Source organism: Volvox carteri (genome assembly GCF_000143455.1).
Source record: "Volvox carteri f. nagariensis unplaced genomic scaffold VOLCAscaffold_19, whole genome shotgun sequence".
Taxonomy (NCBI): domain Eukaryota; kingdom Viridiplantae; phylum Chlorophyta; class Chlorophyceae; order Chlamydomonadales; family Volvocaceae; genus Volvox; species Volvox carteri.
This window is the reverse complement of record NW_003307562.1, coordinates 865,976-934,962: the sequence shown is the minus strand read 5'-3', so window position 1 is coordinate 934,962 and position 68,987 is coordinate 865,976. Positions and strand designations below refer to the sequence as shown.

General features: G+C 55.1%; 8 protein-coding genes across 8 annotated transcripts; 4 read left to right on the top strand and 4 right to left on the bottom strand.

The window, feature by feature from the left end:
* Positions 1–8,701: 8,701 nt before the first annotated feature.
* Positions 8,702–17,120, top strand: mrp2 (ATP-energized ABC transporter; the record flags this gene model as incomplete). Its single annotated transcript, XM_002950600.1, has 19 exons — positions 8,702–8,801; positions 8,885–8,946; positions 9,046–9,224; positions 9,688–9,970; positions 10,182–10,454; positions 10,653–10,878; positions 11,043–11,152; positions 11,287–11,324; positions 11,639–11,941; positions 12,071–12,333; positions 12,446–12,581; positions 12,729–12,859; positions 13,044–13,381; positions 13,589–14,015; positions 14,210–14,331; positions 14,454–14,562; positions 14,709–15,002; positions 15,191–15,270; positions 15,543–17,120. The coding sequence occupies 19 exons, from the start codon at positions 8,702–8,704 to the stop codon at positions 16,032–16,034; spliced, it is 3,966 nt and encodes a 1,321-aa protein (XP_002950646.1). The 3' UTR covers positions 16,035–17,120.
* A 1,554-nt stretch (positions 17,121–18,674) lies between these two features.
* On the top strand, positions 18,675–21,474 carry VOLCADRAFT_117611 (uncharacterized protein; the record flags this gene model as incomplete). Its single annotated transcript, XM_002950599.1, has 9 exons — positions 18,675–18,739; positions 18,841–18,901; positions 18,976–19,094; positions 19,170–19,261; positions 19,429–19,737; positions 19,928–20,019; positions 20,193–20,335; positions 20,574–20,708; positions 21,069–21,474. Coding segments are annotated over 9 exons (1,422 nt in total), but the record flags the coding sequence as incomplete, so codon positions are not given.
* Positions 21,475–23,223: 1,749 nt separating this feature from the next.
* On the bottom strand, positions 23,224–27,578 carry VOLCADRAFT_91027 (uncharacterized protein; the record flags this gene model as incomplete). The annotated part of the gene is made up of 6 exons (XM_002950490.1): positions 23,224–23,606; positions 23,971–24,152; positions 24,682–24,917; positions 25,137–26,626; positions 26,969–27,454; positions 27,530–27,578. 6 exons carry the CDS (start codon positions 27,576–27,578, stop codon positions 23,224–23,226), a joined length of 2,826 nt encoding a protein of 941 aa, XP_002950536.1.
* A 723-nt stretch (positions 27,579–28,301) lies between these two features.
* Positions 28,302–33,265, top strand: ast3 (aspartate aminotransferase; the record flags this gene model as incomplete). The annotated part of the gene is made up of 10 exons (XM_002950598.1): positions 28,302–28,415; positions 28,575–28,775; positions 29,130–29,252; positions 29,588–29,754; positions 30,385–30,476; positions 31,073–31,182; positions 31,650–31,805; positions 32,152–32,268; positions 32,559–32,714; positions 33,137–33,265. The coding sequence occupies exons 1-10, from the start codon at positions 28,350–28,352 to the stop codon at positions 33,263–33,265; spliced, it is 1,317 nt and encodes a 438-aa protein (XP_002950644.1). The 5' UTR covers positions 28,302–28,349.
* An 8,610-nt stretch (positions 33,266–41,875) lies between these two features.
* On the bottom strand, positions 41,876–45,161 carry VOLCADRAFT_91025 (uncharacterized protein; the record flags this gene model as incomplete). Its single annotated transcript, XM_002950489.1, has 5 exons — positions 41,876–41,916; positions 42,211–42,396; positions 42,564–42,598; positions 44,558–44,647; positions 45,136–45,161. The coding sequence occupies 5 exons, from the start codon at positions 45,159–45,161 to the stop codon at positions 41,876–41,878; spliced, it is 378 nt and encodes a 125-aa protein (XP_002950535.1).
* Positions 45,162–48,697: 3,536 nt separating this feature from the next.
* Positions 48,698–52,670, bottom strand: VOLCADRAFT_91024 (uncharacterized protein; the record flags this gene model as incomplete). Its single annotated transcript, XM_002950488.1, has 8 exons — positions 48,698–48,853; positions 49,111–49,173; positions 49,643–49,694; positions 49,951–50,387; positions 50,571–50,792; positions 51,601–51,779; positions 51,991–52,084; positions 52,662–52,670. The coding sequence occupies 8 exons, from the start codon at positions 52,668–52,670 to the stop codon at positions 48,698–48,700; spliced, it is 1,212 nt and encodes a 403-aa protein (XP_002950534.1).
* Positions 52,671–53,415: 745 nt separating this feature from the next.
* On the top strand, positions 53,416–54,559 carry VOLCADRAFT_91023 (uncharacterized protein; the record flags this gene model as incomplete). The annotated part of the gene is made up of 4 exons (XM_002950597.1): positions 53,416–53,540; positions 53,627–53,712; positions 54,083–54,284; positions 54,361–54,559. 4 exons carry the CDS (start codon positions 53,416–53,418, stop codon positions 54,557–54,559), a joined length of 612 nt encoding a protein of 203 aa, XP_002950643.1.
* Positions 54,560–58,171: 3,612 nt separating this feature from the next.
* On the bottom strand, positions 58,172–66,702 carry VOLCADRAFT_91022 (uncharacterized protein; the record flags this gene model as incomplete). The annotated part of the gene is made up of 8 exons (XM_002950487.1): positions 58,172–58,410; positions 58,960–59,266; positions 60,795–60,885; positions 61,383–61,485; positions 64,323–64,439; positions 64,963–65,308; positions 66,123–66,287; positions 66,643–66,702. The coding sequence occupies 8 exons, from the start codon at positions 66,700–66,702 to the stop codon at positions 58,172–58,174; spliced, it is 1,428 nt and encodes a 475-aa protein (XP_002950533.1).
* Between the last annotated feature and the right edge of the window lie 2,285 nt (positions 66,703–68,987).

The following is a 68,987-nucleotide window of genomic DNA, read 5'->3' as shown; positions in this document are numbered from 1 at the left end:
AAATTTCCCCCATCTTCACCCCGGGCCTCGGATTGGGTGACCCCCGTGGGCCCCGGGCTCTAGTTGCCCCCCTTCATGCCCACGTGCCCTCAAAAACACACACGAGCCATTTTCAACGCGTGTCCAAAGCAACCCCTCGCCTTGATGCCTTGGACGTCGGCGGTTTAGTCCTGTTCAAATTTTGCACCATGATATCATCGTCGCATGTGTGTTTTCCTCCCCTCTTCCCCCCACCTGCACCCGCACCTCCTCCATTTGTCTGTCCCCAGGTACCATTACGCACATGGCCCCGGAGGTGAGTGTACGGCACATCGTGTACGACGTCGTGTGCGGACCTAGATGTCGGCACGGACGGGACACGGTTACGGGTTTGGGTGTGGTTGTTGGAAGGACTGGGTCTGCAACCATTCCTGTGCCCCACACTCCTCACGCCCCGGTCTACTCTTTTAGCCCCGACCCCCAACCCCAAATACACATACACATGCATAACCCCGCGCCCCTCGCCTCCTTGTTGAAATTCCCCTTCTTAACATTTCCTCTCCTAACCCGTCCCTCTCCAACCCCGGCAGTTCATTTCTGAGTATTTTGCACGTGATTTCCCCCCCCCTTAACACACACACGCACACGCTCTGTGGGTTGTGATTGGCTCGCAGGTGCTGCTGCACGGCAAGGTGTCCAAGATGAGTGACGTGTACGCCTTCGCCATCCTCATGTGGTAAGAGGAGGGGAGGGGAGGGGAGGGGAGGGGTTTCCGCGAGGAATGGGAAGGCAGGAGAAAAGGGAGGGAAGGGTTGTTTCCGGTTGGATCCCAGCTGCGCAGTAGTGAGGTGGTGGGTTTTGTTTTTGAGACATTTTCACCCTCGGCCACCTGCATCCCCCCCTTCTTCCCCCCTCTACTCCAACCTCCAACCCATTCCCCGCCTCACTCCAGGGAGGCATACACTGCGGGACAGGCGTTCAAGGGCACTCCGCGAGCCCTGCTGGGTCATGAGGTGACCAAGATGAACCGCAGGTACAGCTATCGGGGGCTGTGTATGTGTATCTGTATGTGTATGTGTGTGTGTTTTGAGGGGGTTATTGGGGTAAATTGGGGGATATGGGTCGGTCCCTTTTTCACCCATCATCTTGGGGTTTCGGTTTTAGGGGGTTTGAGGTGTTGGTGTCGAGATGACGTTTAGTTCATCCCTAAAAGGGCACTAAAGGGGAAGAAGCGCTTCCCCGGAGGGGAACCATCACGATACGGAGCAGGCAGGTGCACAAAGCATCAGGCTGCTGTACAGTGAGGTGCCTAAGGGCCCAAGGGGCTTCCCATGTGCGGTGTTGTCCTGTTTCCTAAGACCCACTGCTAAAACCCACTCCCACACCCCGATGATGTTTTTCCTTCCAATCGACTCCGCCCTGCAGGCCCCAGTTCCCCTTGGACACACCGTTTGACTTCCAGCTACTGGCTTGCCGTTGCTGGGAGAGCGACCCGTCCATAAGGCCCACATTCGACCAGATCATCGGCGAGCTCACCCGCATGAAGGCCAAGCTGATGGGGGACCCGGGGGCGCGCCCGGCAGCGCCGCTGGGGCCGCCGATCGGCGGATCGCTGGCGACGGGCACCGCCACCGCCGCCGGCGCCGCTGGCGTCGCTGGCCCCGTCGCGGCCGTCAGCATTGGCCTGGCGGCCGCGGCCATGCCGGCGACGCCGCCTGCCGGCGATGACAGCTTGATGACCGCGTCGACTGCGGCGCTGCCGATGATGTACGGCCGCGGGAGGATGCAGATTGGCCTCGGTGGTGGTGGCGGCGGCGGTGGCGGCGGGTTGATCCAGTCTGTGACCATGCACGGCGAGAGCAGTGAGTGCAGCAAAGCGGGGTTGGTGGCGAGAAGGGGGGGACGACGAGTGAAGCTGATGCCACGGAAAGACTGATGCGGGGAGGGGTGAAAGGGGGAGGCGACGATCACGTGGGGGGTTGCGCATCATCGTGATCCGCGACATGCGACATACATACATACATACATAATTCCCCCTTCCTTCTGTAATGCATAGATAGGCATGTAACCCCGTCAGGTTGACGGACACAGGTACAGGTTCATGCACAGGTACGCTGCGCATGTATGCACAGGACCCACGCGAATGCATATTGTGCCGTGTTCGCATTGTTTTTTTATATTTTGGCTGGCTTCTGCTTTACATTTCCTCTCACGCGCTCCGTTCATGCGCTCAAACCTCCCCGTGTCGTATAATTATGTGTTGCCTGGTCAGGCTCTTCGGCGTTTCCAAACGGCGCCCTGGGCGGATTCGGACTCGGACTGGGCGGCGGCCAGGGGCTCTTCTATCTACATGGCGTGGACGGAAGCACCACCCTGGCGGCGTCGCATTCTGCGGTGGGTGAACGGAAAGGGAAAAAAAGGGGGAGGGAGAGGGGGGGAGCGAGGGGGGGAGGGTGTCAGCTTGGGGGCTAGGAGGGATGTCTTTCTGTGTGGAAAGAGGGTGGGGAAAATGGGCTGGTCAAATATTCCATCCTGCCTTGTCTGTTTATTCTGTGTGCGCGTGATGATGATGGCGGTACGTCGCGCCTCGCATGTCGCCTCCCCGAGCGACTGTGAGTGGGCATGGATAGCCAGTTTGAGGAGGCCCCGACGGATTATGTGTTTGCGTCGGTCCCTACCCTGCACCGGTCGGCTTGGCTTTTTCCTTAACCCTCGCCCTCCTTCTGCTCCTCCTTCTCCTTCTTCTCTTCCTCCTCCTCCTCCTCGTACGGTTGCTGCTGCATTGGTGGTTTGCTTCTGGGGGCCTGATGAAAACCGCTTTTCTGAACCGCAGGACTGCATGAACGCTATGCCCGGGGCTTTCACCATCGGCGCCCGGCCGCCCTTCTTCGCGGCTGGAGCCGAACAACTCGGTGGTGCTGGCGGCGGCGGCGGCGGCTTTTCCCAGCAGGTACCTGGCAGCGGCGCCGGTGCTGCTGCGCCGCAGCAGCCGCCGGCCCGTCCGCCGCCCTCCATGCCGCCTATCCTGGAGTCTCACCCCGCCCAGCTGCAGCCGCAGCCGGAACAGGAGCCGGAGTCTTGAGGAGTGTTGTTGTACGCTCTGACCGCCTTTCTTCCTTCCTCCTCCCCACGACCGCTGTCATCACCCGCCGTCATGGCCTGCTGGGTCCATTGCCGCCGCCGCCACCGCTTCGGTGCCGTTGCCGCAGCGCAGCAGAAGCATCCGTGAGATCGTCGCTCAAGCAGACGATAGCGAACACACAAGCAAACCCAAGAAGATAGCTAGCTGTTGTGAGCCTTGTAGGGGGCAAAAACCCATCGCCCCTGCTACAACAGCTGCAGCAACAGAAGCAGCTGTGCGCCAACAACACGGAAGCAGCGACGGCAGTGTGTTGCCCAGCCCGCCAGGTTCGGGTTGCTTCCCTCGTCGTCGGAATACCTGCAGTGGTTCGAAGTCCTGTGGTATCACACTGCACCACCTTCATTTCGATGGTGCGCGCCCCTCTGTTTGTACGCATGTAAGTCCGTATTATACGGTTGCGTATGTGCATGTGTGATCCAGAGCTGCTGACTGGCCCTCCCTCAGCGCGCTGATGCGATAGTGTAATGACGTGTCGATGGTACAAAGATGCGGAAAGGGTTGAGTGAGTGTGGGTTTTAGGGTTGCCTATACTGGCCTCCTCTGGGGGTTTATGATTTGCGGCGCCTAGGGTTGCCTACATATTTGGTTAAGAACGCATGAGCTGGTGGAAAGGAACCGATTCTGCGATGTTCGTGTCGGTGTGGTGGGTTGGGGTGATGTGTAAAGAAGGCACATGCGGGCGTGCATTGATGTAAAAGGAAATACTACGGGGTTGGACGAGCAAAAAGTGTTGTTTGTGCAGGGGAGCGGAAACTCCCTTGGAGCCCTCGAGCGTGTTAATGGGACGTCGGGATGGCGGATGCTGGGGAGGGGAGGCAACAGGTGGTCGCCAGAGGTGGTGGTGGTGGTGGCGGTGTGGGCATGGCTGTCTGTCTCTCTGTTCGCCTGCCAGTTTGTCTGTATGTCTGTGTGTCTGTCTGGCTGCGATTTTCTGTCCGTCTGTCTGCCTGTCTATCTGTCAGTCAGTCTGTCTGTCTGTCTGCGTATCAAGGGGAAGTATAAAGATGTGTAGTGCTTTTATGACACACGTTTCCATGTGGTGGGCCGCGGGGTGTTGTGTGTATCCACTCATCCGCCTGGTTTTGATGATTTGAGTCGCGATGAGGGAAATGGCAATGGTGGTTTTTGCACGAACAGCTTCGGACTACTGAGCAAGCTCTCCGTTGTCCGTGGCGACGTGGTAGAGTTTTCCAATCCCTGTATGGACCGGTAACTGCACTGCTGCGACCGCGACTGCGACTGCGGCTGCACCAAAAAGTATGTCTGGGGGTATGTCTGAAAAGCAAACAACAAGTATGAAACTGTGGAGTCGTGTCCATGGTAGTCAGTCTAGAGGAGAAATGTGACAAGAGGGGTTGAGACATCGCGGGGTTCACCGCCAGCAGGCCGCCACTACCATACACACATACATACATACATACATACATACATACATACATACATACATACATACATACATACATACATACGCACAAACACCCTTGGAAACCCCGGATAATCTTGTACCCCTCCATATCCCGCGGCGGGTGGTCGGAGGCCATCCTTGTTTTTTCTCGGAGCCACCCTGGGCCCGGCCTATTAATGCTGCATGTAAATACAACATATCTTTGATGAAAGGTTTTCAGCGGAGTCCTTGGCGGAGAGCCGGCCTGCAGGGTCCGGGATGGCCGGGCCCGTGCTAATTAAGATCTGTGCGTGTGTGTGTGTGTGTCTGTGTGTGTTTTGTTTCGGAGCTGCTTGGTGCGCTGGGGTAAAGCGTCGTGGTGTCCCATAGGGCCCGTGTAAGCAGGTGTGGATTGGGGCACTTGGTGAGGGGCGAGAGGAGACCCGGGGAGGGATGATGGGGGAGAAATACACATACATGGCCTCAAGTAGTCCGATAATGGCCATCATTGAGTTGGATTTCTTAATCCGAGAGAAGGTTGCCTGGTTTCGCTCTGGAGCCACCGCGCATCATCATTCATCGCGTTTCGGGAGGGAGCCACCGGAAGTGTGTTTTGTGACGTGCACGACAGCTGCCACGTACGGCGGTGTACGATTTTGTGAATTTAGGTGCGTGGAATGGGCATCCCACGCATCTGTACGGGTTTGATTCGCCGCCACGGCAGGAGGAATGCCTAGGGTTGGGTACTGTTTAAGCTTGCTAGGAGGAGACCGCCCGGTTTGAGGTGTGATCGTGTCTTAACTGTATGTATGTATCTATGACTTAGATTACACTGTGGGCCGCGAGAGCCGGGGGCCGAAGCCGAAACACTGCGCAAGGGTCGGGAGCACACAGCACAAGTCGGTTAGTCTTGCGTGCTCCCGACCCCGACTCAGACTGCCAACACTCTACGCAGCCACTCCGCAGCCTCTCCATCCGGGGATGGCGCTGCAGTGAAAACACCACGAAAGGCTCTCAGGTCCCGCTAGAGCGAGTCCACAAGTCTCAGCTAGGGCAAAGTATGTATGTATGTGTGTGTATGTATGTATGTATGATGTGCTAATTAAGTGCTAAGAGGAAATAGCGGGCCAAGGGACACGCCCAAGCGGACAATGCCTTCATTTCCAGTTGGACATGCCGGTGAGGATTTGGCGAACTGGCGGGTTGGCGGTTCCGGTTGGCGGTTTCGGCGTTGCTCTGGATAATGTACTGCACACTCGTATACGCTATTTGGGGGCCCAGAGGAGCGCCTCGCAATCTAACTGTTGTGGTAGGCTTGCTGCTGCTGCTGCTGCTGCTGCTGCTGCTGCTGCGTTGTGTACGTGCATGTGTATGCACAGCATTTGAATTCCCGGGCTGGTTAGGCGATTGTGCGTTGCGCCGCTAAAGGGTAACGTGGTGTATCCCCCTCCGTTGACTGTTTTGGTTGAATTTAGGTGTTCCGTCCACCGCCGCCGGCCCCCCTTCCAGCTGCCGTTCCTGTTCCAGGTCTGCCTGGTCTTTCTGGTCTTGGTCCTCGTGCACAGCTCTTTACGCGTGTCTTTCCGGAGGTGGTGATGGCCTGGCCTGTGTCGTCGTCTGTCGAATTGCTTCTAGGTCAATGTTAAGGTGATCTGACTCGTCGCGTTGGTGTGGGATTTTGAGGTATGGGACTGTAACCAACGTAGTGGTGAGATCGAACTAGTGAAATACGTTGTGTGCCTTCTTTTTGTTGCGTTTCTCGTTTATATCACAAAAGTCGCGTATGTTGCGCTGCAGCTTGGCGATGGATGGTTTGGGGTCAACTATGTACAAGCCCATGGCCAACGGAAGGTGCGTCGTCTTCTTCTTCATCTTCGGTGGAGATGATTGTTTTTGCACTCCTCTGGTCCGCTGGATGAAGCGGGGTGTGCTGATGCTGCTTTGGCGCTGTAATGTCTGTGGTGGACGGTTTCGTTGTGGTTAAGTACTGGTGGCAACCCACGGAGAGATTCCTTGACTTGCTGCATTCTGTTGCATTCCCTCTCAGATGCCCGGACACACGCTGCGCGTCACTCTTATCCACAAAGCGGTCCCAAAAGGGGAGACCGATAAGATGTAAGATGGGCAGGGGAGGGAAAATATCTCCTTTCCTTCTGGGTGCTACAACCGCTGATGATGAACCCACGAGGCATATGGCCCGCTGATGGCCCAACAGCGTCGAAGCACCCATCTGGCAATCAGTAATTAAGCGGGCTCGCAATTGCGGTGTAGCGCGCAACATAATACCGCATATGCAAGCTCCTTTCCTTTGTATCGCGTGTGCAACAAAAAAGGACTCCGCAATGCAATAATAAAGAGGAGGCTGTGCGGCATTTACACTATTTTGCGTTACTAGGCTAAGCATCTTAAATGACGCGCTATGTCGCTGAATCCCGTTGGGAAGCACACACGGGCATACAACGCTTCAACGGTGGGTGTGAGCCGGGGAGGGGGGCACCCGCGTTAATACACAGTGTTTTCAAACCAGTATAGGTAGAGGGGTTCCCCAAGGGACATCAGTCGGTTAGCTCCGTAGACAGGAAAGCGTTGCGGCCTCCCGGCCGCGGCAAACCCAAACCCAAAGCCTAGGCCAGTGAAACTTTAAATGAACTCAAAAAGCGGCATCAAAGCTCGAACCGGGAGCTGTGGGTGAGCGTTCTGAAATCTTTAATTATGCAGTAGGATTGGACTGAACAGAAAAGTGAGCCCAGATTCTGTTTTGTTTTGGTCTAGTAAAGTCCCATGTGCAGATGAACCCCCTCGATACAGCTGTGAATCAAAGGCCGGGCAAAGAAAGCATAAATCTAAACAAGGCGCCGTCCATGTCCTGTGGTAGGTCTTGTCAGTCGGGGGTGCTGTACTTAGCACGCGGTCTGCGCGGTTGGTCAGCCGGAATGCCGCGGATTTAAGGACCCTCCAGTTATGATCGGGCTTTTACCTCCGTTTGTCTTTTGACATTCTTCAGATCACCCTTATGCGGCTTAAAAAAGGCGAAATGGCCACTATCCCATACCGTTGTCGCGCGTGCTTTTCTTGTCGGTGCGGGGACGGTTGAAGAGTGATGTTTGCCTTATGGTTATGACATGGTAGACATTTAGGTCATGTCCGATAGGTAGTTGTTGTAAAAGTTGTTATTTGGGAAACGAAACGCAGGGCCAACTGAACCCTCGATATGTCGACCTTGAGTGAACGTAATCAGCTAGACGTCGCTAGAAATCTTGGATAGCATGTTTAGGCAGTCGTCGACAGAGAAGTTATTTGTATTGTATCCTTATTTGTCAGCTGCATACATAATTGTCTCGAAGCTATGCATATGGTCAGGAAAGCGCCGTTTATACAAGCGATGAACTCAAAAATCTTCTGGGTATGCATGGAATATTGAAATTTAATGCTGATCAGTGCTTAGAGGTGCTGAGGAAAGCTTTGGTGATTCAACGGAAAGATGTAAATACCTACTATTCACCTTCGGTTTGCAGAATGAAGATTGTTATATAATGCATATTACTTGCTTCATCGCTTAAACATGCCAGGGGATGAGGACCCATGTTAAGGAAAGACGTCGAGTGCATCAACTGACAACATGACTTTGGATATCAGCATGAAGTGCAAGCAATTACTTAGTTACAGGATCATGTTATAGCTCATTAGTTAGGACGTCATTGAATTATATGCGATTATGGCCAACAGTCATGAATATTGCGAACGTCATCGGTGCGTGCATGCACCTGATATCTAGGATTTCAAGAGTATACCATACACGACAATGAACAGAATTATCACGTACGTTTCACGACTTTCACGCATTTGTGAACGAGCATTCAATCCATGTAGTAGGGTAGTTGGCAAAGTAGTGTACGGCATCGGACAACCTCTAACATCCCACGCAATGGTACGACATCGGCAACCGCGGACATCAAGGATATATGAAGGCTGTAAAAACATCATTTATCACCACATCAGGGTCAGTCGTCGTGGTCATCAGCCTCTGGCGCTGAGAAGGTGTAGTTGTAGATTAAGAGCCTGAGTTGGCAAAGTGATTTAGTGTTTGCACGATTTGATCTCGTGCAGACCAATTTGGAAAGCGTTAAACATTACACTTAGATAGCGATTATCAGAGTAACCAAGTCTTGGTTCCTGGAAGCATACATCTGTGAGCGATGGGCACGATAAGCCACCCCGCTAGGGGCAATGATCCCACTGCGGGATTCTTTAACAAGTTCGCCTTCGGATGGATGTTCAAGCATGTGTCCGAAGCTCGTAAGTGATATCTGAAGTGTGCAAGTGGTCGATTTTTCCATTTCACTAGTCACTTCTCAATATGGCATTTTTGACTGTCGCAGGCAAGAATGGCGACATCGACTTGGACAAGATGGGCATGCCGCCTGAGAATCATGCCCATGAGGTAAGCTTAGTGGTGGCGTCGGAGGTTAAGGACTGCGCAGTCGTCTGTGTTCACAATTTGTACTGAATCGACGCATTTACCCTCCTTATATTTATTCAGGCTTATGATATGTTCGCATCTAACTGGGCGGCTGAGATGAAGCTCAAGGACTCGGGCGCGAAGCCTTCACTTGTTCGCGCCCTGCGCAAGTCCTTCGGCTTGGTCTATCTTCTTGGTGGTGTCTTCAAGTGCTTCTGGTCTACTTTCGTCATCACTGGCGCCTTCTACTTCGTGCGCAGGTTAGCTCGGCTACCGATTTCGGAGCGTTACATACCACCATTTCCGTTGATTAATCCGATCTCTCTCTCCCACATGCCAAGACCTACTGCGTCCGCAGCGTGCTAAATACATGACAAGCTCACGATGATTTTTGTGAATATGCCCTAGCGCGCATGACTTCCTAGCGCACGCCTCCTTGGCCCTTACACTATTCCGAGTGACTGATCGCGCTGGGCTTCCATACCAGTGAATGCTTCCTCTAGGCCATTTTATGCTATAATTTTGCTTCTTAACATGTAGTTCTTGTTCCTTAGCATTAATTACGTTCTGCATCCCACCTGTTTTCTCAAATGGAAACTGTGTCTTACTACAGCTATTTGTATCATCGCATTCATGCGCATGGCAGTTATTATTCGCACCTCCTACATCGCATGCGCGATAAGCAAACGGCTCCCCTTTTAACGCGCCCAATCCCGTCCGCAGTCTGCTTGCTCACGTCAACGGCATCAAGGACGGTCGCCTGTACTCCAAGACTGTATCTGGCTGGTGCTTGATGGCGGGATTCACCCTCGATGCCTGGCTTCTTGGTCTCAGTCTTCAGCGCATGGGCTACATCTGTATGTCTGTCGGTATCCGCGCTCGCGCAGCTCTGGTTCAAGCTGTGACCCACAAGGCCTTTCGTCTCAGTTCTGTCCGAGCTGACCAGTCCGCCGCCATCGTAAACTTCGTCTCCTCCGATATTCAGAAAATCTACGATGGCGCGTTGGTAAGCGGCATTAGTTAACGGTAATTTATCGTGAGCTGTTCATCAGTAAAATTGTTATCACGAAAGTTTTAGTTGCTCTTGTTCTGAACCTACTCTGCTCGCCTGGAGTTGTTTTTTGCAGCCATCAGCCGCAACATCATCAGCAGGGTTCTAGATTCTTTGCCGCTGCCTTAATCCCCTTATGTTGTATGTGCGCCCCCGTCGCTCTCAGGAGTTTCACTACCTGTGGACTGCTCCCTTCGAGGCTGCTGCTATTCTGGCACTGCTGGGCTACCTTACCAACGATTCCATGCTGCCTGGTCTGGGCGTCATCCTGCTGGTCCTGCCGCTGCAGTACTTCTTTGGCTACAAGATTATCCAGATTAAGTTGCAGAATGCCAAGCACGTTGCTCTGCGCAGCTCCATCCTGCAGGAGGTGCTGCCTGCTATTAAGCTGGTCAAGTACTACGCATGGGAGCAGTTCTTCGAGGATGAGATTTCTAAGGTAGGTCCCGCGACATGGTGAGGTTGCAATAACAGGCGCAGCTTTTTAATGACAAACTGAATGGCAAACTATTGATACGAAGGAAAATTGAAATGTAACAATATTGACATCGTGACAATCGCATAGCAAATGTTGCCCGTGACTTTGGCTGCGCTTTTCTTTCTATTTACTTATTCCGTGCCATGGCGTCCCCCTCAGATCCGCCGCGAGGAGATGCGTCTGTCCTTCTGGAACGCGATGATGAAGGTCATCAACGTGGCTTGCGTGTTCTGCGTGCCTCCCATGACCGCGTTCGTCATCTTCACCACCTATGAGTTCCAGAAGGCTCGTCTGGTGTCTGGCGTGGCCTTCACCACCCTGTCGCTGTTCAACATTCTGCGTTTCCCCCTTGTGGTGCTGCCGAAGGCTCTGCGCGCCGTGTCTGGTAGGTGGCCGCATGGCAACGTGGAAAGGGCTAGGGTTGCGTGTTGTATTTGGGGTTCCTGCTGCAGTGGGAGTTTGCTTGTGTCGCCTGATTCCCCCCTGTTCGTGTCATTGACGTTGTCCTCTTCTCGCGACGCTACCTTTACACCCATGTCCTGTGCGCAGAGGCTCATGCTTCCCTGCAGCGCCTGGAGTCTTACCTGCTTGAGGATGTGCCACAGGGCACCGCTTCGGGCGGCAAGAGCAGCAAGTCCTCCGCGCCTGGCGTCCACATCGTAAGACAACGTGGCTTCTCATGCTTATCCTCTACTTTGTTTGATGTGTACAGTCGTTGTATGGCAATGTATGTTGCAGTCATTGGGTGCTAAGTCCGACTTGTCGCCCTCCCCGCCTCCTTTATGTTACGCAGGACAACGCCGTCTACCACCACCCCAGTAACCCCAACTGGTGAGAGCTACGGGCAGAGTGCATTCCCTGTGCGCCAATGCTAATGTATAGTAAGCCAACACCTGCCATGTAATGGTAACACTCCTAGTTGTAGCATTTCCTGAAGCCCAGTCTCCGGTAACTTTGCGCGGGAGCGAAAGATGCTCGCGTCGCATAGCTAATTTACTGCTCCGCTGGCAACGCTCCCAACATGAGCATCAGCTATTGGACGGCATGACTCGCATAACGCTCTGACATCGAATGAAATACCTACTCCTGAATTGTGAATGAAATTCTGCCCTGTCTGCTGAATGCCGCATATGATCGCTTGCTAGGCACCTCCACGTTCCCCGTTTCGACGTGCGCCCCGGCCAAGTGGTCGCTGTGGTGGGCCGTATTGGAGCTGGCAAGTCGTCCTTGGTGCAGGCCATCCTCGGCAACATGGTCAAGGAGCACGGCTCGCAGCAAGTGGGAGGCCGCATCTCCTACGTGCCTCAGAACCCTTGGCTGCAGAACTTGTCCATCCGCGACAACGTCACTTTCGGCGAGGGTTGGGACGAGAACAAGTACGAAGCTGTGATCGACGCTTGCGCGCTGACCATGGACTTGCAGATTCTTCCTCAGGGGGACCAGAGCAAGTAAGATTTCCTCATCCCTAGTCAAAATCTTAGTTCAGTAGTCTGTTGTCCCGAATTTCACGTAAATCTCCAATAGGAGCCAACAAGACAAAGTGTTAATTCGTTCGGAAACTTACAACCGATTCGCAGGGCTGGTATTCGCGGTGTCAACTTCTCGGGAGGCCAGCGTCAGCGCGTTAACCTCGCTCGTTGCGCGTATGCGGACGCTGATCTGGTCCTGTTGGATAACGCCCTGTCGGCCGTTGACCACCACACTGCTCACCACATCTTCGACAAGTGCATCAAGGGCCTCTTCTCGGACAAGGCCGTCGTTCTGATCACCCATCAAATTGAGTTCATGCCGCGCTGCGATGCCGTCGCTATTATGGACGAGGGTCGCTGCCTCTACTTCGGTACGTGGGGTTATGTTGAAAAAGAGTTGCAAGCTGTGTTGCCATCAGCGCTATGGACGTTAGCTTTTACTCGCACCTACCTACCCACTTCCGCATCTCCCTAATCTCTCAGGTAAATGGAATGAGGAGTCGCAGCACCTGCTGGGTAAGCTCCTGCCCATCACGCACCTTCTGCACGCCGCTGGCTCCCAGGAGGCTCCTCCCGCCGCCCCAAAGAAGAAGGACGACAAGGCCACCCCGCAGAAGTCGTAAGTTGGGTTTCCCCGGAGGGAACCCCATGCAATTTACGTTGGCGCCAGGGGTTGGCTCTAGTCCGTGAGATGTGCGTAGAAACACACATGAATGTGCGTCGATCTAACCCCAATCTTTTCCTTTCCCCTGTGTGATCCGAGCAGGCAGTCGCTGCAGCTGACCCTGGCTCCCACCTCCATCGGCAAGCCCACTCAGAAGGACACCAAGGCGGCGCCCAAGCTCACCGCTTTCAAGGCCGCCCTCATCTACACGTACTACGGAAATATCCTCCTGGGTGAGTCGGCAGGCATGGATGTAACGGAGATCAATGCAATGCAGCAATTTAGGGTCTAGGGTCAAGGTAAAATAGCGCATGTTGACGCGATGACGGAATATTGACGCAATCTGCCGCTTATCTGCCTATAACCGTGTTGTATCCCGCTTCACCCCATTTTCCTCCTTAACCTTCCCCCGCGCAGTGTTCGTGTGCTTCATTACCTTCCTGGCTGCTCAGACCTGTCGCCAGATGTCCGATTTCTGGGTTCGTTGGTGGGTGAACGATGAGTACAAGCACTTCCCCAAGCGCACCGGCGTGCGCGAGGAGAGCGCTACCAAGTTCTATGCGCTGATCTATCTGCTGCTCGTGGGTCTCTTCTACTTCACTATGGTTGCTCGTGGCTCCACCTTCCTGTGGTGGGTTCTGCGCTCCTCCGAGAACATTCGGAAGAAGGCTCTCAACAACGTGCTCAACGCTCCGATGGGCTTCTTCCTCGTCACCCCCGTCGGTGACCTGCTGCTGAACTTCACCAAGGATCAGGTGTGTGTGTGTGTGTATGTGTGTATGTGACAGAGCGAGCGAGCGAGCGAAAAAAATGGTGACTGAGCGAGCGAGTGCGTTCTTAGCGAACCTCTTCGCAGAAAGACATAGGCCCTGTGACTTGGCATTCTGACGATATTCCGACGGGAGTTCGTCTGATGAAATTGTGTTGCATGTCGTGGAATGGATGTTTGCTTCCTGCTGCAGGATATCATGGATGAGAATCTTCCAGATGCGATCCACTTCATGGGCATCTACGGTCTGATTCTGTTGGCCACCACCATCACCGTCTCCGTCACCATCAACTTCTTTGGCGCTTTCACTGGCTTCCTCATCATCATGACGTTGATTATGTTGGCCATCTACCTGCCAGCCGCCACCGCCCTCAAGAAGGCTCGTGCCGTTAGCGGCGGTCAGCTTGTGGGTCTGGTTGCTGAGGTGCTGGAGGGACTCAACGTCGTACAGGCCTTCTCCAAGCAGGAGTACTTCATCGAGGAAGCTGCTCGCCGTACTGACGTGACCAATGCCGCTGTGTTTAACGCCGAGTCTCTCAACCTGTGGCTGGCCTTCTGGTGCGATCTCATCGGTGCTTCCCTTGTGGGCGTCGTGAGCGCCTTCGCCGTGGGCCTCAAGGGTGGGTGGCTGTTTATAAAACTTGTCTGCCAATTCCTTGCATGGCGGGATGGGCTAGGGAATTGCATGGCGGGATGGGCTCGGAATGTTTCGGTAAATGTCGCTTTGCTGAGGTTGGAGTGCTTAGAAAGGATGTCGCTTTCGTTAAACAGGTACTGACATTTCTGTCCCCGCTCTTCTGTGGCTCCTTTGCAGATCAACTTGGTGCCGCTACCGTCGGTCTCGCCTTCTCTAACATCATTCAGATGTTGGTCTTCTACACTTGGGTGGTTCGTTTCATCGCTGAGTCGATCTCGCTGTTCAACAGTGTTGAGGCGGTAAGTGAAGCACCGTTACCTTGTGTTCGCAGCTTCGATTGCGTAGTCGCCTCGCTGCCACCGTAAGCTGCGGTCGTGGAATTTTCGCTGAATATTAATGTTCGTCGTTGGTTAATTCGCAGATGGCTTGGCTGGCTGACTACGTGCCGAAGGATGGCATTTTCTACGACCAGAAGCAGCTCGATGGTGTCGCCAAGAGCATCACCTTGCCTGATGGCCAGATTGTTCCCGGTAAGAATCGGGATATCGACCTGACTGCCTAAGCACGATAGTGAATACCGCCATCCAAATGTAACTTGTGTGTAACCATATGATTCTACTCTGTTTGATTTTCCATGTTTTCATTGTCTATATTTCTGCTTGATTCATGCTTGCAGCGACCAGCAAGGTCCAGGTTGTCGTGGATGATGCCGCGCTCGCTCGCTGGCCAGCTACCGGCAACATCCGCTTCGAGGATGTCTGGATGCAGTACCGCCTGGATGCCGCCTGGGCCCTCAAGGGCGTCACCTTCAAGATCAACGACGGCGAGAAGGTCGGCGCTGTGGGCCGCACCGGCTCTGGCAAGTCTACCACCCTGCTGGCGCTGTACCGCATGTTCGAACTGGGCAAGGGCCGCATTCTCATCGACGGTGTTGACATTGCCACCCTCAGCCTCAAGCGCCTGCGCACCGGTAAGCTACCCTGGCTCAGAGGACGCAATTCGGATTCTCGGGGGTTTCTCATGGCTCTGCCAAATAGCAGGTTTTACCGCGCATGTTCGTCTGCCATTTTGGCAATTCCTTGCACCGCTGCGGTCGCCCCGAGCTGACGAGCCATCTCCTTTTACATTTGCCGCACTTGCGCGTCTTCCCTTCCGCAGGCCTTTCTATCATTCCCCAGGAGCCGGTCATGTTCACGGGCACCGTCCGCTCCAACCTGGACCCCTTCGGCGAGTTCAAGGTGACCCTTCACTTTTCCCGGGCCTCCGCACAGTCCTTTCCTGTCTTAGTCTTGGCCCTTGCCTGCCACACTTGTATTGCATGGCCAGAGGCTTTCCTTTCACACTGCAAAATGGTTTTTGTTTTCGGGGAGGAGTGAACCTTCTGTAGCAGGGGTTATGCGTGTTCTTATTGCAGCAGCGCGCACATAAGTAACGTCTCAATAAACGTTATTTACGCGCACGAACATCCATTTATCGTCGCTAATTACCGGCATCGTTTCTCGCCGTGTAGGACGACTCTGTCCTCTGGGAGGTTCTGCAGAAGGTGGGTCTTGAGGCCCAGGCTCAGCACGCCGGTGGTCTGGATGGTCGCGTCGATGGCACCGGTGGCAAGGCCTGGTCCCTGGGTCAGATGCAGCTTGTGTGCCTGGCGCGTGCGGCTCTGCGTGCGGTGCCGATCCTGTGCCTGGACGAGGCTACGGCAGCCATGGACCCGCACACGGAGCAAGTGGTGCAGGAGACCATCAAGAAGGTGTTCGACGACCGTACAACCATCACCATTGCGCATCGCTTGGACACCATTATCGAATCCGACAAGGTGCTGGTTATGGAGGCCGGTGAGTTGAAGGAGTTCGCACCGCCGGCGCAGCTGCTGGCTAACCGGGAGACCATGTTCTCCAAGCTCGTGGACAAGACGGGCCCTGCAGCGGCGGCTGCGCTGCGCAAGATGGCCGATGAGCACTTCTCCAAGTCGCAAGCGCGCGCGGCGGCCCAACGCCACTGAGCGACTTCCTACTGCATTTGAAGAGGTGTGACATGCGACGGCAGATGCGCGATCTTGCCTGGCATTGAGGGAGAGAAGGAAGATTCTGGCTATGTACGGGCTGAGCGAGAGCCACTTTTTGCACTTCGTGGCTCTGTATTGCATTAACCGCGCTCGGATGTTGCTCTCGGAGTTGAAAGATGACTGGTAGATTGGCCTCTTGATAGGTACTTGTGTGCTGCTTTAACAACCAGGTTTGGGCAGAATTACAAGGCGTTGGTAGTCGTCGGGCAGATGTCCATACAACATGCTGCGTCTGCCGTGGTTGGTGTGATAGGTTCTTGCTTGATATGATGCACATGGTTGCGTTCGTTCTTGCTGTGTGCATGGTAACTGTATATCTATTTGCAGCCTCCCGCTGCGGCGCCGTGTTTGTTTCGGATTTCCTGGTTTTCCTCGGGAACCCAGGATAGTTGTCCAGCGAGGTGGGGATTGAAGAGAGGGAAAATGATAGGGGCTTAGAGAGGGGACAGTTCTTAATTTCGAGAGATTTAATCTTTAAATAATTTTCTGTTGTGTTCTCGGTTTCGTGTGTGTACTGCGTGGCTTCGCCGCTTTCGACGGCTTCTGGCAAGAGGCTGTGTAGGCTCGCACACGCGTGCTGGAATGAAAAATTGCCTTTCAGTTCGGTTTTTGTTCGTGATTGCGTGAAGCAGGAAGTTCTTGATATTGCTTATGCTTAAGCAAAGGAAGTTCGGGCAACATCTGTTCTTCCTCGCCAGGCACACGCAAGTGTTACGTATGTATGTATGTATCGATCGTATTAGTGTTAGTGAGCTTGTTGTCGAGGTCCGAAGAAACTGAGTTCGCCGCGAATGTCGCGTGCTTCCTATGGCGTGGGCGAGCATTTTCAGCGATGTTCGACATGTATCTTCGTTTTTGCCGCTGTTCGGGATCTGACCTTTTTTGGCCGGTTTTGAAGTTACTTACAGAACCAGTTATGGCCAGACGCCCGACAGTTTTTCATGCTTATCGGTCATTCACTCTTATTAGTATTGGTGTGTTTCGGTCATGGAACGGCCGTACTTGTAATGCCCCTGAATAATGAACTCTCTCTCTTCGCAATATTCATATGCACAAGAAACTGCGCCCTTCGATAGAGCAAAACCAGGGAATATGATTAGCGGTTACACGCCAATATCTTGGCCAGCGCTACTTGGAAACGTTCATAATTTCAATGGACTACTATTTCCCAGCAAGACCTAAGTCGTTCAGTTTCCTTAGAACATTTGAAATGAATTAGCAACTTGTACCCTATAGTTGAGTGAATTGCGGCTGGGACTGTGATGATTAGATAAATGTTCTGGTCTGTGCGAGCGTACATGGGCCAAAATGCCCAGGATTGCTCCCACTCCCCACACTAACACACGCCAGGCTGCGGCCGATGTACGGTTATTGTCATCATGACTAGATTCCAAAGGCTGTGTGCGTCGCATCTGTACTCAGCTGCTCAGCTCTGTCACCTGAAAGCCTCCAATAATAACACCTAGCGCCAGCTGACCCAGATGGCCAATGAATACAGGTGGCGTGAGGAAGCGCATATGCAAGTTCCTACCGATGACTGAGAGGAAATTCGCTCACGTACACGCCTACCGACACCACGTTTACAACGCACCGGGCACCAGAACTGAAGGCCTTCCGCTGAAATGTGAGCACTTCAATCGCCGAGAAAACATTTGCCATTGAAGCGCTTCAGTTTGCAACCTGCGGAGAGTGCGGCGACTCTGCAAGAGTTCTTGCGTGGAATTGAGGCCGACGTTCCGGTGCCCGAGGGCGCAGAGCCACTATCTCTGTTAACATATAGCTAGCAAACGTACATGTGTGACTCATGTAATTGTTCAAAACGGGTCATGCTGGGCGTTGGTTCTACCCGCTCGTTATGCACGTTAGAATGTCCGCCGACAGCCCGACAGGACCAGCTGCCCCGCGCCAAGTGCAACTCCTGTAAACTTCAGGCTTTAAAATAGAAAATAGTTTAGGACTTCAATACCCATAAATTCAGCTTTGTGGCTCTGTAAAACCTGTCAAATTTCTGGTGAGCCTTAGTAAGATGACCGCATACGACCGACGAAAGGGTCAAGGATAGGGAAACAATGTATGTTTTACATGATACCATGTATCAATTAACTAAAAAGATCCTGAAAATGGTGGAAAACGGGACCTGAAAATGGCCAGGATCCAACGGAATCGGACGAGCAGACTGGCAATCCATGCTGTATATAAGGCAACAGATAAGTCCTTCATCTGAATCAATTATATCATATGCAATCAAGTGGCAGGCCTGCTTGTGGACCAGACCAGGGCTAGAGTTGGTGCACCATAATCTTAGGCGTCCGTAGAAGCCTTGCAGGCGTCAGAAAAGGTATCGGAAGGGCCCCCATATTCTACCATGTTTATGTTTAATACTTGATATCTTGCCTAACCAACGCTGCCGAAGCTGGTATTTCCATGGCATGCCAATGGCAAATCCTTTTTCATTAATCCCCCAGGCGTGGATCAGCCTGTAACAGCCAGATGAATCCATCAAAATATCATGTGGTTTTCGCTGTGGTGGCAATCGCCCTATCCTGCCTACATACCGCCAAGGCATCGTTCGTGCAGAGATGCGGCCACCAGCTCTGTGTAGATGGCAATCCCTGGTATTTTCAAGGAGCTAATGCTTATTGGTGAGGGCCGCATAAGTTATAACCTCCGAGCTATTGCTGCTGTGCCGCTGGCAAGAGACGTGCTCATAGCTCATTCTTTGACCAAGTGCGCCACTGTGCAGGCTTATCGACTTTGTCCAGACGGACCGCGGCATCGTTGACCGTTTCTTCGACTACTGCAACGTGCGTGATCAGTAATCGCTTCTGTGTTTGACCTATGAGACCCTATGTGATAATTGACTTTTGCCACCACGCAGGAATTTGGGCTCGAGGTTGTTCGTCTCTGGGCTTTCAATCACAACATGCCTTATGCTTGGGGAAAGTATGACGAGACCGAGTTTGAAGGTCTCGACTACATCATCGATTCGGCTGGCAGGTGGAGATTTGAGCACTAGAAGCGGAAAGCCAATCTATTGTAAATAGCTGACGCAGCTCGCAATCTCACGTATAGGCACAACATCAAGTTAATCTTGACACTAGGCAACACGTGGACTGCATATCGCTCGCCTCAAGACTTCATGAGGATGGCTGGCATCGACCCAGGTGTGCAACCCCTAGACATGTTCGCAATTTCATTGAAACGCCCCAGCGCGCTGCGCGTGCACGGTGCCTGCGCCATCTCTTGCTGCGCAGCTTCTCACGTGCCTTCATTGCAAAGCGTCACAAAAGCAAAATTATTCCCCCGCCCACCCTTCTTCCCTCCAACCCAGTTGGCAAGGATCTGCTGGACTTTTACAACTCCCCCGAAGTGCTCCATTTCTATCGGGATCACGTCTCCGCCATTCTCTGGCGCAAGAACACCTTCAACGGACGCTTCTACCGGGACGACGATGCCATCATGATGTACGACGCGATGAACGAGCCGCGCTGCCCCGGCTGCACCGACGCGATCTCACAGAGTGCGCAACAGGCGTTTCTGCGGGCCGTGGCCTCGCACGTGCGCGACAATGCTCCCAATCAGCTTGTGGCCCTAGGTACCGAAGGCTACTTCCTAAAGTCCTACGAGAATTACAACCCAGGTGGGGTTATTATTGCTACCTCGCTAGATTTGCAGCGATGACCCATTTGTTGGATCTTTGCACGTGTGATATCTACATGGCCCAGTCAGAGGGACTGAGCACAGGACTTGCAGTGCAGCGCGAAAGCCATATACGTGGGGTTCTACACCCTCACGGCCGTTGCCGGACCCGGGCCGCTCGTTCTCCACAGGTGCGGGTGCAAGGTGTGAGGGCGAGGATTGGGCTACATTGAGCAAGTTCGACTCCATTGACGCGACGGTTGTACACGTGTACGAGCGCCAGGTGAGGATTACAGGCAATACCACCTGTGTCGTACGGATGCCCTAGCGAGCAGCCAGGCACCCCAGCAGCAGCAGCAGGAGCAGCACGCCCTGGCCTTGATGCACAGCGTGCCCATGTCACCTGTAGCCTTAACTTCTGAACGTGCCGGGGAATGTTGCTGGCTTCCCTCCCAGATGGAGTCCGTGCCGCCGACGTGGACGAAGTGCGACTTTGACTGCTTCTGCAATTACATGGTGCAGTATTTGGGCGTCCATCAGCGCATCGCGGCCGATGTCGGCAAGCCCCTCATCATGGAGGAGTACGGCCTCATCCTGCCGTACGTGACCCGTATACGGTTTCGCGTGCTGTTAGAGGAAAATTTTTCCTTTGGGTCTTTGGTTGCCGCCGGTACACAGCGTCTGTCTGGCTAGGAGTGTTCTGGGTTGATATTTTGCGCGCGAGCTGTTTGCGTCCTGGCTCGCCGTGAGCACATCCAGGAGAAATCCGGGCGCAAGCAAGCTTTTACGTGTAGACCACAATTATAAACCACAGTTCTCGGCCCTAACTGCGTGCAGTGCTTACACGGCCGAGCAGCGGGTACTGCTTTTCCAGCTGGTTGCTGACAACTTACACTGGATGAAGTCCACAGGAGGGCCCATGGTTGGAGCTATGTTCTGGAACGCCGCGATCGGAAACGTCTGGGATGATGGGTGAGCGTCCGCGCATTTTGGTCGGCCTGGTCCTGCCGATTCCTAGAATGCAGCGCAACTCCATCACTCCTTTCCCGCATCGTCTGGTGAATTTTTCAGCTCTCGCAGGATCACATAGGCCCGTATCGAGCGCCGCATGCCAAGCAGCCTGGGTATTTTGTAGAATGGCATGACTTGGGAAGCGTTAAGACGACCTCAACGCCATCCGAGTCAGATTCCAGTATGCCAACCTGTGTCAGATTTTACGTGATTCCACGAGGCCGGAATTTCGTGCTTCTCTGGGACGTCCAGCATCTTGGCTAACCTTATCGCCACCGTCAGAGCACCGCTCGCCGCACGAACACCCTTTTCCTGCCGTAGATACAATGTCTACCTGGACGCCTCAATCTACAAGCCCAAGCCATCGCCTGTGTCCTCCACACCGGCGCTTAACTCCGTCCCCGCGGCCATCAACGTCACTTCCCCAAGCACCGAGGCCGCAAGTACCTCGGCAATAGACACCAAGCCCTCTACCGAATCTGAGTCGGCGGCGCCAGAGCCCTCTCGCGCGCCCATCTACGCCAACACCGAGACGCTGACCGACTTCTTGCGGGGCCCTCAGCGCGCTGCCTGCGCCGAGGACGCGGCGGGCTGGTGGCTTCCTACCTGGACGGCAGCCTGGATGCAGACCGTAGACATGGCTTCGTACAGGAGCCGCTGCCAGGATCTCACAGTGCTGCAGGTCCTGCTCAGCTCCAAGGATGCATTATACAAAACCTCAGTTTGACTGTAGAGTACTGTGCGTCAATTGTCTCTTTACGTGCTGTAGGCTGCGCTGGTGTGGAGCAGTAACACATGTTGCAGCAAGCATGCCGGGGACGGAGTCGGGAATCTGATTAAATGACAGGTGCTGGGGGCATTCCCGGCATGCCTTTGGTGCTGGAAACACAGCACCAAGGCCGATGCCGGTGATGTGCGAGCGAGAGTTGCAGGTACTGGGTTTAACATTGCGCTGGCTAGGGGCCGGAGTCGTCGTTATGCGTGGAATGGCTGGCCAACAGGGCCTTGTGCCGAACGGACAGTTGATAACTGGACCAGGGCCAGCCGTGGGCCTGCCCTGGCCTGCCGGTGCTACACTTAGACAGCGGGACGACAGCCTGGAGCTGGGACGACAGCCTGGAGCTGGATACGGCTTACGGTGTGATGGATAATGACCATTTGCCGTCACAAATGCATGATTTGGAGGCTTGAGTGAGGGCTAAAGCGGGGTCCTTGGCCCGCACAGAGTAGTTAAGACGATAGGGTGAAAGGAGGGACATATATATGTATATATAAGTATATATGTGTGTATATGTGCGCGTGCGTGTATAAGTATTATATGTATATATGTGATCGTGTCTCTGCACGCTTTGCAGGAGGCTTGTTATCCTCCCATGGACCCGCACTGTCAGTGCTGCATCTACGTCCATACCGTGCGTGGCCGATCATCCTTGCTTTTGCATAACCCGTTATCAATATGTATGCGATTGCACGAACATGACCCTGCGTATACGACATCCTGGTGACCTTCCCGTTTTCAATATTTCATAAGAACAATTTCGTGGCGCTCTATCTTGAGCCCACATCTTTAAACTGATCTTGAACTGCATCGCGTGAGCTTCGTGGACAGCGGGGCTTTCATGAGGTTGGGGCAATGGCTCTTAGTGGGCAATGGCTGGGTAGCGTACTGATGTGCTGCCGCACGCTGGCTGCGTGGCATCTTAACATGTTATCACCTAAAGGCTTCAAGATGTATTACGCCACACGTACGTACTGTAGCAGTAGTGTAAGATCCGAAGCACACATGGCTTTTGTGCCAACATGTAGCTATTGCCACGAGGCTATTGCCGAGAGCTGTTTCGCTGTTTCGGGGCTAAGAATCCACACTTTTACCAAGCATGCAATAATGGGAGCGGACACCACACCTGTGTATTGCACCTTTTTAAACTAATGTGCAAAGATCCGACCAGCCTAACAAGCAACTCGAATGGTCATACTGGTGTAAGAGCCTCTTATGCACTCTCCTCTCCAGTCATGTAATGTGCTCAACTCAATCTATTGACAGAAACGCTCACCAATAACTACCCCACCTTCGCATGCAAGTCAGGCCGAGCCCGCCTCCATCACAGGCCGGCCTTAAGTCCTTAAACGGGCTCATTTTCCTATCAACTGAACGTAAGCCACGCGCACGCATACGAAAACAAGGCCAGGTAGGCACACTCACCCACCGCTCCAGCTATAGCGACCATATCACAAGGGTGCTGAAACATTTCGCGCGACGCGACGCAAGCCGAACACCGATGCTGGATGTGCACCAAACACGTGGGCAATCCGTGCAACATCACGCAACGATCAAGACACAGGACTCCCAGAAAAACCTGACGTATCCTTGACTGCTTAACAATAACAACAGCCAACAACAGCGAAGGGGGGATGGCATGCCTGGAACAACGGAAAGGTAGACACGGAGGGAAAGGTAAGTTGCAAACCAGACTCCTCAGAAGTCTTCGTCACCGCCATTCACCATGCGTTGAAGCACAGGCTGCATAGGCCGCAGGTACGGGACAGGGAGCATGCCAGCGGCAGGTGCCGGCCCCGCTGCCGGCTGCGGGCCCCAGCCGCCCATCGGTACTGCGGGAGCTCCAACGGGCAACGCCATGGAACCCTGCTGCGCCGCCGTCGAATCGGAGGGCTCGAGCTTGGGCGCCCCGTGCCCGTGTGCACCGCTCGCGACGCCGCCGGCCGCCCCTGGCGCCGCCGCGGCAGCTGCAGCAGCGGTGGCGGCACGAGCCGCCACGTCTCGGAAGTACTCCCGCAGGTTGTCCATGTCTTCGGGTGTGTAGTGGCCCAGACGGCAGTGTTCCGGGTCTGGGCAGGCGCCTAAGGAACCATGCAGCACATATCGCAGCCGTAAGACATCTCATCCATTCACGGAAGAGGCACTGATGCACATTTAACGATACCTTGGCTTTCGCTTTTCGGCCCCCCCTCCCACACACACAACTCTTGCCGTCCTCTGTATGTATGTCTGGGAACGAGCTTCTGAACATCTTTCGTGGCATCGCCGCATCTCTCACAGTCACAGTTAGTCGATCTTTCTTTAAAACACCTAGTCAAACCTCGCTCTAATATCTGGCATAACAACAACACCCTCATCCAACACCAGCCTCTGCCAGGACACACAATCCGCAAAGTCGCCTCCTTTCCTACACCAGCTGAAGATCATTCCCGCCCCTTAACCCACCGTTTTCCAGCAAGCCGCCGCAAGGTTCCGGTAGCTGCGGGTCGTGGCTGAAGCTGCACACCTCGCCGCGCTGGCAGCGGCCCTGGCGCCAGAAGCGGCAGGGCAGCAGGCGGGTCACCGGGCGGCCCACGTGGGCAAAGGCGCAGTCAGCGCCCTTGGCGCAGCGGCCCAGCCGCCAGAACCTGCAGAGGAAAGGGTATAGGGGAGACGAACCGCATACGAGTGATGCTGATACCAGGAGATAGATGGATACTAGAGAAGAGCTAAGGGGGGTGGAGGAGAAAATAACCAAGCTCAGACGTTCAACAGAATACGAGCATGAAAAGCCCTTAGAAAGCGAGAGGCGTGGGGAGAGAGAGAGAGAGAAAGAGAGAGAGAGAGAGAGAGAGAGAGAGAGACAGCAGAGGTTGGCAGCGTGGTGGCACGTCCGTGTGCTGGGAGATGAGAACACGTTGTTATGAATACTTGGCACCGGGGGGTCTCACGACCGCACATGGTTAGGAGGCGGCGTTGTTGGGAATGTTCCGTTGAGCACATTGCGGCGGCGCGGGGAAAGCAAGGTAGCCGCGCAGTGGCACATGTTAATTTGGAACGCAGGCGTCTTTTCTTGCAGCCACTTCGCCTCCTTCAACATACGAGATCCCACACAAGGACCCGTGTTTATGTCGACGCAATAGCTCTGTCTTGTTCCTGTTGGTCATCCAAACTCACTTGCACTCCGTCGGGCCGCGAATTTCCGGCACAGGCCTGGTGGATTCCGGTCCGGCGCCGCCATTAAGGAAGCGGGCCTTGCGCTGCTGCCGCTGGAAGGCCTTAACGTCGGCATAGAGGCCCACTTCCGTACCCCCGGCCGTTGCTGCGGCCGTAACCGCCGCCGTCCCCGGCGCCATGGCGGCGCCCGCAGTGCCGCCGGTGACGGCGGCAGATATCTGTCCAGCAGCACCTCGCTGCGGATGGAAGTTTGTAAGTTCGTAAGTCCCGGTAAAGAGGCTTGTAAGAAACGGCTAATATGCATCTTGTTATCATCAAGTTTACGTTTTGGGGGACACAGCATCAGACGTGCCGCGTTATTTTATATGGCGCGTGCAAAGACGCGGCACCCACAAGTACGGTATCTCCGCAATCCAGCCATCGCAAACGTCACGCACGACAACCCGTCGGCCTACCTTACGGCCTGACAGCCGCTGCGTTTGCTGCTGCTGCTGCTGCTTGCGATCCTTCTTCTTCTGCTGCTGCTGCTGCTTCTGTTGCTGTTGTTTCCCCTGCACGCCGTCGCCCTGCGCGCCGCGGTCTCGGCCGCGGGGCTGACGCCCAGATCTGCCGGGGCCGCGACTTCGCCCTCCGCGGCCCACCTCCTCCGCGTCGCGGTCCATGCCGCCGCCAACGTCCGCTGGATGATACGCCAGCGACGGCGCCCATTGAGCTATGGTTGCGTAGTACCCCTCCTCCTCATCGTCACCATCGTCATTATCATCATCATCATCATCATCATCATCATCATCATCGTCGTCCTGGCTGTACAACCCTTTACTTTGCATCTCCTCCTCCTTCATTTCTTCCGCAATGCTTTCCTCAAGATGAATTCCTTCCGCCGGACGCGGCGGCGGCAGCCCCGTTGCCCAGGCCATCTCCTCATCCCCAACCTGCTGCCGCCACTGCAGTTGCATCTGCTGCTGCTGTTCCTGTTCCTTCTTGAGCTGTGTCGGCTGCTGACCTTTCAGCGGCACTGAGACGGGATCCCCCAGCTGCTGATGCAACCATGAACTGCCCCGTACGGAGGACGGGACGGCGGACGCCCCGAACTGAGCCTTGGTTTCGTTAACCCCACCCGCAACTGCGAATGTCGACGTCGACGAAACCAATTTGACGTCGTCGCCTCCGCCGCCGCCGCCAGGTGCGACAGCAGAGTCCAGGTGCGACGCCGACGTCGGCGCTGAAGCCGCCGCAAGAGCCAGTTCCTGTGACTGTGGCGGTGCCGCGCCTCCATCGGTTCCCTCCGACCCTCTCAAGGCGCGCGATGCCACGGGCGCTGTGGCTACCGCTGCCGCATCTGACGACGCAACGTGGGGAATATGATTGTGTACGGCGCCGGTTGCAAGGTCCACAGCCGGATCTGTACGACCACAGGGCCCTCCTTCGTCTTCCTCAGCTGCCCAGGTCAACCAGTCCGCGCCAGCACCCGTGCCGCCGTACGTACCTCCACCGGTTGTGACCGCAACCGCAGCCGGCGCTTGCATCCCCGCCGCACCGGACGGCAACGGTGGCGGCGCCGCCGCCGCCGCAGCGGCTCTGACGGCCGCTACGGTGGCTGCCGCCGGCAACGGGCCGCGAGGCCGTGCAGATCCTGCCGGAACCGATGCTACCGCCGCCGCCACCTCAGGGCCGATGGCGCCGCTAGCCACCGCAACAGTACGACTAGCTGCGCCCCGCACGTCGTCGGGGGCGCTAAGACCGGCCATCACGTCAGCTGCCCAGACATCCTCGGACGGGCGCGGCTGGCTGGCCGGCAGTGCGCCATGTCCCAAAAAGCCGCTCCCAAGCCACGGAGCTAGCACCCGTGCTGCGCCCTCCTGCTCCTCTTCCTCTTCAATCCCCTTCGCCTGCGCTTCGCTGTCCAGCGCCGCCGCCGCCGCCACCGCCGCTGAACCCGGCTTGGCTGCGCCGCCGGAACCATGGCCTTTCGGTCGCTTCACGGCCAGCTGTACGAGCGAAGCTACGCCAACTGACGCCAGCCCGGATAGATTTCTGTTGCGTCGTACTTGGATGATAGGCACTAGCTGCCGCTCCTCCTCGACGGCCTCCTCCTCCACCTGCTGCTGTTGCTGCTGCTGCCGCTCTTCATGCTGCTGTTGCACCTGCTCCTGCGGCCGTTGTTGCATCCGCTCCTGCTCCTGATGCTCCTGATGCCGTTGATGCTGCACTTGTTTTAGCTGCTGCCGCATGCGAGAAGGGCGCAAGGCTGAGGAGTCGCGGATGGGTGGAGTGATTTCGGCGGCACCAGCGTGATCCGCCCTGCCCGTGGATAAGCCACCGCCGCCACTGCCGCCGCCACCACTGCCGGCGCCAGCTGCGCCTGCGCCGTCCTCCCTCTCTCCACCTCCTATACCAACGCCCTGAACCCCGTCATCACCAACCAGCACCTCAGCAGCTCGCCCGGCATCCCCGTCTTCCTCCTCCCCGTCCTCCTCCTCCTCTTCCTCCTCCTCTGCCGGGCTCTTCGTCGGAGGCCTGCTGGCTGCACCACCGGCACCGGCGCCTGCCGCGGCCTTGCGCCGTTTTGCTGCGGGCCTCCGTTGCCCGGCCCCGTCCTGCCCGCCACCGTGATCCTCCTGCTGCTGCCGCCGTTTGCGGGCTCGATGGTTCAGCTGTTGCAGGTGCCGCAACTCGTTTTTTGGCCGGGGCCTGGGTGCGGACGCTGGCGGTGGGACTCTACCCGGCGCCTCTGAGGGAGGAGGCGGAGGAGGAGGAGGCCTCATAATCGCGGCTGCAGCGGCGGCGGCAACGGTAGGTATGAGTGTGGATGGCGACACGCTCGGGGATGCAGCTGGGGGGTTCGTACCGAGCCGTGCCGTCTGCGTTGGCAGCGGCGGCAACGCGACGGGCTGCATGGATGCGGGTGGGTGTGCGGGATCTGGCGGGGTTGGGGCCGCCGGGGATGCAGTTCCTGCGGTACCGTCCCCGGCGTAGCCTTCAGCTTTCCGCGGCGGCACGCGGAAATGTGGGGAGCCCCTTGCAGTTGACTGCGCAACCGGATATGCTTCTGGCGCACCATTGGCCGATGGCTGCAAAGGGTTTGGGGGCCTGCCTGGAGGGCCGGGGTTTACGTAGCGCGGCCTCGCGGTCGCTGCCGTTGCGTCCAGCACTGCGTGACGGACGCCCTGGCTTGCATCTGGCTGTGCTTCATGGGGGGGGAACTCGCAGGACCCCGCTGGCTGTAAAAGTGATGGCCCGCTGTGGTGATGGGTTATGCCGTGCTGCGTGCTGAGCAGGTGCCGCAGTAGTCGACGTGCGGCTTGGGAAGGCAAGACGACTGCAGGCAAACAGGGTCGTTGATGAGTTTTACTACCAGTACCTATTGCTCTTCCCGCATGTTCTTCTGTACAGGGCGCTTCAACGCTTTGCCTGCAAAGTGCAACTGCTTCGTTCCAAGACAGCAACGTCATCGCTCATACGTGATAGACTATCAGAATAGCACTAATTATATAAAGGATGAACGTGGATGTTTTGCTCCGATTGCAGGTGTTCGGAAGTTTTTCCGACGGATTTGGATTTGGTTCCTATGTCGTGACTTTCATAGGAACTCGGATCGCTATTTTGGATGTGCCGTTTGTCACACATGCGCTTCGCGTCTCTGTAGTAATTACTACTCTGGTCGGGTCATGCTGTTTGCCTTTACCAAAATGCAGCAGGTCATTTCGCGCCGCGTCGGCGCTCACATTTGCGATGTAAGTTGGTCCCGGTATCCTAATAGGTCCTTAGGTGTTGTTGATCAATTATTCAGGCTTGATCTACTCGACTGGGGTCCAACCTAGTCTTGATTGATTCGGGGGCACGTGATCGGCGGCATACTTGACATATGTTGGTACGCAAATCCGCTGCCGCAGGTGGGTGCCTCTCGCAGCCGTCTTGCCCTGCAGGTCAGGTGCATGAGCCGCTTTGCTGATGTGGCTCAGGCTCCTCCGGACCCGATCTTGGGCGTCTCGGAGGCCTTCCGCGCAAGCACCAGCCCTAGCAAGCTTAATCTCGGCGTGGGCGCGTACCGGGATGAGGATTTGAAGCCTGTCGTGCTGAGCGTGGTGAAGAAGGTGGGCGGCACGCTAAACGCGAACCGCCTTTAGCAGTTCGTTTTTGGTAGTGCAAAACTCCCGCAGCTCACATGGCGAATCCCGGGACACACGCAGCACACACGACGCTGAAAATGCTGCCGATATCCTCTTATCAAGCCTGTAGGTCAGGGTTCTCCCCAGCTGACTCCCAAAGGATTTTCAGCTCACGTAAGCCCTCCTGCGTACATCGCCTTCACCTTTCCCTGTGCCGCCGCAAACGTGAGATCCTGGGCCCGTCCGCGACACCATCCATTTTCCGCGCGAAACAGTAGCCAGCATCCTTCACATACATGCCTCTCCTGCTCGTTTCCTTGTCCGCCTTTCGGGCTACAGGCCGAGGCTAAGATTTTCTCCCGCAATGAGAACAAAGAATACCTGTCCATTGAGGGTTTCGAGCCCTTCCGTAAGGCCACTGTGGACCTGCTGCTGGGTGCTGGTCATCCGGCCATTAAGGAGGTGGGGCTGATTAAGGTCTCTGCGGCAGCGGAGTGGAAAGCAATGATGGGACCGATGGGAAAGGGAGGATGGCTAGGCTAAGGGGTATAGAAGGGTGCCAGTGGTACTGGGGTTAGGGCGAAAGTGAAACCGACGAGGGAGGGTGGGTTGGGACAGATGAGAAGGTGGGCCTGAGGGAAAAGAACGGTGGTTGTGGCTGCGGTGGGGAAGGTACGACCGGCGTGTTTGGCCAGGCCATACCAACACTGTGCCTCCTCCTTTCCTACTGTCCTTCTGCCCTCCTCCCTTCATCAATAGTATTGCTGTGGTTGTTGTTGTCGTCGTCGTTCTCCCAGGGTCGTGTGGCGGTGATCCAGTCTCTGTCTGGCACCGGCTCTCTGCGTGTGGGTGCTGCCTTCATCGCCCGCTTCCTCAAGGGCGCTACTGTCTACATCTCCAACCCGACCTGGGGCAACCACCGCAACATCTTTGGTGACGAGGGTGTCAAGTGGGAGTACTACAGGTGCGCACAAAGCGGAACTGAAAACAGTGTCCGCGTGTGTGCGGGGTGGGGATGGGGACGGGGAGAAAACGGTCCATATCCCCCTGGACCCGTTCACTCCCGTTCTCGCTCTCCCACTGCGCACTGCGGTTGTGACCTCCCCCCAATGCTGGATTTATGCAATTAAGTAATCATATGTCCCGCTTCGTGGTAGGGTACCAAAGAGGACAGGGGAAACAGACGGACCGATAGACAGACGAATGACACGGGGGCAGACATGTATAACACAAACAGAGAGGACAATGTGGGGGAAGGCACACGCAGATGCGACACATGCAGATACGTGCATGGTTCAGGATGTGTGAACTACACACATACATCGTACACGCACACAGTATCATACACGCATTTTTGCCATGGACGCTTGTTGTGGATTTTTTAACATGGAGCTTACTGCACATCCTGTCACATCCGTCCATGGCGTCTTGGCTTGTTGGCATGTGCATATCGGCCTTTGATAGTGTTTTTTTAGTAACCTCCCATCGGCATGTAATGAAATTGTATTCTTGCTTACCTGATCAGGTTGTCGATGGTTTTAGACACCATTACCTCGATATATTATTTTGTATATTCCCCGGCTTGCCTGTACAGGTATTTTGATGCCGACACTGTTGGTCTGGACTTCAAGGGCCTTATGGAGGACCTGAAGGCGGCTCCCTCTGGCTCCGTGGTGGTGCTGCATGGTGGGTGGGTGGGTGGAATACGACGGGTGGTGGTAGTAGGGGCGGATAAATGACAGATAAGGTGTGGCGGTGGATGGGGTGTTGGGTAGGAATATGTAGCGGGAGGCCCGAGCAATTGGGTGGCTAGTGATGAAGACCATGGCGGAATTTCGAAAAACAGTAGGATTGTAAAGAGGAGGAACAAGCCTTCCTGTCAGGAGCTCTTCTTGCTGAATGAATCAAGGACAAGGCCCGCGCCACATGTAGGTGCACACCACATTGAAGGGCAGATGCGGACCCGATGTCGCACGTTGCCATGTTTGTATGAGGAGATCTCGCTAGCCGTCGAATCACATATGCCCTTACAGTCCCTCGAACCCGTGCCGTCTGTTCCTCGGCCACATGTCCGGATTGCTTGCTTTATTCTGGCCTCCGCACGCCCTGATCCGCCACCCCCCAATCGTCAGTGGTTCGTTTTACCCCCATAACCCAAGTCACAACTGGTCGGTAACTTCCCTAAATTCTTCCTGTTGTATCTGCCTAATCCTGGAGTATCCGTCTTATCTCTGGTGTTTGTTTCAATCGTCAGTGGTTCGTCTTACCCCATACCCCGGTAGGCTGCGCACACAACCCCACGGGCGTCGATCCGACCCCCGAGCAGTGGACCGCCATTGCGGACTTGTGCAAGGAGCGCAACCTGTTGCCCTTCTTCGATGTGGCCTATCAGGTGCGTGCGCGTACATATCGATATGTTATGTGTAGTGTCGAGTCGAGAGGGTATGTGTTGTATAACGGAGCTGTTGAAGGATGCGGGTTTAATTGGCAAGGGAATAGTCGTGGCCGAGGTAGAAGGCTGAAACGCTTTGGAGCCTTTCCTGCTGCGAAGGTTGCCGGAAAGGGGCTGGGGCCTTTATCAGCGTAGTGTCAAGGTCAACTAACTTAGGGCTTTGTTTGGAAGGTTTTGGGTGCTTTAAAAGGGTGGTTTGTCTGGCTGGATGCGATTCCGTTTTTGGTTTGGTGGGGGGATGGACAAGACCCCTCCTTGTTCCACAATTCATCTGGGCCCTATCAAGCATATGCAACTGTTTCGATGTTATTATGTCATCCATTTTGTCTCCATATCCAGCATGAAAATATGGCTCACCTGTCCCTGCCTGTTCCTCTGGACCTCGGTATCTCGGGCCCTCTGTCCAGGGCTTCGCCACTGGTGACCTGGACAAGGACGCCTTTGCCCCCCGCCTCTTTGTGGACCGGGGTCTGGAGATCATGGTTTCCCAGAGCTACTCGAAGAACCTGGGACTGTACGGCGAGCGTGTGGGTGCTCTGGTCATGGTGCTCAAGGACAAGGAGGTTAGTTTGCGGGGTGGGCGTACGGCGTCTCGGTGACATCGCGGAGGTGGGGGTGGTTGTGCACGCGTTTGCCTGTTTCGGCCTGGGTGTACGCACTTGCCGCAGTCATAGTTAATTGACTGGATCAGGTACCTTGTCGTGTCTCCAATCCATTCATCCCTAAATACACAAAGCTTCCGTTTTCCCAAAGTATTAAATCATCCTTGGGAATTCATTTGTTGGCCTTGCCTGACTTGGAGCATGTATAGTCTACGTATCCGCTTCTCGCGTGGATTTTTGCCTCTTTTTCGTCCTCTGCTGACTTCTGACTTAACGGATGCTCCTGGCTCTTTTGCTGCGCCCTCAGCCTGCCACTCGGTGTCTGAGCCAGCTGAAGCGCCTGGCCCGTGCCCTGTACTCGAACCCGCCAACCCACGGAGCTCGAATTGCTGCTGAGGTGGTCAATGACAAGGAGCTGTTCGAGGTGCGGGGGTGGTACGGGAGAAGTATTAACTGGTTGCCACAGAGTTGGGTGGTGAGCTGGGAATGTGGATTTATGATGCTGGAGAGGCAGGTCCGCCTGTCATCGGCGGCTCATTTCCTTGGCTGCAAAGAGACAGGCTGTTTTGACGTCCGTTAAGATTGCGTTTACACGTCGCTTTCCTTCGTGCATTTCCCTGGCGTCTGCAGTTGGTGCTTCTTCCTAATTCCTTCCACCCGTCTTAGGTCCTTGGTTACTTTACCTCCTCCCCGATGCCCGGTCCTCCACCGTAGGAGTGGAAGGGTGAGATGCGCGGTATGGCTGGCCGCATTGAGCGGGTGCGTGGAGAGCTCCAGCGGGCTCTGGAGGCCAAATACCCCGACAAGGACTGGTCCTTCATCACCAAGCAGATTGGAATGTTCACCTTCACCGGTCTCACGCCTGCACAGGTAGGTCGGGGTTGGAAGGGGGTTAGGATGCTTCACGGAGGGGGCTGCCGGGTCCCCCATGGTGGTAGGGTCCGCGACCGGATAGTGGGTCTCCAGGTACGGCGGGTGGAGGGGTCAGGGATTGGGCGATCTCAACGCCGTCTTTGCGGCCCTGAAGGAAAGTACGTCATACGCACCCAGCGTCCATGCATGTTGGGGCCTTGTACCAAATCTGCAAGGCCCCCTTCCGTGCTGATTTACCTTACCTAAGCTTGCGATTACCCATTTAAGAAACCTCCCGAAACGTTTTTCCGTGCTTTTCTGGATTCCAGTCTGAACGCAGTCCCTGCGCAACTCTTACACGACCGACCTTGACACGGGACCCTTACCATCTCTGGTCATCTCTGTCTGGGCCCCCTGGGCCCCCTCCTAACACCCGCCAGGTGGACAACATGACCAACAAGCACTCTGTGTTCATGACCCGGGATGGCCGCATCTCCCTGGCCGGTCTCAACTCTGCCAAGGTGGAGTACCTGGCCAACGCTATTGTTGAATCGGTGCGCAACTGCTAACTGCGCAGCTGCTAGAGTAACTGGACTGCGTGTATGGCTTTTCGCCACCACCGCGCCGAAGCTTCTGCAGAGTGATCCGCAGCGAAGTTGGCCTTGTTGACTGGCGATACGAGGAGCGGCGGACGTTCCTTCCGGCTGCCTAATCGCAAGGATGATCAAACGCTCCAGGGTGTGGGTCTCACAGAAAACTGGTCAGCGCTACAACGCGCTGGTGGATAAGCTGGTTGCCGAGGCCAGACTGTCCGTAGGGAGTCGTCCGTTGGAGATGCCCATGTAGCCGAGAGGCTGGGTGTGTCGATAGCGTTGGTGATAGGAAGGGATGAGGGCAGGTTGATTTTGACCGTGGCGGCCAGTCGGCCGGACGGATTTGAAACAGTACGGTTTGTCTGCCGTGAGCGACTTGAATTTTTCTGTAACTACTTTGGGGCCTGTCTGCCTTCACCGGTGGGCCGTGTTCCTGTCCCCTCCTTGGATTTAGAGGTGACAGGATATGCGGAGTGGGGAATGTTTGTGCATCGCCAATTGCCATAATATCCAAGGCGGTAGATGATGCGGGTGCTGCTGCTTTTCATTATGTGTGTACGTGCAGTGTGGCCTGTCGTGAGTGCCTGCTAGGTATAATTTGCGTTCAGGTTTGTCCTTTCACGTAAGTCGCACTGGTCTTGATCCGGAAGGTCCTTTGGTTGAATGCGGATGCTTGGTGGGTGTATGGCGCTGGGAGTTTAATTATGATTTGCCTGCCTTGATCTTCTCGTAACGGTTTAGGAACTACCAAGCAGCAGTAAGGCCTGCAGCGGCTGGGTGGTGCACCGGTCGCGGGGCGCATTAAATGCGCGGCTACCGTAGGTAGGAACGGGGAGGGCAAAAATGGGCGTCGGCATCCGTGCAAGGAGTTTGATACCAACCGATGTGCAGCACGGGGAAAACAGCCGATGATGTGATAGCCTAAGTATATGTCGAACCGGTCTTACCGCGAGGATTGTAGGTCGCCTGGAAGCTGCGAGGTGAGGGTCCTACCGGGGATATTTAGGCTTGTGCGTTTCACGTTTGCGACGGCCGACTATCGGCGCCCGGGGCGGTGGGGGATTGTATTTTGTGAGCCTAGTACCATGCTCGTAATTTCCTTAGATGCGCGTTGGGCCACAAAGCAACTGCGTACCCTATGTTCTTTGCCAAAGCCCCTACAAAACAGCCCCTTAAAAACAGCCCCTCAAGGCATTCTGTAAGAAAGTAAGTTGTGGACTACCGCGTCACAGGAATGGCAAACTAGGCAGTTTTGTTTATCACAATACAATTGTGACTTGCCGTCCTTAACCGCGAAATTCTCTGTCATAGACTGTTCCTGACACTGGGCGGGTATTTACGACACCTTGGTGAATCAGTCTGAAAAGCATGTCTTTGCGATAAGCCATCCTTGCCCTTAGAAAGGTCCCACCCGTGAACATCACTCGAGCAACTTATAGTGCTGTATAACAGCCCCCCTCTTCTGCGTCTTCGAAGCTGATGGAGGACGTCGCGAGGGCTCATGAGCGTTATGAATATCAAAGGATGGATAGTGCCCGGAAAGCGTCTTGTAGGGCCCCCGTAGTGGCGCAGATGAAAGAAATCCATCCTCTTACAGCTTGATAGCCTTACAGAAAAAGTGTTGACTTCGCTTTTTCTTGTGGGATGCGTTCGCAGTACTTGTCGGACGAGCCAAGACCCAGTAACAAGTGTACATGTTGGATTGGCATATATACACACGAGGAAAACGAATATGAACTTCTGCGCAGCCATCTACCTTATAACCTTTTTGTATATTCATCCGCCCAACAACAAGAACAACAATAGCATTACCACGCATAGCTTTCCTTAAATAGACAAGGAAAGAGCGCTAAACGTTCGCACCTTCTGTTTCTTGCTTCTAATCCGGGGACTCTGTTTGCGATTGCAGGTTGACTTGCCTATCTGCATGATTGGGAGCCTGCAGGAGAAAAGGCATCCTTACCTCTTGGCATAGAGAAGGACATAATACATGTTTCTGGCGCTTCGACTGTGCTTAACGTCAGAAGAAGTTCTTCGACCTTTGACCGTGGGGCCCGTACGTGATCTCTAGTTGGTTGGGACCACCAAACGCAGCAATTCAGAATGTTTCTGATAGCCGATGCTTTGTATACATTCCTGCATTAGTTCGATAATTACTACACATTGTGGCCTCTGACGCTGCAAAGCACCTGTACCTGTTCCCCGACGCAGCTCGCAATTCGTCTACAAACGGCATGAATGGGACGTATATCGTTCAAACGAAAGTCAAAGGCATCAAGCCCGTCGGCGCAATCTCCTGGGGAACAAACTGGTTCCCCTGCTTCAGTGCCAGAGCAGGCAAATGAAGACGCTCCTTTGGCCTCAAACAAAATTGCGTTGCCGACTTCCGTAAGCATTGCTTGTTACGAGGATTGACATTGTGTTTTGGGGTGCGGTGGTTTGCGTTGTTTGCACTTGCTGTTCTGACCGGCATGATAGACGAGTGTGACGGGAGGTCAGCCTCGATTTCCCCTCCGATTCTTTCCATCCTGATCCCTGATGATAATTTTTGCAGGCGTCTTCGGGGCCCGTAACTGTTTCCAAGAGTTACTCCACCCCGGCAAAGGTCGGCCGGTCGCCGTCCACCGGGCGCGCGCCCCGCAGCCACAATGCCGACTCGGGAATGTTCTCAGAGCAACTTCATCGGCTGCGTGCGCGGCTCCAAAGCGTGGTCCAAGGCGTGCGGGAGGTGGCGCAGGTGGGCAGTGCTTGCGGTTTCGGAGCGCCAACTTGAGCCGAGCAACTCCTGCGTTTTGCATCTCTCCATGGAACATGCATCCTTAGTGCCTGTGCTCGTTCATTCTGTCCGATCACGCATGGCCGCATCTTTCCGCCTGGCAACCGATGTCCTCCTCCATCGCGTTCGTCGCACGATTGCACGGACCTTGCCTTCCCCGATATCGTGGAGGGAGGGTAATGAATGCCACTGTTGCATACAGCGGCTAGGAATGTATGAGGAAATGTGTTGTGCCTCGTTTCGTTTCCTTGCTGGTTCCAATATTGCGCTGATGTCATTCAGCGTACATTCCCCAACCTTGTACAGTTTTGCACACGTTAAGTGGCCCCGGACCGAGGGGAAGCGCATGAAAGAAGTCGCGGCCATCCCGGCAATGTCCCCCTAATCTACTCCTGAATCTTTTAGTTTGTTTACTCTCGTATCCCATGTCTCACCATCTTCCCGCAGCGATGGGGTTGGCACTCGTCCGCATCCGCGCTCGCCCACGCTCCCCACTTCCCTTGCACAATCGGCGGATGCGCACATACGCCTTTTGGGTCCGCTCTCGTCTTGTCCTTATTCCCCCAGTGCGCAACTCAGAGCAACCATTCCCTTTAACGGCCTATTCTGGAGCTACGGTATTTCTTTGCGGCATTCCTTGCGGCCATCGGTCTGCCCAGGGCCCCAGATCTACCCTGGCCCGCTGGCCCCCGCCTCCTGAATCCATTTACCCCCGCTTCGCCCGTGCCTATTCATCCTGACACCTCGGTTCTTGTCCCTTGGCCAAATTGTTTCTTCACCCCGCAGAGCTTGGACGAGCCGCATTCCCTCATCGCCAATGTACGGGACCAGCTTCAAACCCGTCAGGAGGCCGTTGCCGCGCGGAGAAACCACATGACGGCGTCAGCATATGTCACACCCTCGCGCGATAGCGGGTCTGCCGCAGCGGCAGCGGCCGCTGCCCCAGGTTCTGCAGCCCCGGTTTTGGCGGCAACGGCGGCGATGCCGCCACCGCCACCACCACCATCGCTTTCTGGCGCCAGCGTGGGCAGCAGGGGCGGCGGCAGTTCTATCCGCTACCGCGGCGGCGCTGATGCTGCCGCGGCAGGGACTGACAGCGGTCCGTTCGTCCCGCTCTCCTCTGGTCCTCAGGACCCGCGGGGGGTTGTTGCGGCCATCGCTGACGGTGGCGCTGCCGACAGCGGCAACCTTTCCGTGAAGGCCCGGGTTGCGGAGGTGGAGCGGCGGAGCCGCTCTAGTGGAGGTGCAATGGATCCGCAGGCCGCGCTGTCCGGCTCCATGCCGGTGTCGGTTTCGGAGCTGCAGATCCCGACGGCGGCCGAGATGGCACTGACGGAGGGGTCATCCCCACGGAGCACCGCTGGAGCGACGGCAGTGCCACCGCTATTCGCTACGAGGTCCTTCGGCGGCAACGGCCGGCGTGGAGCGGAGCTTTCCAGCGCCATGGGTATCCTGAGCCCAACCCGTCGGTCACACTCCGGACGGGCGCCCGGCTCGCCCAAGGCGACGCCGCCCGCCTCCAGACCCAATAGCGGTACCTGGCGACCAATCATGATACCTCCCCCTAATCCGGGCGCGGCGTCGCACTGCAGCTCGGCGGCGGCTAGGTCGTATCCCCTGGCGAGTGATGACGTTGCGTCGGCAATGACGTCCGGTGGTGGTGTCGATGCGGTGGCGGCCTTGGCGGCCGCTGATATCATCGCCGCTGATGCGGCGGAGCTGCTGGGCAGCGGCGATGACAGCCTGCTGGCGGCGACCTCAAACCCGTTGGCGGCGGCGGCGTACCTCCGCGACCACCCGGACACGCTGCGGGAGCTGTGGACATTGCGAGCGAGGGTGCGGACACAGGAGACTGAGCTGGCATCGATGGTGAGTGCAATTGGGGTATAAAGTATTATGCCGCTGCGCACATGTTTCCAAGCCGCAAGCTCTATACCGTGCATTTAAAGTCTAGCAAGCGAGCGGGCTGGAAGGCAACAAAACATGTCCTCCTATTATCTGTAATGTCTCCGCTATGATGTACGGTATCGAGCCCCGAAATGAATTCCCGACATGACAACATATTGTGTAAGGGTCACATGTACATGGGCGTATACAGGCGAGTGTTCGGAGGTCAGGGAATGGACCGCAATTGCAGCAAGCAGTAGCACGTAGAGAATCGCCCGCTTCTGGAAATCGCACGTGCCAAGACACAGTACTTTCTGATGGTTAGGGCTCGGTATCGCTTTGTCTTCTTTGGCCTGTTGTAGGATGATGATTTTGGACCTTCTAACCCTGGGAAGTTCCATGGCTGGATACCCAGCTGGCTCAGTTGTTCCATTGCAACAATTTTAATATAGATTACAATAGTTGCGAGCTGAGACGGTGGTCCGTACCGCCATACGGCCTGCTGCTGCTTTTCGTGTTTCTTTCTTTTTAGGTGGTCCAGCTGTCTACCAAGAATGCCCAGCTGGACCAAGCACAGACCTCTCTGCAAGCCAAGGAGCGGGAGCTAGCCGTCATCACACAGCGACTCACCGGCGTGCTGATTAAGCTGCAGAGCTTCCAGGCTGCGCACAACCATGAGCTGCATCATCACCATAAACATAACCATCACAGTATCCACCATCACAATCACCAGCAGCAGCAACAGCAACAAGAGCAGCTGCGTCGCTCATCTGCCAGCGAAGTTATCGGAGCTGCCACAGCAGCCGATGCGGACGGACCGCACAGCGCGCCGGTGCCAGCAGCAACGGCCACTTCGCCGCCATCACCGCCGCCGCCACCGCCTTCTGCAACTGTGACGTCGCCTGACGGCGGTGACGTCGCAACGGTGGCAGCGGCCACCGCCTCCACCCTGCCTGCGTCCAGCACACCTCAGACGCCCCTACGAAGCGCCCCCGTCGCGACTTCATCGGCAGGTCCCTCCCATTTCGCCGCGGCGAGGGCGGCGCTGCAGGCTGAGGCAGATGCAGCAGCAGCGGCGGCCGCTGGCGCTGTTGCAGGCGGTGGTCGTGCGCCACGCAACACCTCCGTTTCCGCCAGCTCCTCTCCCGCCGTGTCCCCGGGCTCCTCTCCGGAGGGAGGAGAGGTCTCGTTGCCGCCTCCACCCAGCGTGAAGAACTCCAGCAGCGCGAGTCAAGTGTTGGAGGCGGTGGCAGCGGAGGCGAATGAGCGTCAAGACGGTAGCGGGGCCGATGCGGCGGTTCCCACCGCGTCCCGGTCCTCATCGTCGTTATTACCCCGCTCCGTCGTGGCGGCGGCAGTCACGTTGCTGGGCGGAAAGCCGGAACCCTTTGCCAACCGGGCGGCGGCGGCTGCAGCCGCCGCTGCTGCTGCTGGTAGTAATGATGACGGCTGCAACTCTCGTACAGCACCTGCGGCATCCCGCGTTGAAGGTACGGGCGCAGCGGTCCTGGAGCCGGTGTCGGCGCCGGCGGACTTGGCCGGCGCGTTGCAGGAGAGGTTACTTGCGAAAGATAACGAGCTGGCGAAAATGGTAGGTGCAAGGGGTGTGCAATTGAGAGAAACACTTGCATGCGAACGTCAGAACGGTTACGGTAGGCGGTGCGTCCAGGATGCCAGCGCGTCGTAGACAGCTCCGGCCGTGTCTGTTGCGCGAAGGCCTTTCCTCATGCACTGAAGGAAAGGGCGGCAGCGGTGGATTAGGAAGGTGAACCGGATCATCGGTACAGACCGCAAATTTCGGCGACGCTAAGTCGCAGATCAGTGCATTTCATATACATACGTTTCGCACTCAACGGCATACGTCTGTGTCTCTCTCTCTCTCTCTCTCTCTCTTGGCAAGGCAAAGTATGTGCGGCTCTAAAACGATTATATTGTAGGAGTTGGCTCTCAGTTAAAACAGGATGCCGGCCCTCCTTCCGTCCTCTCGCCTTCTACTGTAAACTCCGCTTCATGGAGGCCACATGCGCCACCTGCATCTGCGGACCATGGGTCCCTCTGTGTACCGAGAGCTGAACAGCACAAACGACAAGCATGGAGCACACGCTGTCAGCCATTAACGCAGGGTGTCGCAACGTTTGTTGCTAATGTTTAGGATTTGTAGTATTTATAAATTACATGTTAGGTGTGAATAAGGACATGGCTCAATTGGGAAGCATGTTTACGCATGTATGAAGGATTGCGCGCTTTGGGCGCTTCTTTACTGTGCAGATGGCGCAACTTTCCGCCCAAAACGTGCAACTGGACAAGGCGCAGACGTCCCTACACCACAAGGAGAAGGAGCTAGCTGAGGTCACGCAGCGCCTGAACGGCGTGCTGAACGAACTGAGCGAAGCCGGCCAACCACCCCAAGAGAAGCATCAGCAGCAGCCCGAGCCTCAGCCCCAGCCGCGTCGGCGCCGCGGGGCCAGCGGGCTGCTGCGGATGTTGCTATTGCAGCTGGGTCCGTCGCTGGCCTGTGTGGGGCTGCTACTGCGTGAGACTTCCGTACACCGCAGGCTGCAGCAGCAGCTACGTCATGGCTTTCTTGCGGCGGCATCGTCAGTTGTGGACTCGCAGGAACTGGCGCTGCCAGCGGCGCTGCCGGCATCACAGCCCTCCTCGCCGTCACGGCAGCAGCAACAAGAAGCGGCTGTGCAGTCGCCGCGGTCGCAGCCGCAGCAGAAGCCGGAGCAGCAGGAGAAGCAACAACAGGATCCACGAGGCAAGGTGGAGCCACTTCGCCGCCGGGTCATGAAGGCGGTGGCTAAGGCGGCAGCTGCGGCCGGGGTGCGGCCTGCGGGCTCGCGCCGGAGCCGGTCGCCGTCAGTTTCCCCTGCTGCTGCTGCTGCCCCTACTTCACCAACCCCATCGTCGCCTGCTGCGGACACGGAGGAGGCCCTCACACCCTGGACCCGCGAGTGCAAGTCGCACATGTGGGTCCCCATGGCTGTTGGAGGCCAGATGGGTCCAGATGGATCCGTTTAGTAGATATATCCGTATAGAAAGTCCGCCGCTTCCTTTGTTTGCTGGTGTGTGTCTTGGCAAGGCGACCCGGCCGCCAACAAATGTATCAATCCCAGTCTTTTCACGCTTGCAGTAAAGGGCTCCCGACACACACACACACACATCAAATACGTCGTGCCCTTATGCACTTGTCATTTCAACTTTTTCACCTCAATCCTCTCTTGCCTGCTTCTTTCCCTGACATGTTGCCTGCCATCACTGTCACAGGTGCAAAATTGTTCGTCCTCCTCCCAAGGAATTCATTTACTACTAGCAACATGGGATTACGGCCTTGCCTACAACTCAAGGTATAGGTGAGATAGCCAAGACGCAGCATCCAGCACGCCGCTGTCCCAGATCCAGCGTTCCTCCGTCTCCGGCTCCCGCTCTTGCATCTGGGCGTTTAAGAGCGACAAGTGGCAGTTTTGTCGTCTTTCTGCTTTCGTAACCTTTAAACGGACAGAAGGAGCTGGGTTCCGGCAGAGCGTGTCTCAGTCTCAGTCAGCGCGGCAAAGTCAATCCTGCAAAGTCAGTCCTGAAAAAAGGGGAGGAAGGGAGGGGGGAGGGCCACAGATTGCAGGTGTAGAGCTCTAGGAGCCGACAGGCGACTTCCGCAGTAACTTGGGCTGGGGGAGGTTTCGCTCCGATTGCGCGGAGCGGCCTGCGGGGGTTAGGGCGGAGGGAAGAGGGTTTCGATGGATCGGCCGAGTGAAGACTGCGTCTTCAACACGACACATCATGACATGACACGACAGGACATGTTGCACCACCACCACCACCACCACGTGAATTGGCCCTTGCCTCTCAACAAGGGAGCAAGTCAGCCAAAATCACTTTCTTAGCTTGTGAGCTCCTTAGTCGGAGCACGCAAGCCAGTTTTGTCAGTTGCCAGTCAGCTTGGGTGTGCACCAGCAGTGCACCACTGCGGGGGAGGTAGTAGGGGGTTCGCACACTAGGAAGGGGGAAGAGGTTGAGGAGGAGAAGGGAGGGGCTACCGTTGCACATTAGAAACAGTGCAGGCCGGCCAGCTGTACCAGGCAGTCGGTTCCCCTTAACGTATCGACTTGTTAGTCCTACACTTCGCCTAGTGCGCTTTTTGTGGGCGTTTGTGCGTCTGGTTTACAGCGGTGGTAGTCCTCTGCGACCTCTCAGGTGCCCCTTTATATTGAGAGGACAGAGGCGCTGCCATATGGAAGCTAAGGGAGGAGCACCGCACCGCAAGAGAAAGAGCAGAGGTACGTCGACCGCCACTCCTGGCGCCTCCCGCATGCTAGATGACGGACAGTTAGGGACTCGCCACCCGAGCCACTAAAGCCACCGGGGTCTGAGGGGAGAGCACCACCAGGGCCCTGTGCGGCCAGTCTACGGCTGTGAGACGGCTTTTGGGTGTCAGGCCGGCCATCTGCAAGGCGGCGACTTTAGTGAGATTGATGAGGTTGGGAGGGTCTGTTTTTGTATCTTCTGTACAGAACTGGTCGTAGCACGATAAGAGTATCTCGCACAGAAAAGTGTTGGTGTCACGTAGAAAAACGATAGCATCGCACAGAACCGACGGAATGGGTGATGCACCTGACCGCTGGTAGCCAGGAATGCGCCATGCATATCTGGGGGAGAGGGTTAGCCACGGGGCGAGAGGGAACAGGGCAGAGGACAACGCAACTGAATGCGGGAGATCTATGTGACCACTTAGCCGTCCAACGCGGCTTCGTGTGGCTGCAAGTCGGTCGCCAGGTGTAGCTGTGCTCTAAATGTAGCCGGCGGCCGTTGTGTTCGCCACCGGGAGCGAATAACGACGACGGCGTCGTGTTGCGTTGGTGGCCATGCCGGATGCGGTGGCAGACGTCGTATGGATCACATGGGTCCATAGACGTCTATGGATTGTCGAGATGGCCATCATGGAATCACGAGCACGTCGTGAAGTCCATTGTTGCGGCGGTAATGGTGGTAGTGGTGGTGATGGTGGTTGTAGTGGTGGCGGCAGTGGTAGTGGTTATGGAACAACCCTCCGGAAGGGAAGGGGGGTGAGGTCGTCCTCATACGACGTGTTCGTTACGTTTGGACGTCCCTGTCTGGGTCAGCATCCCTCTTCCCAGCACACCGCCAGAGACGGTTGCGGGGATTGTACGGGTAGCCCCTTGCTTTGCATGTACACGTGTGAGTTAGTTTGCCGCAGGAGAAGTGGGGGCGCGGGAAGGGGAGGGGGAAGGGCAGGAAGCCCGGGGGCAGTGGCAATGTCCGCATGTCTCGTCGCTACCTTGGAGCTCGTGTCTCCTGGGTATGGCTTTCTCCTGGCAGCATAGACGTGGCCACGTCGAAGGGGGGAAAGCTCAGGGGAGGAGCTTGGTGGAGAGAAGCCAGGGAGAGGGAGAGGCGGACAGAGGAGGACGGAACAATAGACGCCATTAGCAATGACAGCAGCGGCGGCAGTAGCAGCAGCAGCAACAGCAGCAGTGGTGCCTTTTAATCAATTTCCAGACATATGGAATACCGCGGCAGCGATAGCAGCAGCAGCAACAGCAGCAGTTGTGAGCGCTGAGCGCGCCGTGTGGTCGGGTTGGGTCCACGGCCAATAGGACGTGCTGGATGGTGTTGGTGGTAGGGTTGGGTAAGGTGGAGGGTAAGGGAGGTAAGTCGGAGGAACAGCAGCTGCAGCAGTAGCAGCAGCAGCAGAGTATGACGCCCAGCAGTTCTCCATATTGCAATCGTAGCAAAGATCGTGCGCCGATGTAGAGTGGCGCGGTACGGGGCGGTACGGGGCGACAGACCTCCCGGGACCTCACCCCACCCAAATCCATTCCACCAGGGCTCTCAGGTGTCTGTCGGTAGGAGACCGATAATTATTGAAATGGCGGCGTACAGTAGGTATGAAGTGGAAGGTGGCGGGGGCAGTAGAGAGAGACCCCGGAAAAGTAAAGCGCTCTGGGAAAAGTAGGTAATGGCGATGGCTGTGGTGGTAGGTGCTTACGACCACGCCAACTGCTTACGGTGGTGGGGTGCGGCCCTTGGCTCCTTTCAACCCAGTCTAGGCCCATTGGGAAAGATCATTCTTCTCAACTACTGGTGCCGTTGTGCCAAAGGGGCGTGCAGGATACGAAATAAGCGAAAGGCGGGTTGGAGGGGAGTATTCAGGGAAAGGTGGGGAAGGGCGTTGGGGGCCCGCCGGGAGCCGGTCGTGCGGCTGGGTGGGGTTGGAGGGGTCAGTGGGCGTTATTGGACGACGATGCTACCGCACCCACATGGAAAAGGCGTACGAAGAAAGGAAGTGTGGCGGATACGGTACAGGTGCATGTGCACTTGAGGCGTGTGGCTGACTGAGGAGGGGGGCACAAACGATTGAAGAGGCGAGGTTTGGAGGTGTTACCCGTGTCTGTGTGTGTGTATGCATATAGTATGTATGTATGCGTGTGTCTTCGCATGCTTATGGGCCAGATTGGAAGTGCAAAGTGCGCGTGTTGACCTAGTGGGTGTGAACCGCCGGGGTGTGAAAGGCCCAGGCTGAGGCGTGTGTCTGTCTGTCTGTGTGTGTGTATGGCCTTTGGTACAGGGAGGGGATCAGCGCCCACCGCTGTAAGCATTTGGTGCGAGTGCACGTTGTATGGGGGCCGCGAAGAAAGTCCTTTGCTGTTTCCAAAATGGTCCGGTCTGCCTCTCTCCTGCAGTCGTGATTGCTGGTGTGTTTGCGTGTGTGTAACGGGTTGTGTTGGTTTGGGAATTGGATCGGAAAGGCACGTAGGTAATGATTGTATGCGATGGCTGTCTGACAGAACCTTCTTACAATCAGCATCAAGAGCCAAGTTCCGATCCAAATTGCGAATGAGCTGGAACAAGCAGCTGTGTACCGTCCGTCCTTCGTACAGATGGCCGGCACGTGTTGAGGTGGCCAACGGGTTTCCGACAACGTGCGGGACCGGGGGAGCTGATTTCTAGGCTGTGTTCGCATATTGTGTGTGCCCCTTGTGGCGTCGGGGAATGGACTTTCTTGGGGCTCAAGGGGGGAGGCAACTGCAGGTTCAGATACCTCTCTTTCTTTTACCCTTTTTTTAGGGAAGAGATGGAGTGGACAGTCTTTTAAATTTGCCCAATCCTCAGTCGTGTTATAATACAGTCAGTGGCGGATCTGTGCTGCGCGCTCCGCGCTTACGGCAAACGCCGCGAGGCGATGATCATCAGGTATTTGCTTATTCTCCACACTAATTTTCTGCGATGTGTGTGTGTGTGTGTGTGTGTGCTTTAAAAGTTGTGACTATTACGTATATGTGCGTGTATGTGTGCATGTGTTTGCTGCGTTGTATCAGACTTGACGAGGCTTGACGCTGGTCGAGTTGATGTTGTTGTTGGTTTTTTGAGCCCTGGCCCGTGTGGGGCGGAAGGGTGTTCGTTCTACGCAAGTGGCTGCCGAACCGCGTTAGCGCCGTCTGGTCCCACTTCGCCGTTCTGTTGCTGTGCGTGAAGGACGTGTCTATTGTTAGCGTGAGCAACGTAATGTTTGTCGCTTGGCACACATGCATGCCTACACACCCCATATTCATACCAATCTGATCTGGGTTTTGCCGGACGAACACACATGCTCACCCATACACGACTCCCTGGTGGTTGCTCATGCACAGAACATGTGCATCAAGCCACGTATGCAGGATATATCACTTTCCCCGCCGCCTCCGGGTCAGGTTTGGGAGGGCGGCCGTACACAGCCGCCCCAGGCGTGCCGGGGAGTTGAAAAGCCTTTCGTTCCTTTCTCCTCATCATCAACAGGGGTTTGGAGGTGAAGGGACGCTGTGAAATCGGGATTGTAGGGATTAGTCGCTCAGGGGTTTTCAGTTTAGTCCCTGGAGAGGGAAGATTATCTGGCAAGTATGCTTGAGAAGGGTCGAAATATTTCCACCAGTCTCTTGCAATATAGCGCCTTGGATTCCTGGAAGGCCGGGAGAAGCATCTTGGTAGCGATGAGTAGGCGAGGTTTGCGTACCATGCCGTAGAGTTTGAGATTATCCCCACATTCTTATTTGGTGTCAGTGTGTTTCCCAACCTTGCAAGTTCCAGTTGTCGTTCGGCATGCAAGGTGGTTGTACGAGATTTGCAGATGTGGATGACGGTTAACTTGTTCGTTGTAGCCCACAGGTAGTGGCCGCGTCAAGTCACGTCCCACATCCCCGTCATGTACCACAGCGGGCAGCAGGGACGGTTAGTTTCAGGTTCCTGGCCGGTTTGGACACTTAGCCTGCACAGGTGGCTGCAAAAGTTGAGATGTTGCTATCAAGTGATTCGTATTCTTAACTCGTTTTATGTACCTATGTATCTTACTATTCATGCGAGATGTGTAAAAACGGTACGGCGTTGCGAGGTTTTCTCATCCCAACAAAACCCGTCGCTAAAGTCTCTTGGCTCTCAGCTTTTGGATACCGTCCCTAACGACTTAGGTACGTAAGAAGGCCGCTGCACCATGGGTTGGTTGCCTGTAAGCCTGATGCGTGTGAGCCGTACACCTCAATCCCAAGTGTAACCAGGTCAGAACTCGAGAGCCCGAAAATAGGGGGGTCCTTGTGAAGCAGCTGCCCGCGTTTCTAATGCACGTATGGTGTTGGATTGTAAGGTGCCCAAGTACGTTTGCGAGGAAGAGAATGTGGCCAGGTTGGAGAGGAAAGTGCAGTGGCATATTGGAATGTGGGATTAGCGTAAGCGAGTTACAGGGCGTTTTATTGCACGGGCGAGTTTACGTGCAAATCTTTCACCGTAGCATCAGTCCTCAGTTCACTTCTTGGAACGAACATCAGCATAGGTGCAAGCCCTCTCGCTTGGGGGGATATGCAAACAAACATCCTGATAGGGGTAAACTCGCACGCTACCGAGCATTCAACCGAGCACATGCATGCTTAGTTGAATGGTGAGATGCGACCCCCCCTTCATTTCGTGCTCGGCAAGCCTGCCACCCCGTACCGGATATGTTGGCGATGTTACAGAACGCTGCACCTTGGTTTCTGTGCGCATTGCGTACGTTGCTCGACCCCGCCGACCAAAACTACACGTGCCCAACTGAAGACATTCCCGGTGGTTGTGCAGCAGCTCTTGAGGCTGTTGCTGGCTGAAATCCATCCTGAGCTGTTGCAACACGGCTAACGCGGGCACGTCCCTATGCACAGCAAATAGCTGTTCCAAGCCAACAGCGGCGTCCATGTCACCGACAAGGCTCTAAACGTCTTATCTGTTCTTATGTTTAATTAAGTTTATGTATGTTATACTTTGCGCAACTTTGTAATTTGACTTTACTCTGAACAAGGTGCTGCATACAACTGCCTCTTCGCCAGCGCTTCATCTTCCGCGGTAGTTTCACGAGCCCAGAGTTGCAAGCTAGGGCGTTGGCATTGGGTGCTTTCAGTTACTGCAAAGCATCCAGGCAATAGTCCAGCATGCATGCCGCGTGCGGCTATGGCCAACATGCCCACTTGCGCAACGCGCTGGCGCACGTGGTCCTCATCCGCCAAGAAAATTTATATACACTTGTACAGGCGCATTTTGTGAATCGCACGCGCGCATCTGCGCGGCAAAATTCGCTCCTGGCTTTTTTAGGACGATGTACGAACACTTTATTCGCGAAGTACGACCGGACACATTTGTGCGAGGGGCTGCTTAATTAGCCGTATGTCAACATGTAGATCTTTTAATTGTGGACACGTACATATTCTTTTTTCATCCGAATCTGACTTAGTTCCTGAGATTTAGTTCCTGAGATTTAGTTCCTGAGAACCAGGGAGGTCCGCGGAGGTGCCTGAGCCACCAGGTCGCCATGTGCCATTATTAGCCGTTCCCCTGCCCGTGGACGTGGCCGTTGCCGTCCTCACTCTGGGCGCCAAGGAGCGCCACGTGAGGGTTGCGGCTGCGTGGGGACGCATGCAAGGATGAGCATGTCTTGCAACTGAACGGGGTACCAATACGTTGATGTCAGACATGCGCTTCTGGAGCAGCTGTTGCTCCGTTGCTCCGGTAACAATCCCCATTGAAGATGTGCGCACAGGGATGCAACCCATCGTGTCGTACGTCATTTCAATACAATCATTAAACTACGATACTAAAACCGATTTATATATCGCACACGCTCATTCTTCGTCTTGCCTAGGTGGTGAAGGCGGAGGTGTGCAGCTTTTGCGTCCGCTGGCCTCCCTTCCGCCGACCGCATACCTGTGCGCCAAGGCACACGTTAACCTGCTGTGTACAGCGGAAATCTGCCTGCCTCGCATTCAACTGCCAACAACAGTCACGTGGAGGAGGAAAACGACAAAAAAGGATAGCACGAAGTTTGGATCCCCCCGAGCAAGCACGGGAACTCCCAAGTTGTTTATTTCCGCCGGGTTACCAACTCTTCCACTTTTGTAATCATTCACACACACTCTCTCTCTCTCTCTGCGTATAAGCCACTTACTACCTACCTACAAACCTACAAACCTACCTAGCCCAGCCCAGACCGTCCGCTGCAAATAAACAACCAGCTGCACCGAAGTACCTCACACGGCCCGCCGATGTAACCCCCCGCCCCCGGAACGACATCTGTAAACACCCAACGTTTCTCCGCCGCCCATCACTTGCTTGAAGGGCACCCCGCCCACCTCCCAAACGAAACGGTATCGGCCTGCTACAGCTACAGCGCGGTGCTAAGTACGAATCCTATCCTGAGCCTATCTCCACTGCCATCTTCGCAACTTCAACTCGCGTTAGAAGCGTGCCAGCGCCCTGCGGCTGAGATCTGCCAGCGCCCACAGCGGCGCCTGACCCACCGCCAGATTGCGCATCGCAAAGCCCGTCGTGTCGGTGGGCCCGAAGAAAAGAGGTCTGGCCACTACGATGAGCAAAAAGTTGGCCATGAAGATCTGCGAGTGCGGTGTGTGTGTGTATGTACGCGGCATATGGGGGATGCGGCGGGGTTGTGGGGTTAGCGGATGCTGCGGGAGGTACAAAAGGTGGAGGAGTAATATACAAGGCTAGATTACATTATGTAGGTGTGGATGTGCATTGGACCGAATGTGTGGTTGGTTAAGGTGGGGCGGGCAGTGTGCAGTTTGTGGATCGGTAAAAACCCTCCTCCCGGGGCCACAGGGCCCCGGGGACTGCGGCGCCGCCCCCGCACCGGTGTCGTACATACACCCATGTCTGAACGCGCTATCCGTACTACAGTACCGTGCGGCGGCGCCTGTACAGCGCGTTGGCGTTACCTGTAGGGCGCGGGGCATGCGGACGCCTATCCTCCGACCAAGGTGTCGCATTAGTTGCTCCGTCATGAGTATGGGGGCCTTATTGGAGACACACCGGGGGCGGGGTTGAGGGGTCCGGGGGGGGGGAAACCCCTCCGGGGGGGGGGGCGGAAAGAGGGGAAAATGACAACGTACAGCTTTGTTGCTTTCCTCGGTCGCCACGTGACAGTTACAACGGTCAAACGGTGGACGAGGTGCGGGGCCACAGGAACCAAGCGCACCAGTCCCGTACATGTGTGTGCTTCCCCCGACGGGTCTGGGGAAGTTTAGCGGTTGCGTCCGTCTGTCTGCCTGTCTGTCAGTCCATGCTGCTGGCAATATATTCCCATGCTTGCAATATTTGTCAGCTGCTGTGAAGTCCAGAGGAGCTATGTTACTTCATATCCCACCCCGTGTGTGTGTACATACCTGAATAGCGAAGAACGCACACCAGCGCCAGCTGAACACGTGGGTATTGTACCTGCAGACGTGTACGGCAAGGCAGGAACGTACGGCCGTACGGAGCGTAAAGGCGATGCTCCCTGTTCATATCACCCATGTACTGCTTATGCAGCAGTTCATTGCTATTTTCCACTTCGTAGAACGGCAAAAGGACATATGACGGCATCTCGACCTGTGGCCTCCCAACACTAAAACCCTAACAGACGATTCATGTCCTTGATGCGCTTTTTGATGGTTTTCGTGAACGGCCCGCCCCGACCCCCACCTTCACCTACCAGAATATTAGGATGTGCCAAAGTCCGCTGAAAAGGAAAACAGCCTGAAGGCCCCAGAAACGCCGCATCTTGGAAACGGGAGGCCGGCTGGCACCGCTGTCGCCGCCGCCGCCGCCGCCGCCGCCAGTCCCTGCTGCCGCACCCTCCGCCGACCCCTTCCTCGCCGCTGACGCTGGCGGCTGAGATGCTCCGCACGCCACCGTACGTTCTTTTCCTCCGCCTTCGTCGATAGCTTGATCATGTGCTAGTAATGCCGTATCAGTGACCGGTACGGCGGTTCTCTGGCGCTGGCGCAGCCCAGTACCGACTTCTGCGGCATGCCTCGTGCCAGGCTCCGGAACCACGGTCTTTCCGGACGGTACGACACCGTTCGCACATTCCGATTCTGACGGCCCTGATATAGCTACAGCCGAATCGCCAGCGGGTGCTAGGCAGCCCTGCTTTTGGGAAGTCGGCCTGGAATTAGCGACGAGACCGACCCGTGGGTCATCAGTGGCTCAAGACGTCCCCACTCCTTTGCGGAAAACACAAAAACACGCACACACAAACACGTGCACATACATACAGACACTCACATACATACATACGCACATGGGTCCCAATCTCCGCGTCCATCACACCTGCTGGCTCTGCAGGGTGGTACGGCCACCCGGGGCTGCCCCCACCACCAGCGGCGTTGCTGCTGCGGCCGCCGCCGCCTCCGCCTTCGACGGCTTGGCTCTCCGGCGGCATGTCGCTGGCAGCAGACGCCCCTCAATGACGGGCTCATAAACCAGGACTCGCATCATGTACGTGGTGGTTAGGTTCCAACGGCGTGCCCAGAAATCCTGGAAGCTGTCGCACTGGGGGCCAAAACACGACAGCCGTACAAAACCGTTGCGCGCCGCAGTACAGTTAGTTGTTAACAACGCACTTCATGCCATGCTTATCATTAGTAAATAGCGAGTTAATATGCCGACGTAATATATTGTTATGTCAACCGTTGTTGGTGGTTTTGAAATGCGGGAAAGGCATCGCGACTGAGTTTCACCACATAACCCTCGTAAGGAGGTGCATGCATGCATGGCATGGCATGTCCCAGGTCGTGCCTGCAGTGTACGACGGAATTAAAATAAAACGATCCATGCATTCGATCGAAAGTAGAACTAACCGACGCATGCACTGAACCTCCCAACGCATAGACACCCCTCCACTTCTCCCTCTCCCACCCCCAAAACACACATACACACACACAGACAAACACCACGCGCACATCGCTCTTAGCTGGGGGGACGTCCCGGGCCTGGCTGGCTCCGCAGTCCGTCCCAAACACACCCTCCACGCGCTGGCATAAGGCCCTCTCCCTTCCTCTCCCTTCCTCTCCCTTCCTCTCCCTTCCTCTCCCTTCCTCTCCCTTCCTCTCCCTTCCTCTCCCTTCCTCTCCCCCGTCCCCAAGACCAGAGACCATGAAACCATACACAGACCATATTACCACACACAAACCCAGTCCTAAGTCCTGAGAAGGAACCTAGGAAGCTGTAAACCTAGGAAAATACCTATAATAACCCTAGGATAGCCTAAACAAGCCCGGCACCATTTCCACTTTCCTCTCCCTCCCCCTCCCCCTTTTTTCAGGGGGAATACCCCCCCCTCCCAAGACCGATCGCTCACCAGCCAGGGCCGGTCAAAGGCGGGCGCCGCAGTGATGCCCAGTCCTAGATAGGCAACAGCTCCAAGGATATCAAACACTCCCGTCAGGAAGGTGGCACTGGCCAGCGTGTACAGCCAATGCCGTACCATAACCGGCAGGTACGGCAGCGCAAGCACCCAGCTCACCAGCATTGCCGTACCTGCATTCCCAAACACGTAAACACACACACACACACACACACACAAACAGTTCAAAGCCAAAGCCGCAAGCAGCACCATGGATAGTTACAAGCAGCATCTTAATGGGTGGTTGCAGCAGCAGGTGCTCCTATGATTATCACATTGCTAGATTGCTGATTATCACGTCCTTTACCTAGCTGCCCCGTCCCTATCTTACCGTCCCTATCTTACCCACACTAGCCCAGCAATGCACCAGCAGCTGGCGGCCTCGTTTCACGGTGTGCAGCTGGGCGGTGGCGGCGGCCGCGGGGCCCACCGTGAACACCTGAATGGGGATGACGGGCAGCAGCAGCACTCCGCAGAACTGCCCCCTGGTCAGCCAGGACGGCACCAAGGGGCCTCGAGCGATGGAGAAGGCCAGCAGCTGGCGATGATGGCGATGATGGCGACGATGGCGATCGACGGTGGCGACGGTGGCGATATTTAGGATGTTGGTGTTGGTGTGATGGTGATGGCGGTGGTGAGGCGGGGCCCGTAGGAAAGCGCGTGCCCCGGGAAGTGGATGGCGTGAGTTAGCGGTTAGCGGTTAGCAGTTTGCAGGTAACGGTTAGCGGTTAGCGGAGCCCACGCAAGGAACGACCATGCGACACGGGCAATCGAAGGGTAGAAAGTTGCAAATGAAGGGGCAAAAAGGGGTAGGCTATAAGTGTTGGTGCCATGGCGTGTTGAGAATATCCTGGTGGAGTGTATATCTGTATGTTTGTATGTTGTTACAGGGTGGTATAGCTTCGCCAGCGGCCCCCTTTCCCGAGGCAGTTCCCTGCTCTCCCCTGCGAGAGGGGCACCCGAATCCATTCACCCCATCCGGCTTCAGAATGTATTCGTTGGGTTCAGCAACTCACCAGCAGCATCCAACCAATCTAGCGGATCAACGGCGCCACAACTTAGTTCCTGGTCAGCTCGCATCTTTATGTATGTTTTATATATAGCCTCACCCTTCCCCTCTATCCTTCAAACAGGAAAACGGTCCTTCATCGCCAAACCCTAATTTGTTCCACTCCACCGGGATTAGCCAGCCAACCAGGAAACAGATGGACCGGTTAGTTACTGCTCAGTTAGTTAGTCAGTTAGTTGTTACCTTGAAGGCCGCCAGGGAGAACACGCCTGCAAGTGGAGTGATCAGCAGCGGCTCCGAGTTGGGATCCAGGAGGAGGGGGGCGAGCAGGTTGCCCATCTAGTGATGGACAGGGCAAAGCAGGGCAGGGTGATAAGGTAGGGCGGCATATGTATGTGTGTGTGTCTGTGTGTCTGTGTGTGTGTGCGTCTGTGTTTCACCTTCTGAAAGTTGATGCGCTACCCAACAAAGGTGTATTCGCGAGGGCCCATGCATATACGCGCCAGGAGCGGCCCAAGCGCCCCAAGGCTGTTAGAGCACACGTGCAGCGGATAAAAGCTGGTCAGACGCGACATCGTATGCGAGCGCATGAAGCGTATGCGCGGCCGGAGAGTAAGTGCGTGGGTTTGTAAGAAAGTTTGCGCGTGAATAGTTTTTTCCTTGCTTGGGTTTGAAGAAGGAACGTTATTGTAAAAAGTCGAAGCCGATAAACGAGCCCACACGTTTAATGGTGTGCAGCAGAAGCGTTACATGCTACAAAAATGAAAGAGGAAAATGCAGTAGTTAGCCTCTACTGGCCGCTGGTGCAATATGGCGGTTTTCGCGAACTGAAGCTGTACACGTTTCTAGCTGAGAGTGCGCGGCCTAGCTGCGTCAAAGGCAGCAGGTGATTAGGCTCACCACGACCGGCAAAGAAGCCAGGAACCTGGGCAGCCCAGGACGCAGCCTTCGCACCACTGCTACCGCCCACAGAGTTATTAAAGCAGCGTATGCATACAGGATCACCGCCTTGCGAAGCAAGGGAGGCTGGATGGAGTCCAAGCGTGAGAAGATTGCCGGTAGGGCCGCGAACGCCATGAAGCGCGCTGCACCACCAGCAGGCTCTGCTGAAGATGGAAGAAAATTGCCACCGATGTCCTGCCGTATTACCGCTTCAGTCTTCAACCGTTCACTCAGAGCGGCATCTTCGAATACCCGTCCTCATGCATGAACGATGAAATGAAGAGGCTCGGAGCAAATGGACCGTCAGAGGCGTCGCGATGGGAGAGAACGTGGCGTCTTTTTAATGTATATGGGGGCTTGGTAGGACTGCTACTGTATATGCCGTTAGGCCTCCTTTTTGGGTTTGAAGAATTGTAACGGAGTTACGAGGCTTGTTGAGGTGCGTGACTGCGCACCCAAATATTTTCGTTTTCAACCTCGCAACAGAAGGTACCAGGCAAGGGAGCAGCTGTGCTGGCCTGCAGCTGGCCTACTGCCTTAGCCGTTCGTCGTCCAGCTCCGTAATTCCTAGGACTCCGGAGATAGACCTTACGAACATGACATACAGAAGGCCACACCTCATGTCAGCCAAGCTAGGAGGTTCGGTGCTTGGCGGACAATTTGAAAACAGGGCGTCCAATGAAGGCAGGTAGAGGTGGATGTTCACCCATCACCGCACAGTGGTCAGACCCATACTGACCCAAGGGACTTCGAATGCCCTACAGGCGCAGCGTTTTACCTTGCTCAGTCACATGGACCCTTAAAAGTCCAGAATGTTCGTGGGTAATTTCATCTTACAGCACCGTCGCTAACGGGGCTATCCTTGCAAAAGAATTTTTAAATTTAAGCTTGGCCTGCCAGAAGCTCAACTACGTACTAATAGCATTGTCGATTCGTGCAGCCTTTTACATACAGCATACATAGAGGAAGCTGAGCAATTTAGGTGGACCGAGGTGACAGTTTGAAGTCTATGTCTCTGAGGGTGTGCGCGGTTCCTGGGTGAGTAATATTGCACATACAAGCGCCAACACCACTGCTTGTGGACGACTAGGATCAAATAAGTCGCGCAGGCGGCCATCGAGGATCTAGTCAGGATGCGGCGGGCGAACCAAACCTAGGACTCACCGGACCACACGGGAAATTACTTCCGCAGAGCCACAAGCAATGCAGCACAGTATGGAACCGGCGCACATCACGCACGCTTACGGCAGTATGTATGACAGAGGCTCGCTCTTTAGGACTGGCAGGAGGCGGTTTGGTGAGGCCCAGTCTCTGCTGGTCCCTGATGATAAACGAGCGTTTGCATGGCGGTCGGGCGCTCTATCTCTGAGAACTTCTGGACTTGCATGCAAGATATGAAATAATCCCTCTTATCTCAGACGCCAAAGGATTACTCGTCTTCCTGTTACAACGTCAGATCATGTATCGATATCCTCGGGACAGCTCGAGAACGTGAGACCTGAGACTTAGAATTCGAATAAGTAATAATGACGGATTGAGGGATACATAATAACGATGGATTTAGTCCCCAACATCACGCATAGAGATCTCTACATGTCCCCCCACACACGCCATGTATAGCCCCCTCAAAACCCCCCTACAACATTAATATACCCAAATATGAAATCCTCATGCATCAGGCGGCTAGTAGTAGGAATACCAGCCACCGTCGCAGCCTAACTATCGCAACTACTGATAATTTGTTGAGAGCAAATACCTTCACAACCTTTCATACAGGTCGACCCATACTTGGCGACATACATACATTTCATCATGGCATGTTTTTATCATCACTCCTGCAATCTATCCCCGGCAGCTCTCCCCAATAGCTAGTAATCCGAAAAGTATCTGCTGTTACCCACGCACCCCGCTAGCTAGCGGACCAGCAGCAGGCAGCTAGATGAGCGGCTCAACTCCCTAGGTATGTTCCAGCAGGCTCTCCCACCCCCACCCCGCATCCAACTGCTACTGGCTTTATACTCGCTCTGCTTTCAGATCAAAAGCACTATTTAGGATGGGTAATAACCGTTAGAAGAACCTTCGAAACCGACCAGGCTGACCTACAAATTGCAGGCGAACAGAAGGCTCAGCATAAAACGAACTTAAGAAATGGAAGGAGGGAAGTTGAGAGAGCTTATGAACTCTGATGATGATTAGAAATTATCAACACACTACCTACCGTACGATGGAAGATGTTTACGTGCTCGCTCCTACACAGCGCTAGAGTAAAATCCCACTGCTAAATAATCTGTTGCTGTCCTGCTGTGACATTTATGGCTACGTAAGGCATAGCACCAGGCCCCCTCTCACATTGCCTCGTAACGCAATTCCCAAAGGTATAAAACACATACATGTGTAGCAGAAAACATACATACACGCACACACGGGCGAGAGCGGAGCTAGCGGACCTGCGGCTGTCGGCTGCTTAGGAGGGGACAGAGGCCCCTCACGCCCCTCTCCCGTCCGCGGGGGAGAGAGCTTAGGCGGTCTTTCCGTTGGGGCTGGGCAGCAGCCCCTGGCCAGTGTCAGGCCCGGTTAGATACTTGTAACCTTCACACATGTGCACACATACACACACATACACACACATACATACACACACATACACACACATACACACACATACACATACACACATACACACACATACACACACATACACATACACACATACACACACATACACACACATACACATACACACATACACACACATACACACACATACACACACATACACACACATACACATACACACATACACACACATACACACACATACACACACATACACATACACACATACACACACATACACACACATACACACACATGCACACACATACACACACATACACACACAAGCATTGCGGCCAGCTACATTCATTCGCTCTCCACCATTCGCACAATAATCTGTTAGGTCACCAACAAATTATTGGACAACAGCTTCCCCATCATCAATTAAACGTATCCCCATTCCTTCATCACCCGTGGATTCTTTAGTACTCCGGGCATATCATGGGATCTGCATCCGCCGATCGGTATTTTTACTTTTAAGAAATTTCTGAAGTCGTGATATAACAAATCCACCGTTGTCGTACATGTCGTCCTTTCAGCTTCCTTGTGCGGGTCTTCAACTTCTTGGGAGGCAAGGAGCCGTGTGCACTATCGCCGTACAGCGGTCAAGTCATACCCACCTCCTCTCGGCGAGCGGGTGTTTTTTAACGTGTATGTGCGGGTGTATGTGTATCAATCCGTAATTGCGCCTACCCTCCTTCCTGCACGCAACCATAAGTACGGCAACCCACACAATACACACACAGCAATAGCGTGAGTGAAGCAATAACGTCAAGCGGATGACGTCATTGAAGCGAATTTATTCGATCTATGATCCTGTCAAAAACTCGTTTGTTCCATTAGGGCGTTAAATCCCGTCTTGAGTTTTGTTTGGCCTACCATGAATTGGTGTCACGCATGTGGCAATTATAAATGCATACCTGTCCTTTCCTTTGTGAAGACTTTCGCTTCACTTTACCTGCTGCACCATTGTGCGGCCGGCTCTGTACTTTTGAACGCCTTTTGACAGCAGCAGGCAATGGGAAGATCTTAGAGCTCCCTCATGGCTCGCATCGGGCAGCAGGTTTGCAGGTACGGCGGTAGTTGCGCAGCCCGGATCTCATGCAACACAGACAGACACACGGACACACACGGTCGCTCGAGACTTTTCGTCACTCACACAATTTTGTCACATACCTTGTTTTCTAATTATATCTTTCAACATGCTAATCCTTCACAAATCATCGTTCATTACAACTCGGACGTGGCCATGTAAAGTCCTGGTAGACTGCTGGGTGCCGTACACTTGTACGGCACGTGCACTTTGGTTGGCGGCGTAGCTCATTGTTGGCAAAATGCCGCGCAGCAGTGCGCCTGTGGCGGCTGGGGTGGCGGGTGCGGCGGGTACGGACGGTGTAACGATGCCAGCGGTGACGCCGATTGCGGCGGCGGCGGCGCCACCGCCGCCGCCGCCGCCGCTGGCGTCAATCTTTATCCGTTTTGGGGCTGGCAACGGAGGCACGCTGCCCCCGCCACTGCCACCACCCGCTCCCGGATTCGGTGCCGGGGCCGCCGGCAGCATGCGGCGAGTGGTGGGTGCCTAGGTGGGGGGACGACGGTGGGTTCCCGCCGACAACGACACGCGGCGTGTGTGGGTGGGTGGGGAAGGAGGTTTGCCATTAAAATAAAGTTGAGATGGGCCGGAAACGCGATCCAGCCCGCGATCAAGGCGGGGTGAAAAGGTGGCGGCAGAAATAAAGCGGACGGTCAGAGATCACTAGACGCAACGTGAAATAAGGAAAAAAGATGCTCCGCTTTTCCCAACTCGGTTTATTCCGACCGCGAGTATGCCGCTACCCTCGCACCTCCGTTTCACCCCGCGGTTCACAAGCCCACCAACTCACCCAAATTCGCCACCACCTCAAGTCCACTAGGGAGACTATTCATTATGTTTAATCTAACCTCCCGCACCACCTACCCCTAATCATCATCCGTCCATCGCAAGCCACTTACACGAATACACAGCTCCACCTCGGCAGCATCCATCTCCCGCTGCCGCAATCTGCTGGTCCGCACCCGCAGGCCATGCCTCTCCAGCCACTCGCCAAGAGTTTGGCAACCTCCGCGGCTGCCGCTGGCCGGAAGCGCCTCCGCCGCAGAACCGCAACGAAACCTCAGCAGCCGGATGCTCTTCTTCCACTTCTTGCTGCTTCCCATGCCTGGGCGGGTGGATGGGCGTGCGTTCTTGCGGCTTTTTTTTAATGCCTTGTAGGCTGATTAGCACAATAGGTTGCGCTCATGCATTGCGTTGCTCATGCATTGTCTTTTTCTTGTTGCGGAATCAGCCCAAGCCTCTGGAAGTAGGTAGTTTCGCTAAGCGCTAAGGTTTCTTTTCCAGAGGTTGCCTAAAGAGGAAACTCCAACGGCGCCCTATGGCTCAATTTCGCGAGGCGGGAAAATGGCAACAGGCAGCAGACCGGGCCCACTTGGTTAGAAACCCAGCGGTCCCCAGCGCGGCCCCTTAAGTCCCCAGAGGCCTCGGCCATGGGTGCCTGAGCCCGTACTCACGCCCGTACCCGTTACCCACACACGTGCCACCCATGCCAGTGCCCCAGCCCGCCACCCATACCAGTGCCCCAGCCCGCCACCCATGCCAGTGCCCCAGCCCGCCACCCATGCCAGTGCCCCAGCCCGCCACCCATGCCAGTGCCCCAGCCAACGCCTACCCGCGCACTTGGCCCCGGCTCTGCATCGCGCCGCCACCCCACCTGCATGCTCCTCAAAGCCGATGGGTGTCCAGCAAATCCTCTTGCCGCTTCCGGGCTGTGTACGACAGTCGTCGCAGTCACATGCCACCAGCATGTACCTCAACATAAACAAACCCGTGTGGTCCTTACACACCACCGGGAGCGCGCCGTCGAGCTCACGAGCCACCACCGCGGCCACCTCCCTGGCTGCTTCATCCGGTAGTTCTGCCAAAGATGCATGGTGATAATGCGTTGGTGTCCTGACGTCACCGCCAACGGGAGCAGCGGCGAGGGCGGCTGTGGCGGTGGTGGCGGCGTGCTGCGCCGGCTGCTGGTGAGCGGGGGGCCAAGAGGCGGCAACGACCCGTAAAGGGTCGTTGTCAACGTTGTGTGCATGTGTGTGCATGTGTGTGTTACATGGTTGGGGGTGCGTGACCCCATACCTGTAAGACTACCCATACGAGCCGAACGCCCAAGGGCAATACTACAACGTTGTGTGCATGTGCACAACCAATAAAATACCCGCCCGCCCGCCAGCCCCCGCGACACGCAAGACGGTAACAATCTATATCCTTCATTGCGCCATCAGAACGTACAAAAGTAGGAAATGGGAGAGAAAGACAGAGAAAGACAGATGGACAGACAGACGGACACACGCGAGGATGAGGTGTTTCGATACCCAGGTACGAGCAATACTGTTGTATGGTTGTCAAGTGTGGGGGCCGTTTATGCTAGCTGAGGTCTTGGACAGGCTCAGGAAGCGGAGTGATGCGAATAACCTTGCAGAGGGGCCCTTCGAGGCGTGCCTAAAGGACAGGGCAGTGCAGCTTCAGATATCTTTCATGCGGCAAATTGTAGGAGCTGCCAGACCAACACACCGCCTCTTGTTCGCAGAGCTATCGCAGCTACCCCTACACTACCACGTTCTCAAGCAGGTTGTGAGGTTTTGGAACCATGTCCGTTTACAGCGTGGGTCTGTGGCATACCAAGTTTTGCGACAGGAGGTCGCAGAATCCCTCTCCAACCCCGAAGGACCCGGATGGGGGACACTACTCCTCCGTTTTCTATGTTTTTGGGGGCACGATGTATGGAAAGAGGCCCCGCAAGGGCTACACGAGGTAGACGAACGAGTGGAGTGGCTGATGAACAAGCCAATGCCAGAAGGTGTGATTTCGGAGTTCAAGGACCGATTAGTGAGTGGTTGGAAGCATACACGTTTAGATGTCCAGCCTGACGTGTATCCGTCAGACGGCAAACAACCAGGAATTCACATGGCGAAGTATAAGCATTGGATGGGGCTGGCGGCCGAGCAAGCGGGCAGGAAGGAGGTGCTCCCGCACATCACAATGTTTATCCCACGTTCGGCGAATTGCAAGCTTATGCAGTTTAGGCTTTGCTGTTGGGCACTGGCGGCTAACAGAGCGCGTAAGGGACGGCGTTATATACCTAGGGAGGAGCGAGTATGCCCCTGCTGCGGCACTGATAGCCACATCGAGGATGAGAAACACATTTTGCTGGACTGTCCGGTTTACGACGGAATCAGATCTGATATGGGCTTTCCACGCTTCGAACATATGAAGGACGCTATGAAGTGGGAACCTGAACGCCTGGCAAGAATGCTGGAACGTATATGGTCTCACCGCAACTCTATCGTTCCCTTTGGTCGTTAGTATACTTCATTACTTGTTTCGTTGGAAGTGCGAGGTAGGATGGTGCTTATAGGCGATTTGGCAGCCCTTGAGCCCTCGGCTCGTACTAGGGTGGTTTGCAGGTACGGGGAACGCACCCACGACCATGTAACAACAACAACAACAACACGCGAGTTCCCGTACGGTGACGGGACGGTGGCTCATTACCTGCTGCTGCCGATGCTGCTGCGTGTTCATGTGTACGGCTTGGGAAAAACGCGGGTGCTCCAAAGAAGGGCGCCAGTTAGTGCTGCAGCGGCTGCGTGCGCAAACAGACATCGAAGGCACCCTAAGTCACTCAGGGTTGTAATAATGATGCCGGCGTGTCGCTTCTGGGTTACCGCAGATGGGTTAGAAGCACGCCGCCTCGCTTCACAATCTAATGGAGTTATTCGTCATCAAAGTCAATGAAGGCTTCTGACCTGAGGCCTTTCACGAATTAATGAAATGCCGGGGAAAGCGTTTGCCGCACAATGCTGTGCTCGGTCTTGCTATTCCTCAGAAAGCTGCCATCCGCTATTCATTTATCATAGCGGCGACCCAACGCATAGGCGTGAGAGCGATAGCATCACTGCAAAGCCCTTTACGTCTTACTTACGCCAAGCCTTTTCTGCAGGTGAGCGAGCAACGCGCCGTGGCCGATCCGCCCGACTAGATCGCGGCATTTCTCACCTCTCGCGCGATTTTGTTGGATATTTCCTTGTTTTTCTCAGATACTGAAGCTAGAAATGCTACTTGTCACCGATTCCGTCGAACCTGCTGCGCTTGGAAAGCTCTTTGCCGACCTCGATTTTCAAATCTACCGCTTGACGAGCTGAGCCAAATGGAAAACTTTCGCCAGCTTCGGAAGTGTTCTGGCCTGGTGTGGGGTGTTGTGGATGCGAGGCAGCAAAGATGGTACCTTTCAGTTCACTGCTCGGGCGTCAAGAGCGTCAAGAGTTTATCACATCAACAAACAATCCTTACCATAAATTTTCTAGTGGAGGAGAATCAGGGTGCGTAGCGGGATGGACAGATCCCTGCTAGTTGCGGCTCCGCTCCGAACGCCAAGGTGCGTTGGTTATCTGCGGCATAGTGAGAAGCAGTAGAAAGATTCATCTATGTACAAGTATACATAATATGTTCTCTTAAATGCACCTTGCACGGTGTTCCAGCTGATCTGATTTGGTACGGATTTGTCGATTTGTCGACACAATCGAAACAATGAACGTAATGTCGCATGCTCCATAGCCTGTTTATTGAATATGCTGCTATTATATTAGAGATTCAGGCTACTATTCTATTGGCAGAGATTGAGAATTATCCCCCCCCAAAGTCCCAACTTAGATTTCTCTGACGAAGACCTGAGGGCTGAGCACGCTGGGTAGTAGCCACGCTTGACGCCTTTTAATGCCCAAACGGCAAGAAAGATGTCGCGTCCGGTATGACACCGTAGGAAAACTTGAAGCGTCAAGTCTTGATATCATGCGCCAAGCGTAGGTAGCGGTTGGACATTGAATCGGCCAATATGCTACATGTAGATCTGCAGCGAGCTCAGCACACGCTGCGCCAGGCGTATGTAGGTTTGAAGTTAAACATCTGCCTGTAACGAAATCTGACCCCGCAAATACGAAGCAGAATATTTAGGGTGAAACCACTACCCTTTGCCTGATGCGTGAAATGCTCCGCCCTCAAGCAGAGCGCACAAGACATATACATCGGCGTCTATCAGCGTCCTCGTCCATTTGGTTGCGGGCAATCCTTCGGGTTAGCTTTTTATCTTCATCCGTCTCGCACGTGTTCTTTGTTTGCGCACGGATAACGCGGCCCATGCTTAAGAAAATCCAATTGTGATGCTGTTAATGTTGATTCTGCGCCCGCCAGAACACGCCGCCAGGCTCATCAAGTTTATAAAGCCGATAAATAAAATGATTACATTAAGATGCTGCACCGGGGGCCATGGCGGATTTTAGCTATCCCCGCAACTGACCTCTGCGACCCCCTCTTTTCCCTCATTCACCTTCTTCACGACCCTCCGTCTTCGCCGTCGTCCATTCACATCCCAACCTCCATCCGTTTACGGGCTGTCCTTACAGGGCCCGGAGCATAGCGGACCAGGAGTGGAAGGTGCACCGAACAAATCGAAGCAACTCCGTTAAGGAGAAGTTGGAAATGAGTTGAGCAGGGAGGGGATGACGGTTGGGAGAATGAGAGCAGGAAGAGCTGGGCCGTTCACAAAACTGCTGTAGGGGGCCATACGGACCATAACTTCAAGCTCCAAAGGAAACCGATACGGCCCTGTCGGGAGCTAACAGTAGCACTACTTCTTGGCATGTTACAACACCTTGCGGAGGGCATGTTCGAAGCCTGTTTGAAGGATAGCGCAGTCCAGCTGCAGATTTTATTCATAAGGCAGGTAGTGGGGACGGCACGGCCATCCCACAGGCTGTTGTATGCGGAGCTGGCTGAACTCCCCTTACAGTATTACATGGTGAAACAGATCCTCCGTTTCTGGAACCGCCTTCAAAAGCAAGTGGGGTCCATTGCTCATGCAGTTTTACGGCAGGAGATAACCGATGCCCTGACCAACCCGGAATGGGAGGGTTGGGGAACCTCAATGTTATGACTGTTTTCTATCTTGGAGTGCAATATTTGGAGCGGAATACCGCAAGAAGTCATGGGGGTAAAGGAGCGTGTTGACTGGTTGTTGAGTAGGCCTCTACCCGAAGAAGCGATGATAACGACACTAAGAGAGCGTTTGATGAGCGGCTGGGACCATACGCGTCTGACTGTCTTGCCAGAGGAGTACCCATCAGATGGGAAGCAACCGGGAGTGCAAATGGCGAAGTATAAGCACTGGATGGGGCTGCCCTTTTCGGGAGCCGCAGCCGTCATGTGGCCAACACCTGCTAAGGTTTTCATTCCTCGTTTAGCACATCGTAAGCTAATGCAGTTTCGTTTATGTTGCTGGGCTCTGGAGGCAAACAGAGCACGAAGAGGCAAGTACCATGTCCCCAGGGGGCAGCGGTTTTGCCGCTGTTGTGGTACTAATAGCCGAATCGAGGATGAAAAACACGTGTTATTGGAATGCCCAGCCTATAATGATATTCATGCTGAACAGGGATTCGATCATCAACAGAGCATGTTGGAGGCCATGCAATGGGAACCCGCACGTCTGGCGAGGATGTTGGAACGTATGTGGACTCACCGAAACTCAATTACCCCCTTTGGACGCTAGTCTGGGCTGATGTGCGGTGTTTCCTTTCCTCCGTGGCTTTTAGGCGTTGTAGTATTGCCCTTGGGCCTTCGGTTCGTATGGGTAGTTTTACAGGTCACGCACCCCCCAACCATGTAACACACACACATACCACCTTTGGAGGATAACTCAACTCCAGATGTTTCACACACACACACACACGCGCACACACACATACACGTGCACATACACGTACCTAGCGCAGAACAATCACCATCTGGTGTACCGACCGCTGATGTACAGCAAGCTAACGCAGCAACCCTAGGGAAACAGGTCGAATCCTTTTATCCTTTTATCCTTTGTCACACCGCAAATCTCCAGCAGCCCTAAGCTATGACAACTTCAGAACCAGAAGCTCTCCCAAAGCAGTTGTAACCGATTGTAACCGAAATTCGAAGCCACTCCTAGCTACCCGACATCAGTCTAATTGGATGCTAAACAGCCAACCCATTACCCCTCACCCCCCACCGCCATCGTAATGAAGACGTGTTGTAAATCCGTCGTAGCTACCGGAAACAGTTGCCACGTGACTTGCAACTTACGTCCTGTATATCGTGCGTGACAACGCATCATTTTCGCTGCGTATGCCCGGGACATCCGCATCAACGAGATAAACTAGTAGGAAATCATACAAGTATGCGTCGCACAACATACCTTCCCACCTTGTCGCTTGACCATCACCAGGTTCACAATCTATCACACTTCGTCATGGCGTTTTGCCACGACTCGTCGCACGGCCCGTTTAAATACTCTCCGACAATCCAAATTAGTGCAGTGGTGTTCCGTTGCCGCGTCACACAACTGTAGCCTCGGCAGAATACGTATGAACGGGAGAAAACAGCCACACCGGGGTCTCCTTTGCCAAGTAAAAAAAGCCACCATGATCGCTGTCCCCGTAGCGACGGCACACAATGCGGTTGGACAACGTGGCACACACAGCAGCGGCGACAAGCAGCGAAATCCATCACAGCACCGCCGTCGCGTGCTTAAAGTGATCAACCGACAGCATGTCAAAGCCCTTCCGGCTGTATCTGACCGGGCGGACCTTGGTAGCGATCGCTGCCGTCGCCGCGTCGCCATCTTTGGCTCAATGACCCTCACCCTCCTCATCCCCCGTGCCTTCCCCCGTGCCCTCCTCATCCTCCTCCTCCTCGTCCTCGTCCCCCTCCTCGTCCTCGTCCGAGTACGAGTCTGAGTCACCTCCAAACGGAATCCACATAAGTGTTGTTTGCTGCGGCGGCGGCGCCGCTGGAAAGCTCTCCGGCGGCTGCTCGTGCTCCTGCAGCGGCGGTGGGACCCCCGGAGGAGAGAGCTCTGGCAGCGGCGAAAGCGGCAGCAACGGCAGCCGCTCCAGCTCATCGTTCCAATCCAAGTAATCCCGTGCCGGTGACCCATCCGGCAGCTCTTGCGCTTCGTAGTGCCCCATCAGCAGCTGCAGCGGCGCCCGCTGCAGGGGAGGCAGTGGAGGCAGTGAAGGCAATGGAGGCAGTGGAGGCAGAGGCAGGCCGTCGAGGCCATCGGCCCAATCCACGTCGTCGTCGCCGTCTGCCAGTTCCGGCGGTGCCGCCGCAGGGTGCTCCTATCGCGGGATGGGAAGTGAGCGGGCATGGGTAATGACTAAGATGCCCGGCAAGGGGAAGTGAGGGCATGGGTAGTAACGAAGTGGGGCTGCTGGGCATCAGGCCAGCCATAAAGATATATGGGTGTCAAAGCCCCTCCATCCATTGGGAAACCCCAGCGGGGGTAGACTAAGTTTGTTGTCAACCCTGCCACCCCAAAGGGTGACCAAAGGATCCTTCGGGAAGGACCCCTCACGTTGAAGGAGGAGGATTTTAGTAGTGTATTGGCTTCCGACCCGCCAGTCACCCACAGGCGAAAGTCTGCGGGCGCCTCCCGCCATGCGGGCCACTCCATAGTGCTAGCATTTGTCCACATGCATGCCCAGAAATAGCCCAGAAGCCACCCACTCTGTAAAACAATCGATATATGTTTCAATAAGAAGTCCTCCCATGAGCGGATCAATGGGCGCGTGGTAGCATCACTCTTCCCGAAAGAGTGTTTTGAGTTGCAATCGTTGTGTAGGCACAAAACACACCCACCCGCCGCGATGTTCACGATGAAACTGCCCCCCTCGTTGAGGCCGCAGGAGACGTGCAGGGAAAGTAGGAAGAGTGGGAGGATGAGGGGGAGAGACCTGGACAGACAGGCAGACAGACAGACAGGCAAACGAATCCCATCCGAGCCCATAAACTGTGCCTTACCTGTTCCGCAACCTTCGACTGATTATCCTGCGACTGCTGCGGCGTCGGCGGTGGCGGTGGCGGCTGCAGCTGCTGCTGCTGCTGACGCTCCCCGCCGTCCAGAAATACGGCTTGGGCGAAAGGGGGCTGCTCCAGTCCCTCGTGAGGCGGTTGCTGTTGCAGCTGCTGCATGGGTGTGCGAACAGACAGCAGCGACAGCTTGAATGCAGGGTTGTTAAGTTAGTTGACGCAGGGACGCTGTAATAACGGTAAATTGCTGGCCTGTGCTTCTCTCCCGAGGCCCTGGCTGGACTGCTGTATGAACAGTGCGCGCCTTGGTTCAGTTATTTAGTGGGCAGTATTACGTGCCCAGTGATCCGCTCCCCTTTCCTTGTGCACGATGTGTGTGTGTGTGTGTGTGTGTGTGTGTGTGTGTGTGTGTGTTATACATGGTCGTGGGTGTGTTCCCCGTACCTGCAACCCACCAAAATACGAGCCGAGGGCTCAAGGCCTGCCAGATCACCTACAAGCACCATCCTACCTCGCACTTCAGACAAAGCAAGTGACAGGAAAGGATACTAACGACCAAAGGGAACGACATAGAGTTGCGGTGGGACCATATACGTTCCAGCACGATCTGTGCACGATCCACCATCAAGGCATTCGCAGTAGAAGTAATGCTTATGATAGACCGGACGTGGCTTTGCGATATCGCAATTATGACCGTGACCGCAACTCATGCCTAAAAAACTAACTGAAGCAGATTATTTCTCACCTACATCAGACCTAAAGCAGACACATGATGCCTTGACTTGATAATTTGCAACAGCGCTGTCGGAAGCGTCAGTTGGCTCTAGTTGGCTGCACTTCGTCCTGCTAGCTGCGTGCGTGCTGCTCAGAATGCTGCTATCCTATAATGCTCTAGGAGCAGCACCTGTCGACACGATGCAAGGCTGAAATGCGATAGCACCAGTGCATTCAATGCGCTGTTTTTGGCGCCTGGCCTTTTCAGCTGGAGCACGATCGATCAGTAGTCAAGGTCGAGCAAGTCAAGACGTCTTATCCTCGCGCGCGATTCCTCACCGCACTGCCTGCCTCGTTGGGCAACATCTCATTTGCACCCAGAACGCCCAAGTGAACTGAAGTGAAGGCCTAGGCTTGCAGTCGACTTCCACAAAAACGTTGCCGTTGGGAGGCCCTCTGCCAGCGACGAATCAGATTCGACGATCGACCAGATGACGCCAAATTCAGGAACTTCGTTAGCTCCTGAACTAGCCTGACCTGGTATGGAGCGTTCTGGACGCGAGGCAGCAAACACGGCACCTTGAGGCATTTTGCTCGAGGGTAGCGCAGGTCGCGCGTTGAATGCAGAAATCACAAATTCATAAAGCGGTTAGATTATAATAGAAGAAAAACAATCAGGCGTGATGAATGGATGCCCTATGACTATGCTATGTTACCGAACTGGTCGTGTAAGAGAGTTCGCTTACCTGGCCATGAAGGATAATCAAACAGATATCAAGTTAAATTTAGCTTAAGAAAACGCTGTCTTATGAGCACTTTGCGCGGTGTTACTGCTGATCCGATCGGTACGGACGGATTTGTCGCTGCGTCTCGGCCAGACCGAACCGCCTAAGACGAGATGTTACAGGCCCCAGAACCAGAATTAACTTCCCAGATAACAATTATAATAATGAATACTGTAATATTAAAACATTGTAGCGGCTGGCAAGCTGGAAAATTCTCCCTGTCAGGCCGTCTTGGCGTAGCGCACGCAGAAGGAAGTCGTTGGCGCCTTCTTCCCGCCCCGTCGGCCAACTGGGAGGATGCAAATTCATCCATTTGAATGAGTGGAAAAGAAAACAGCTTTATTGTCACGTAGCTAAGCTTGAGCAGCGTCTGGACGACGAATTGGCCAACAAGCTATCCAGCACGCGTCAGGCGCAACTTGCTCGCTCCTGCTTAGCTGAGCCAGATGCTATCATTTTTTTATGATGATACAAATAGTACAGACAATCGGATTCTTGCATAGCTCTCCCAGGGAAAAATATCATTTTGACAGGCGAAACCACAGCATGTACCTTCAAAGCGACTTGAAAGAAAGCATGACTTACAGGCAAGCTTCTAGAGCCTTCGAGAGCCCTCGGCTATCCACAAGGTGGGGTTCCTAATGGTGTTTGGCTAATAGGGACGGTCGGGCTCATTAATTGCGCGTTCGGGGACCCTTACCGTGGTCCCCAGCGTTCGCGGGATGCCTAGGATTCAACCTTGAGAGGTGCTGTTGGGCAGGGGAGCGGCTCTGGGATGCCTGTGTAGGGGCCATAGTAGGCGAGTTTTCGCAGGCCACTGTACCTCGCTCTTCGAGCTTCTGTGCTGATGTGCTGGTCCTGCTGTGCTGATCCTGCTGTGCTGATCCTGCTGCTGTGCTGATGCTGCTGGGCTGCAATGCTGCTGGGCTGCAATGCTGCCGCTGGGCTGCTATGCTGCTGCTGGGCTGCTGCTGGGCTGCTGCTGCTGTGCTGCTGTGCTGGTGTGCTGGTGTGCTGCTGTGTGGCTGTGTGGCTGTGTGGCTGTGTGGCTGTGCGGCTGTGCGGCTGTGCGGCTGTGTGGCTGTGCTGCTGTGCTGCTGTGCTGCTGTGTGGCTGTGCTGCTGTGCTGCTGTGCTGCTGTGCTGCTGTGCTGCTGTGCTGCTGTGCTGCTGTGCTGCTGTGCTGCTGTGCTGCGGTGCGGCTGTGCGGCTGTGCGGCTGTGCTGCTGCTGTGTTACTGTGCGACTGTGTGGCTGTGCTGCTGCTGTGCTGCTGCTGTGCTGCTGCTGTGCTGCTGCTGCACTGCTGCTGTGTGCTGCTGTGCTGCTGCTGTGCTGCTGCTGTGCTGCTGTGCCGCT